Source organism: Triturus cristatus, chromosome 1_1 (genome assembly GCF_964204655.1).
Source record: "Triturus cristatus chromosome 1_1, aTriCri1.1, whole genome shotgun sequence".
Taxonomy (NCBI): domain Eukaryota; kingdom Metazoa; phylum Chordata; class Amphibia; order Caudata; family Salamandridae; genus Triturus; species Triturus cristatus.
Window position 1 is genome coordinate 111,014,614 of NC_140579.1, and position 72,089 is coordinate 111,086,702.

A 72,089-nucleotide genomic window follows, 5' to 3' on the forward strand; every position below is an offset into this window, starting at 1 on the left:
CTACATCTCTTCTCACCAGCGAGGCACTACATCTCTTCTCGTCAGCTACACACATCTCTTCTCACCAGCAAGGCACTGCATCTCTTCTCACCAAGCACCAGGTAGGCACTACATCTCTTCTCACCAGCTAGGCATTACATCTCTTCTCACCAGCGAGGCACTACATCTCTACTCTCCATGTAGGCACTACATCTCTTCTCACCAGCTATGCACTACATCTTTCCTCACCAGATAGGCACTACATCTCTTCTCACCATCTAGGCACTACATCTCTACTCACCAGTGAGGCACTACATCTCTCCTCAAAAACTCAGCACTACATGCCTTCTCACAAGCAAGGCACTACATTTCTTCTCACCATCCACCAGCTAGGCACTACATCTCTTCTCACCAGCCACAAGCTAGGCACTACATCTCTTCTCACCAGCTAGCCACTACATCTCTTCTCACCAGCCACCAGCTAGCCACTACATCTCTTCTCACCAGGCACCATCTAGGCACTACATCTCTTCTCGCCAGACACCAGCTAGGCACTACATCTTTTCTCACCAGCGAGGCAGTACATCTCTTCTCACCAGCTAGGCACTACACCTCTTCTCACCAGGCACCAGCTAGGCACTACATCTCTTGTCACCAGTGAGGCACTACATGTCTTCTCACCAGCGAGTCACTACATCTCTTCTAACAAGCCAGGCACTTCATCTCTTCCCACCAGACAGGCACTACATCTCTTCTCACCAGCTAGGCACTACCTCTCTTCTCACAAGGTAGGCACTACATCTCCTCTCACCAGCTAGGTACTACATCTCTTCTCACCATCTACGCACTACATCTCTTTTCACCAGCGAGGCACTACATATCTTCTAACAGGTGAGGCACTACATCTGTTCTTACCAGCATGGCACTACATCTCTTCCCACCAGCCACAAGCTAGGCACTACATCTCTTCTCACCAGCTAGGCACTACATCTCTTCTCACCAGCCACCAGCTAGGCACTACATCTCTTCTCACCAGCTAGACACTCCATCTCTTCTCACCAAGCACCAGCTAGGCACTACATCTCTTCTCACCAGCTAGGCACTCCATCTCTTCTCAACAGGCACCAGCTAGACACTACATCTATTCTCACCAGCTAAGCACTACATCTATTCTCACCAGCGAGGTACTGCATCTCTTCTAACCAGCTAGGCACTAAATGTCTTCTCACCAGCTAGGCACTACATGTCTTCTCAACAGCAAAGCACTACATATCTTCTCACCAGCGAGGCACTATATCTCTTCTCACCAGCTAGGCATTACATCTTTTCTCACCGGCACCAGGCTAGGCACTACATCTCTTCTCACCAGCTCGGCACTACATCTCTTCTTACCAGCGAGGCACTACTTCTCTTCTAACCAGCTAGGCACTATATCTCTTCTCATCTGCTAGGCACTACATCTCTTCTCACCAGCTAAGCATTACATCTCTTTTCACCAGCTAGGCAATACATCTCTTTTCACAAGCTAGTCACTACATCTCTCCTCAGAAACTAGGCACCACATCTCTTCTCACAAGCTAGGCACCACATCTCTTCTCACCAGCTAGGCACTACATCTCTTCTCACAAGCCACCAACTAGGCACTACATCCCTTCTCACCAGGCATCAGCTAGACACTATGTCTCTTCTCACCAGCTAGGCACTACATCTCTTTTCACCAGCCAGGCACTACATCTCTTCTCACCAGCTAGGCACTACATCTCTTCTCACCAGGCGCCAGCTAGACACTATGTCTCTTCTCACCAGCTAGGCACTACATCTCTTTTCACCAGCCAGGCACTACATCTCTTCTCACCAGCTAGCCACTACATCTCTTCTCACCAGGCACCATCTAGGCACTACATCTCTTCTCACCAGCTAGCCACTACATCTCTTCTCACCAGCGAGGCACTACATCTCTTCTTACCAGCGAGGCACTAGATCTCTTCTCACCAGCGAGGCACTACATCTCTTCTCGTCAGCTACACACATCTCTTCTCACCAGCAAGGCACTGCATCTCTTCTCACCAAGCACCAGGTAGGCACTACATCTCTTCTCACCAGCTAGGCATTACATCTCTTCTCACCAGCGAGGCACTACATCTCTACTCTCCATGTAGGCACTACATCTCTTCTCACCAGCTATGCACTACATCTTTCCTCACCAGATACGCACTACATCTCTTCTCACCATCTAGGCACTACATCTCTACTCACCAGTGAGGCACTACATCTCTCCTCAAAAACTCAGCACTATATGCCTTCTCACCAGCTAGGCACTAAATCTCCTATCACCAGCCACCAGCTCGCCACTACATCTCTTCTCACCAGCTAGGCACTCCATCTCTTCTCACCAGGCACCAGTTAGACACTACATCTATTCTCACCAGCTAAGCACTACATCTATTCTCACCAGCGAGGTACTGCATCTCTTCTAACCAGATAGGCACTAAATGTCTTCTCAGGAGCTAGGCACTACATGTTTTCTCAACAGCAAAGCACTACATATCTTCTCACCAGCGAAGCACTATATCTCTTGTCATCAGCTAGGCAGTACATCTCTTCTCACCAGGCACAAGCTAGGCACTACATCTCTCCTCAGAAACTAGGCACCACATCTCTTCTCACAAGCTAGGCACCACATCTCTTCTCACCAGCTAGGCACTACATCTCTTCTCACAAGCCACCAACTAGGCACTACATCCCTTCTCACCAGGCATCAGCTAGACACTATGTCTCTTCTCACCAGCTAGGCACTACATCTCTTTTCACCAGCCAGGCACTACATCTCTTCTCACCAGCTAGGCACTACATCTTTTCTCACCAGGCGCCAGCTAGACACTATGTCTCTTCTCACCAGCTAGGCACTACATCTCTTTTCACCAGCCAGGCACTACATCTCTTCTCACCAGCTAGCCACTACATCTCTTCTCACCAGGCACCATCTAGGCACTACATCTCTTCTCACCAGCTAGCCACTACATCTCTTCTCACCAGCGAGGCACTACATCTCTTCTTACCAGCGAGGCACTAGATCTCTTCTCACCAGCGAGGCACTACATCTCTTCTCGTCAGCTACACACATCTCTTCTCACCAGCAAGGCACTGCATCTCTTCTCACCAAGCACCAGGTAGGCACTACATCTCTTCTCACCAGCTAGGCATTACATCTCTTCTCACCAGCGAGGCACTACATCTCTACTCTCCATGTAGGCACTACATCTCTTCTCACCAGCTATGCACTACATCTTTCCTCACCAGATAGGCACTACATCTCTTCTCACCATCTAGGCACTACATCTCTACTCACCAGTGAGGCACTACATCTCTCCTCAAAAACTCAGCACTACATGCCTTCTCACAAGCAAGGCACTACATTTCTTCTCACCATCCACCAGCTAGGCACTACATCTCTTCTCACCAGCCACCAGCTATGCACTACATCTCTTCTCACCAGCGAGTCACTACATCTCTTCTCACCAGCTAGGCACTACACCTCTTCTCACCAGGCACCAGCTAGGCACTACATCTCTTGTCACCAGTGAGGCACTACATGTCTTCTCACCAGTGAGTCACTACATCTCTTCTAACAAGCCAGGCACTTCATCTCTTCCCACCAGACAGGCACTACATCTCTTCTCACCAGCTAGGCACTACCTCTCTTCTCACAAGGTAGGCACTACATCTCCTCTCACCAGCTAGGTACTACATCTCTTCTCACCATCTACGCACTACATCTCTTTTCACCAGCGAGGCACTACATATCTTCTAACAGGTGAGGCACTACATCTGTTCTTACCAGCATGGCACTACATCTCTTCCCACCAGCCACAAGCTAGGCACTACATCTCTTCTCACCAGCTAGGCACTACATCTCTTCTCACCAGCCACCAGCTAGGCACTACATCTCTTCTCACCAGCTAGACACTCCATCTCTTCTCACCAAGCACCAGCTAGGCACTACATCTCTTCTCACCAGCTAGGCACTCCATCTCTTCTCAACAGGCACCAGCTAGACACTACATCTATTCTCACCAGCTAAGCACTACATCTATTCTCACCAGCGAGGTACTGCATCTCTTCTAACCAGCTAGGCACTAAATGTCTTCTCACCAGCTAGGCACTACATGTCTTCTCAACAGCAAAGCACTACATATCTTCTCACCAGCGAGGCACTATATCTCTTCTCACCAGCTAGGCATTACATCTTTTCTCACCGGCACCAGGCTAGGCACTACATCTCTTCTCACCAGCTCGGCACTACATCTCTTCTTACCAGCGAGGCACTACTTCTCTTCTAACCAGCTAGGCGCTATATCTATTCTCATCTGCTAGGCACTACATCTCTTCTCACCAGCTAAGCATTACATCTCTTTTCACCAGCTAGGCAATACATCTCTTTTCACAAGCTAGTCACTACATCTCTCCTCAGAAACTAGGCACCACATCTCTTCTCACAAGCTAGGCACCACATCTCTTCTCACCAGCTAGGCACTACATCTCTTCTCACAAGCCACCAACTAGGCACTACATCCCTTCTCACCAGGCATCAGCTAGACACTATGTCTCTTCTCACCAGCTAGGCACTACATCTCTTTTCACCAGCCAGGCACTACATCTCTTCTCACCAGCTAGGCACTAAATCTCTTCTCACCAGGCGCCAGCTAGACACTATGTCTCTTCTCACCAGCTAGGCACTACATCTCTTTTCACCAGCCAGGCACTACATCTCTTCTCACCAGCTAGCCACTACATCTCTTCTCACCAGGCACCATCTAGGCACTACATCTCTTCTCACCAGCTAGCCACTACATCTCTTCTCACCAGCGAGGCACTACATCTCTTCTTACCAGCGAGGCACTAGATCTCTTCTCACCAGCGAGGCACTACATCTCTTCTCGTCAGCTACACACATCTCTTCTCACCAGCAAGGCACTGCATCTCTTCTCACCAAGCACCAGGTAGGCACTACATCTCTTCTCACCAGCTAGGCATTACATATCTTCTCACCAGCGAGGCACTACATCTCTACTCTCCATGTAGGCACTACATCTCTTCTCACCAGCTATGCACTACATCTTTCCTCACCAGATACGCACTACATCTCTTCTCACCATCTAGGCACTACATCTCTACTCACCAGTGAGGCACTACATCTCTCCTCAAAAACTCAGCACTATATGCCTTCTCACCAGCTAGGCACTAAATCTCCTATCACCAGCCACCAGCTAGCCACTACATCTCTTCTCACCAGCTAGGCACTCCATCTCTTCTCACCAGGCACCAGCTAGACACTACATCTATTCTCACCAGCTAAGCACTACATCTATTCTCACCAGCGAGGTACTGCATCTCTTCTAACCAGATAGGCACTAAATGTCTTCTCAGGAGCTAGGCACTACATGTTTTCTCAACAGCAAAGCACTACATATCTTCTCACCAGCGAAGCACTATATCTCTTGTCATCAGCTAGGCAGTACATCTCTTCTCACCAGGCACAAGCTAGGCACTACATCTCTCCTCAGAAACTAGGCACCACATCTCTTCTCACAAGCTAGGCACCACATCTCTTCTCACCAGCTAGGCACTACATCTCTTCTCACAAGCCACCAACTAGGCACTACATCCCTTCTCACCAGGCATCAGCTAGACACTATGTCTCTTCTCACCAGCTAGGCACTACATCTCTTTTCACCAGCCAGGCACTACATCTCTTCTCACCAGCTAGGCACTACATCTCTTCTCACCAGGCGCCAGCTAGACACTATGTCTCTTCTTACCAGCTAGGCACTACATCTCTTTTCACCAGCCAGGCACTACATCTCTTCTCACCAGCTAGCCACTACATCTCTTCTCACCAGGCACCATCTAGGCACTACATCTCTTCTCACCAGCTAGCCACTACATCTCTTCTCACCAGCGAGGCACTACATCTCTTCTTACCAGCGAGGCACTAGATCTCTTCTCACCAGCGAGGCACTACATCTCTTCTCGTCAGCTACACACATCTCTTCTCACCAGCAAGGCACTGCATCTCTTCTCACCAAGCACCAGGTAGGCACTACATCTCTTCTCACCAGCTAGGCATTACATCTCTTCTCACCAGCGAGGCACTACATCTCTACTCTCCATGTAGGCACTACATCTCTTCTCACCAGTTATGCACTACATCTTTCCTCACCAGATACGCACTACATCTCTTCTCACCATCTAGGCACTACATCTCTACTCACCAGTGAGGCACTACATCTCTCCTCAAAAACTCAGCACTACATGCCTTCTCACCAGCTAGGCACTAAATCTCCTATCACCAGCCACCAGCTAGCCACTACATCTCTTCTCACCAGCTAGGCACTCCATCTCTTCTCACCAGGCACCAGCTAGACACTACATCTATTCTCACCAGCTAAGCACTACATCTATTCTCACCAGCGAGGTACTGCATCTCTTCTAACCAGATAGGCACTAAATGTCTTCTCAGGAGCTAGGCACTACATGTCTTGTCAACAGCAAAGCACTACATATCTTCTCACCAGCGAAGCACTATATCTCTTGTCATCAGCTAGGCAGTACATCTCTTCTCACCAGGCACAAGCTAGGCACTACATCTCTTCTCACCAGCTCAGCACTACATCTCTTCTTAACAGTGAGGCACTACTTCTCTTCTCACCAGCTAGGCACTACATCTCTTCTCACCAGCTAGGCGCTACATCTCTTCTCATCTGCTAGGCACTACATCTTTTCTCACCAGCTAAGCATTACATCTCTTTTCACCAGCTAGGCAATACCTCTCTTTTCACAAGCTAGTCACTACATCTCTCCTCAGAAACTAGGCACTACATCTCTTCTCACAAGCTAGGCACCACATCTCTTCTCACCAGCTAGGCACTACATCTCTTCTCACAAGCCACCAGCTAGGCACTACATCCCTTATCACCAGGCACCAGCTAGACACTATGTCTCTTCTCACCAGCTAGGCACTACATCTCTTTTTACCAGCCAGCCACTACATCTCTTCTCACCAGCTAGGCACTACATCTCTTCTCACCAGGCACCAGCTAGACACTATGTCTCTTCTCACCAGCTAGGTACTACATCTCTTTTCACCAGCCAGGCACTACATCTCTTCTCACCAGCAAGGCACTACATCCCTTCTCACCAGCTAGGCACTGCATCTCTTCTCACCAGCGAGGCACTATATCTCTCCGCACAACCTAGGCACTACATCTCTTCTCACAAGCTAGGCACTACATCTATTCTCACCAGCGAGGCACTACATCTCTTCTCACCAGCTAGGCACTACATCTCTTCTCGCCAGACACCAGCTAGGCACTACATCTTTTCTCACCAGCGAGGCAGTACATCTCTTCTCACCAGCTTGGAACTATATCTCTTCTCACCAGGCACCAGCTAGGCACTACATCTCTTTTCACCAGCTAGGCACTAAATCTCTTCTCACCAGATAGCCACTACATCTCTTCTCACCAGGCACCAGCTAGCCACTACATCTCTTCTCACCAGCTAGGCACTAAATCTCTTCTCACCAGCGAGGCACTACATCTCTACTCACCACATAGGCACTACATCTCTTCTCACCAGCTACGCACTACATCTTTCCTCACCAGATAGTCACTACATCTCTCCTCACCAGCTAGGCACTACATCTCTTCTCACCATCTAGGCACTACATCTCTTCTCACCAGTGAGGCACTACATCTCTCCTCAGAAACTAGGCACTACGTCTCTTCTCACAAGCTAGGCACTACATCTCTTCTCATCAGCGAGGCACTACATCTCTCCTCAGAAACTAGGCACTACATATCTCCTCACAAGCTAGGCACTACATCTCTTCTCACAAGCTAGGCCCTACATCTCCTCTCACCAGCTAGGTACTACATCTCTTCTCACCATCTACGCACTTCATCTCTTTTTACCAGCGAGGCACTACATATCTTCTAACAAGTGAGGCACTACATCTGTTCTTACCAGCATGGCACTACATCTCTTCCCACCAGCCACAAGCTAGGCACTACATCTCTTCTCACCAGCCACCAGTTAGGCACTACATCTCTTCTCACCAGCTAGACACTCCATCTCTTCTCACCAAGCACCAGCTAGGCACTACATCTCTTCTCACCAGCTAGGCACTAAATCTCCTCTCACCAGCCACCAGCTAGCCACTACATCTCTTCTCACCAGCTAGGCACTCCATCTCTTCTCACCAGGCACCAGCTAGACACTACATCTATTCTCACCAGCTAAGCACTACATCTATTCTCACCAGCGAGGTACTGCATCTCTTCTAACCAGATAGGCACTAAATGTCTTCTCACCAGGTAGGCACTACATGTCTTCTCAACAGCAAAGCACTACATATCTTCTCACCAGCGAGGCACTATATCTCTTCTCACCAGCCACCAGCTAGGCACTACATCTCTTCTCACCAGCTAGACACTCCATCTCTTCTCACCAAGCACCAGCTAGGCACTACATCTCTTCTCACCAGCTAGGCACTAAATCTCCTCTCACCAGCCACCAGCTAGCCACTACATCTCTTCTCACCAGCTAGGCACTACATCTCTTCTCACAAGCCACCAACTAGGCACTACATCCCTTCTCACCAGGCATCAGCTAGACACTATGTCTCTTCTCACCAGCTAGGCACTACATCTCTTTTCACCAGCCAGGCACTACATCTCTTCTCACCAGCTAGGCACTACATCTCTTCTCACCAGGCGCCAGCTAGACACTATGTCTCTTCTTACCAGCTAGGCACTACATCTCTTTTCACCAGCCAGGCACTACATCTCTTCTCACCAGCTAGCCACTACATCTCTTCTCACCAGGCACCATCTAGGCACTACATCTCTTCTCACCAGCTAGCCACTACATCTCTTCTCACCAGCGAGGCACTACATCTCTTCTTACCAGCGAGGCACTAGATCTCTTCTCACCAGCGAGGCACTACATCTCTTCTCGTCAGCTACACACATCTCTTCTCACCAGCAAGGCACTGCATCTCTTCTCACCAAGCACCAGGTAGGCACTACATCTCTTCTCACCAGCTAGGCATTACATCTCTTCTCACCAGCGAGGCACTACATCTCTACTCTCCATGTAGGCACTACATCTCTTCTCACCAGTTATGCACTACATCTTTCCTCACCAGATACGCACTACATCTCTTCTCACCATCTAGGCACTACATCTCTACTCACCAGTGAGGCACTACATCTCTCCTCAAAAACTCAGCACTACATGCCTTCTCACCAGCTAGGCACTAAATCTCCTATCACCAGCCACCAGCTAGCCACTACATCTCTTCTCACCAGCTAGGCACTCCATCTCTTCTCACCAGGCACCAGCTAGACACTACATCTATTCTCACCAGCTAAGCACTACATCTATTCTCACCAGCGAGGTACTGCATCTCTTCTAACCAGATAGGCACTAAATGTCTTCTCAGGAGCTAGGCACTACATGTCTTGTCAACAGCAAAGCACTACATATCTTCTCACCAGCGAAGCACTATATCTCTTGTCATCAGCTAGGCAGTACATCTCTTCTCACCAGGCACAAGCTAGGCACTACATCTCTTCTCACCAGCTCAGCACTACATCTCTTCTTAACAGTGAGGCACTACTTCTCTTCTCACCAGCTAGGCACTACATCTCTTCTCACCAGCTAGGCGCTACATCTCTTCTCATCTGCTAGGCACTACATCTTTTCTCACCAGCTAAGCATTACATCTCTTTTCACCAGCTAGGCAATACCTCTCTTTTCACAAGCTAGTCACTACATCTCTCCTCAGAAACTAGGCACTACATCTCTTCTCACAAGCTAGGCACCACATCTCTTCTCACCAGCTAGGCACTACATCTCTTCTCACAAGCCACCAGCTAGGCACTACATCCCTTATCACCAGGCACCAGCTAGACACTATGTCTCTTCTCACCAGCTAGGCACTACATCTCTTTTTACCAGCCAGGCACTACATCTCTTCTCACCAGCTAGGCACTACATCTCTTCTCACCAGGCACCAGCTAGACACTATGTCTCTTCTCACCAGCTAGGTACTACATCTCTTTTCACCAGCCAGGCACTACATCTCTTCTCACCAGCAAGGCACTACATCCCTTCTCACCAGCTAGGCACTGCATCTCTTCTCACCAGCGAGGCACTATATCTCTCCGCACAACCTAGGCACTACATCTCTTCTCACAAGCTAGGCACTACATCTATTCTCACCAGCGAGGCACTACATCTCTTCTCACCAGCTAGGCACTACATCTCTTCTCGCCAGACACCAGCTAGGCACTACATCTTTTCTCACCAGCGAGGCAGTACATCTCTTCTCACCAGCTTGGAACTATATCTCTTCTCACCAGGCACCAGCTAGGCACTACATCTCTTTTCACCAGCTAGGCACTAAATCTCTTCTCACCAGATAGCCACTACATCTCTTCTCACCAGGCACCAGCTAGCCACTACATCTCTTCTCACCAGCTAGGCACTAAATCTCTTCTCACCAGCGAGGCACTACATCTCTACTCACCACATAGGCACTACATCTCTTCTCACCAGCTACGCACTACATCTTTCCTCACCAGATAGTCACTACATCTCTCCTCACCAGCTAGGCACTACATCTCTTCTCACCATCTAGGCACTACATCTCTTCTCACCAGTGAGGCACTACATCTCTCCTCAGAAACTAGGCACTACGTCTCTTCTCACAAGCTAGGCACTACATCTCTTCTCATCAGCGAGGCACTACATCTCTCCTCAGAAACTAGGCACTACATATCTCCTCACAAGCTAGGCACTACATCTCTTCTCACAAGCTAGGCCCTACATCTCCTCTCACCAGCTAGGTACTACATCTCTTCTCACCATCTACGCACTTCATCTCTTTTTACCAGCGAGGCACTACATATCTTCTAACAAGTGAGGCACTACATCTGTTCTTACCAGCATGGCACTACATCTCTTCCCACCAGCCACAAGCTAGGCACTACATCTCTTCTCACCAGCCACCAGTTAGGCACTACATCTCTTCTCACCAGCTAGACACTCCATCTCTTCTCACCAAGCACCAGCTAGGCACTACATCTCTTCTCACCAGCTAGGCACTAAATCTCCTCTCACCAGCCACCAGCTAGCCACTACATCTCTTCTCACCAGCTAGGCACTCCATCTCTTCTCACCAGGCACCAGCTAGACACTACATCTATTCTCACCAGCTAAGCACTACATCTATTCTCACCAGCGAGGTACTGCATCTCTTCTAACCAGATAGGCACTAAATGTCTTCTCACCAGGTAGGCACTACATGTCTTCTCAACAGCAAAGCACTACATATCTTCTCACCAGCGAGGCACTATATCTCTTCTCACCAGCCACCAGCTAGGCACTACATCTCTTCTCACCAGCTAGACACTCCATCTCTTCTCACCAAGCACCAGCTAGGCACTACATCTCTTCTCACCAGCTAGGCACTAAATCTCCTCTCACCAGCCACCAGCTAGCCACTACATCTCTTCTCACCAGCTAGGCACTCCATCTCTTCTCACCAGGCACCAGCTAGACACTACATCTATTCTCACCAGCTAAGCACTACATCTATTCTCACCAGCGAGGTACTGCATCTCTTCTAACCAGCTAGGCACTAAATGTCTTCTCACCAGCTAGGCACTACATGTCTTCTCAACAGCAAAGCACTACATATCTTCTCACCAGCGAGGCACTATATCTCTTCTCACCAGCTAGGCATTACATCTCTTCTCACCGGCACCAGGCTAGGCACTACATCTCTTCTCACCAGCTCGGCACTACATCTCTTCTTACCAGCGAGGCTCTACTTCTCTTCTAACCAGCTAGGCGCTATATCTCTTCTCATCTGCTAGGCACTACATCTCTTCTCACCAGCTAAGCATTACATCTCTTTTCACCAGCTAGGCAATACATCTCTTTTCACAAGCTAGTCACTACATCTCTCCTCAGAAACTAGGCACTACATCTCTTCTCACAAGCTAGGCACCACATCTCTTCTCACCAGCTAGGCTCTACATCTCTTCTCACAAGCCACCAACTAGGCACTACATCCCTTCTCACCAGGCATCAGCTAGACACTATGTCTCTTCTCACCAGCTAGGCACTACATCTCTTTTCACCAGCCAGGCACTACATCTCTTCTCAACAGCTAGGCACTACATCTCTTCTCACCAGGCGCCAGCTAGACACTATGTCTCTTCTCACCAGCTAGGCACTACATCTCTTTTCACCAGCCAGGCACTACATCTCTTCTCACCAGCTAGCCACTACATCTCTTCTCACCAGGCACCATCTAGGCACTACATCTCTTCTCACCAGCTAGCCACTACATCTCTTCTCACCAGCGAGTCACTACATCTCTTCTTACCAGCGAGGCACTAGATCTCTTCTCACCAGCGAGGCACTACATCTCTTCTCATCAGCTACACACATCTCTTCTCACCAGCAAGGCACTGCATCTCTTCTCACCAAGCACCAGGTAGGCACTACATCTCTTCTCACCAGCTAGGCATTACATCTCTTCTCACCAGCGAGGCACTACATCTCTACTCACCATGTAGGCACTACATCTCTTCTCACCAGCTATGCACTACATCTTTCCTCACCAGATAGGCACTACATCTCTTCTCACCATCTAGGCACTACATCTCTACTCACCAGTGAGGCACTACATCTCTCCTCAAAAACTCAGCACTACATGCCTTCTCACAAGCTAGGCACTACATCTCTTCTCACCATCCACCAGCTAGGCACTACATCTCTTCTCACCAGCCACCAGCTATGCACTACATCTCTTCTCACCAGCGAGGCACTACATCTCTTCTCACCAGCTAGGCACTACACCTCTTCTCACCAGGCACCAGCTAGGCACTACATCTCTTGTCACCAGTGAGGCACTACATGTCTTCTCACCAGCGAGTCACTACATCTCTTCTAACAAGCCAAGCACTTCATCTCTTCCCGCCAGACAGGCACTACATCTCCTCTCACCAGCTAGGTACTACATCTCTTCTCACCATCTACGCACTACATCTCTTTTCACCAACTAGGCACTACATCTCTTCTCACCAGCTAGGCACTAAATCTCCCCTCACCAGCCACCAGCTAGCCACTACATCTCTTCTCACCAGCTAGGCACTCCATCTCTTCTCACCAGGCACCAGCTAGACACTACATCTATTCTCACCAGCTAAGCACTACATCTATTCTCACCAGCGAGGTACTGCATCTCTTCCAACCAGCTAGGCACTAAATGTCTTCTCACCAGCTAGGCACTACATGTCTTCTCAACAGCAAAGCACTACATATCTTCTCACCAGCGAGGCACTATATCTCTTCCCACCAGCCACAAGCTAGGCACTACATCTCTTGTCACCAGTGAGGCACTACATGTCTTCTCACCAGCAAGGTACTGCATCTCTTCTAACCAGATAGGCACTAAATGTCTTCTCAGGAGTTAGGCACTACATGTCTTCTCAACAGCAAAGCACTACATATCTTCTCACCAGCGAAGCACTATATCTCTTGTCATCAGCTAGGCATTACATCTCTTCTCACCAGGCACAAGCTAGGCACTACATCTCTCCTCAGAAACTAGGCACCACATCTCTTCTCACAAGCTAGGCACCACATCTCTTCTCACCAGCTAGGCACTACATCTCTTCTCACAAGCCACCAACTAGGCACTACATCCCTTCTCACCAGGCATCAGCTAGACACTATGTCTCTTCTCACCAGCTAGGCACTACATCTCTTTTCACCAGCCAGGCACTACATCTCTTCTCACCAGCTAGGCACTACATCTCTTCTCACCAGGCGCCAGCTAGACACTATGTCTCTTCTTACCAGCTAGGCACTACATCTCTTTTCACCAGCCAGGCACTACATCTCTTCTCACCAGCTAGCCACTACATCTCTTCTCACCAGGCACCATCTAGGCACTACATCTCTTCTCACCAGCTAGCCACTACATCTCTTCTCACCAGCGAGGCACTACATCTCTTCTTACCAGCGAGGCACTAGATCTCTTCTCACCAGCGAGGCACTACATCTCTTCTCGTCAGCTACACACATCTCTTCTCACCAGCAAGGCACTGCATCTCTTCTCACCAAGCACCAGGTAGGCACTACATCTCTTCTCACCAGCTAGGCATTACATCTCTTCTCACCAGCGAGGCACTACATCTCTACTCTCCATGTAGGCACTACATCTCTTCTCACCAGTTATGCACTACATCTTTCCTCACCAGATACGCACTACATCTCTTCTCACCATCTAGGCACTACATCTCTACTCACCAGTGAGGCACTACATCTCTCCTCAAAAACTCAGCACTACATGCCTTCTCACCAGCTAGGCACTAAATCTCCTATCACCAGCCACCAGCTAGCCACTACATCTCTTCTCACCAGCTAGGCACTCCATCTCTTCTCACCAGGCACCAGCTAGACACTACATCTATTCTCACCAGCTAAGCACTACATCTATTCTCACCAGCGAGGTACTGCATCTCTTCTAACCAGATAGGCACTAAATGTCTTCTCAGGAGCTAGGCACTACATGTCTTGTCAACAGCAAAGCACTACATATCTTCTCACCAGCGAAGCACTATATCTCTTGTCATCAGCTAGGCAGTACATCTCTTCTCACCAGGCACAAGCTAGGCACTACATCTCTTCTCACCAGCTCAGCACTACATCTCTTCTTAACAGTGAGGCACTACTTCTCTTCTCACCAGCTAGGCACTACATCTCTTCTCACCAGCTAGGCGCTACATCTCTTCTCATCTGCTAGGCACTACATCTTTTCTCACCAGCTAAGCATTACATCTCTTTTCACCAGCTAGGCAATACCTCTCTTTTCACAAGCTAGTCACTACATCTCTCCTCAGAAACTAGGCACTACATCTCTTCTCACAAGCTAGGCACCACATCTCTTCTCACCAGCTAGGCACTACATCTCTTCTCACAAGCCACCAGCTAGGCACTACATCCCTTCTCACCAGGCACCAGCTAGACACTATGTCTCTTCTCACCAGCTAGGCACTACATCTCTTTTTACCAGCCAGGCACTACATCTCTTCTCACCAGCTAGGCACTACATCTCTTCTCACCAGGCACCAGCTAGACACTATGTCTCTTCTCACCAGCTAGGTACTACATCTCTTTTCACCAGCCAGGCACTACATCTCTTCTCACCAGCAAGGCACTACATCCCTTCTCACCAGCTAGGCACTGCATCTCTTCTCACCAGCGAGGCACTATATCTCTCCGCACAACCTAGGCACTACATCTCTTCTCACAAGCTAGGCACGACATCTATTCTCACCAGCGAGGCACTACATCTCTTCTCACCAGCTAGGCACTACATCTCTTCTCGCCAGACACCAGCTAGGCACTACATCTTTTCTCACCAGCGAGGCAGTACATCTCTTCTCACCAGCTTGGAACTATATCTCTTCTCACCAGGCACCAGCTAGGCACTACATCTCTTTTCACCAGCTAGGCACTAAATCTCTTCTCACCAGATAGCCACTACATCTCTTCTCACCAGGCACCAGCTAGCCACTACATCTCTTCTCACCAGCTAGGCACTAAATCTCTTCTCACCAGCGAGGCACTACATCTCTACTCACCACATAGGCACTACATCTCTTCTCACCAGCTACGCACTACATCTTTCCTCACCAGATAGTCACTACATCTCTCCTCACCAGCTAGGCACTACATCTCTTCTCACCATCTAGGCACTACATCTCTTCTCACCAGTGAGGCACTACATCTCTCCTCAGAAACTAGGCACTACGTCTCTTCTCACAAGCTAGGCACTACATCTCTTCTCATCAGCGAGGCACTACATCTCTCCTCAGAAACTAGGCACTACATATCTCCTCACAAGCTAGGCACTACATCTCTTCTCACAAGCTAGGCCCTACATCTCCTCTCACCAGCTAGGTACTACATCTCTTCTCACCATCTACGCACTTCATCTCTTTTTACCAGCGAGGCACTACATATCTTCTAACAAGTGAGGCACTACATCTGTTCTTACCAGCATGGCACTACATCTCTTCCCACCAGCCACAAGCTAGGCACTACATCTCTTCTCACCAGCCACCAGTTAGGCACTACATCTCTTCTCACCAGCTAGACACTCCATCTCTTCTCACCAAGCACCAGCTAGGCACTACATCTCTTCTCACCAGCTAGGCACTAAATCTCCTCTCACCAGCCACCAGCTAGCCACTACATCTCTTCTCACCAGCTAGGCACTCCATCTCTTCTCACCAGGCACCAGCTAGACACTACATCTATTCTCACCAGCTAAGCACTACATCTATTCTCACCAGCGAGGTACTGCATCTCTTCTAACCAGATAGGCACTAAATGTCTTCTCACCAGGTAGGCACTACATGTCTTCTCAACAGCAAAGCACTACGTATCTTCTCACCAGCGAGGCACTATATCTCTTCTCACCAGCCACCAGCTAGGCACTACATCTCTTCTCACCAGCTAGACACTCCATCTCTTCTCACCAAGCACCAGCTAGGCACTACATCTCTTCTCACCAGCTAGGCACTAAATCTCCTCTCACCAGCCACCAGCTAGCCACTACATCTCTTCTCACCAGCTAGGCACTCCATCTCTTCTCACCAGGCACCAGCTAGACACTACATCTATTCTCACCAGCTAAGCACTACATCTATTCTCACCAGCGAGGTACTGCATCTCTTCTAACCAGCTAGGCACTAAATGTCTTCTCACCAGCTAGGCACTACATGTCTTCTCAACAGCAAAGCACTACATATCTTCTCACCAGCGAGGCACTATATCTCTTCTCACCAGCTAGGCATTACATCTCTTCTCACCGGCACCAGGCTAGGCACTACATCTCTTCTCACCAGCTCGGCACTACATCTCTTCTTACCAGCGAGGCTCTACTTCTCTTCTAACCAGCTAGGCGCTATATCTCTTCTCATCTGCTAGGCACTACATCTCTTCTCACCAGCTAAGCATTACATCTCTTTTCACCAGCTAGGCAATACATCTCTTTTCACAAGCTAGTCACTACATCTCTCCTCAGAAACTAGGCACTACATCTCTTCTCACAAGCTAGGCACCACATCTCTTCTCACCAGCTAGGCTCTACATCTCTTCTCACAAGCCACCAACTAGGCACTACATCCCTTCTCACCAGGCATCAGCTAGACACTATGTCTCTTCTCACCAGCTAGGCACTACATCTCTTTTCACCAGCCAGGCACTACATCTCTTCTCAACAGCTAGGCACTACATCTCTTCTCACCAGGCGCCAGCTAGACACTATGTCTCTTCTCACCAGCTAGGCACTACATCTCTTTTCACCAGCCAGGCACTACATCTCTTCTCACCAGCTAGCCACTACATCTCTTCTCACCAGGCACCATCTAGGCACTACATCTCTTCTCACCAGCTAGCCACTACATCTCTTCTCACCAGCGAGTCACTACATCTCTTCTTACCAGCGAGGCACTAGATCTCTTCTCACCAGCGAGGCACTACATCTCTTCTCATCAGCTACACACATCTCTTCTCACCAGCAAGGCACTGCATCTCTTCTCACCAAGCACCAGGTAGGCACTACATCTCTTCTCACCAGCTAGGCATTACATCTCTTCTCACCAGCGAGGCACTACATCTCTACTCACCATGTAGGCACTACATCTCTTCTCACCAGCTATGCACTACATCTTTCCTCACCAGATAGGCACTACATCTCTTCTCACCATCTTGGCACTACATCTCTACTCACCAGTGAGGCACTACATCTCTCCTCAAAAACTCAGCACTACATGCCTTCTCACAAGCTAGGCACTACATCTCTTCTCACCATCCACCAGCTAGGCACTACATCTCTTCTCACCAGCCACCAGCTATGCACTACATCTCTTCTCACCAGCGAGGCACTACATCTCTTCTCACCAGCTAGGCACTACACCTCTTCTCACCAGGCACCAGCTAGGCACTACATCTCTTGTCACCAGTGAGGCACTACATGTCTTCTCACCAGCGAGTCACTACATCTCTTCTAACAAGCCAAGCACTTCATCTCTTCCCGCCAGACAGGCACTACATCTCCTCTCACCAGCTAGGTACTACATCTCTTCTCACCATCTACGCACTACATCTCTTTTCACCAACTAGGCACTACATCTCTTCTCACCAGCTAGGCACTAAATCTCCCCTCACCAGCCACCAGCTAGCCACTACATCTCTTCTCACCAGCTAGGCACTCCATCTCTTCTCACCAGGCACCAGCTAGACACTACATCTATTCTCACCAGCTAAGCACTACATCTATTCTCACCAGCGAGGTACTGCATCTCTTCCAACCAGCTAGGCACTAAATGTCTTCTCACCAGCTAGGCACTACATGTCTTCTCAACAGCAAAGCACTACATATCTTCTCACCAGCGAGGCACTATATCTCTTCCCACCAGCCACAAGCTAGGCACTACATCTCTTGTCACCAGTGAGGCACTACATGTCTTCTCACCAGCAAGGTACTGCATCTCTTCTAACCAGATAGGCACTAAATGTCTTCTCAGGAGTTAGGCACTACATGTCTTCTCAACAGCAAAGCACTACATATCTTCTCACCAGCGAAGCACTATATCTCTTGTCATCAGCTAGGCATTACATCTCTTCTCACCAGGCACAAGCTAGGCACTACATCTCTTCTCACCAGCTCGGCACTACATCTCTTCTTAACAGCGAGGCACTACTTCTCTTCTCACCAGCTAGGCACTACATCTCTTCTCACCAGCTAGGCACTCCATCTCTTCTCACCAAGCACCAGCTAGGCACTACATCTCTTCTCACCAGCTAGGCACTAAATCTCCCCTCACCAGCCACCAGCTAGCCACTACATCTCTTCTCACCAGCTAGGCACTCCATCTCTTCTCACCAGGCACCAGCTAGACACTACATCTATTCTCACCAGCTAAGCACTACATCTATTCTCACCAGCGAGGTACTGCATCTCTTTCAACCAGCTAGGCACTAAATGTCTTCTCACCAGCTAGGCACTACATGTCTTCTCAACAGCAAAGCACTACATATCTTCTCACCAGCGAGGCACTATATCTCTTCTCACCAGCTAGGCATTACATCTCTTCTCACCGGCACCAGGCTAGGCACTACATCTCTTCTCACCAGCTCGGCACTACATCTCTTCTTACCAGCGAGGCACTACTTGTCTTCTAACCAGCTAGGCGCTATATCTCTTCTCATCTGCTAGGCACTACATCTCTTCTCACCAGCAAAGTATTACATCTCTTTTCACCAGCTAGGCAATACATCTCTTTTTACAAGCTAGTCACTACATCTCTCCTCACAAGCTAGGCACCACATCTCTTCTCACCAGCTAGGCACTACATCTCTTCTCACAAGCCACCAACTAGGCACTACATCTCTTCTCACCAGGCATCAGCTAGACACTATGTCTCTTCTCACTAGCTAGGCACTACATCTCTTTTCACCAGCCAGGCACTACATCCCTTCTCACCAGCTAGGCACTACATCTCTTCTCACCAGGCGCCAGCTAGACACTATGTCTCTTCTCACCAGCTAGGCACTACATCTCTTTTCACCAGCCAGGCACTACATCTCTTCTCACCAGCTAGCCACTACATCTCTTCTCACCAGGCACCATCTAGGCACTACATCTCTTCTCACCAGCTAGCCACTACATCTCTTCCCACCAGCGAGGCACTACATCTCTTCTTACCAGCGAGGCACTAGATCTCTTCTCACCAGCGAGGCACTACATCTCTTCTCGTCAGCTACACACATCTCTTCTCACCAGCAAGGCACTGCATCTCTTCTCACCAAGCACCAGGTAGGCACTACATCTCTTCTCACCAGCTAGGCATTACATCTCTTCTCACCAGCGAGGCACTACATCTCTACTCTCCATGTAGGCACTACATCTCTTCTCACTAGCTATGCACTACATCTTTCCTCACCAGATAGGCACTACATCTCTTCTCACCATCTAGGCACTACATCTCTACTCACCAGTGAGGCACTACATCTCTCCTCAAAAACTCAGCACTACATGCCTTCTCACAAGCTAGGCACTACATTTCTTCTCACCATCCACCAGCTAGGCACTACATCTCTTCTCACCAGCCACCAGCTATGCACTACATCTCTTCTCACCAGCGAGGCACTACATCTCTTCTCACCAGCTAGGCACTACACCTCTTCTCACCAGGCACCAGCTAGGCACTACATCTCTTGTCACCAGTGAGGCTCTACATGTCTTCTCACCAGCGAGTCACTACATCTCTTCTAACAAGCCAGGCACTTCATCTCTTCCCACCAGACAGGCACTACATCTCTTCTCACCAGCTAGGCACTACCTCTCTTCTCACAAGGGAGGCACTACATCTCCTCTCACCAGCTAGGTACTACATCTCTTCTCACCATCTACGCACTACATCTCTTTTCACCAGCGAGGCACTACATATCTTCTAACAAGTGAGGCACTACATCTGTTCTTACCAGCATGGCACTACATCTCTTCCCACCAGCCACAAGCTAGGCACTACATCTCTTCTCACCAGCTAGGCACTACATCTCTTCTCACCAGCCACCAGCTAGGCACTACATCTCTTCTCACCAGCTAGACACTCCATCTCTTCTCACCAAGCACCAGCTAGGCACTACATCTCTTCTCACCAGCTAGGCACTAAATCTCTTCTCACCAGCCACCAGCTAGCCACTACATCTCTTCTCACCAGCTAGGCACTCCATCTCTTCTCACCAGGCACCAGCTAGACACTACATCTATTCTCACCAGCTAAGCACTACATCTATTCTCACCAGCGAGGTACTGCATCTCTTCTAACCAGCTAGGCACTAAATGTCTTCTCACCAGTTAGGCACTACATGTCTTCTCAACAGCAAAGCACTACATATCTTCTCACCAGCGAGGCACTATATCTCTTCTCACCAGCTAGGCATTACATCTCTTCTCACCGGCACCAGGCTAGGCACTACATCTCTTCTCACCAGCTCGGCACTACATCTCTTCTTACCAGCGAGGCACTACTTCTCTTCTAACCAGCTAGGCGCTATATCTCTTCTCATCTGCTAGGCACTACATCTCTTCTCACCAGCTAAGTATTACATCTCTTTTCACCAGCTAGGCAATACATCTCTTTTCACAAGCTAGTCACTATATCTCTCCTCAGAAACTAGGCACTACATCTCTTCTCACAAGCTAGGCACCACATCTCTTCTCACCAGCTAGGCACTACATTTCTTCTCACAAGCCACCAACTAGGCACTACATCACTTCTCACCAGGCATCAGCTAGACACTATGTCTCTTCTCACCAGCTAGGCACTACATCTCTTTTCACCAGCCAGGCACTACATCTCTTCTCACCAGCTAGGCACTACATCTCTTCTCACCAGGCGCCAGCTAGACACTATGTCTCTTCTCACCAGCTAGGCACTACATCTCTTTTCACCAGCCAGGCACTACATCTCTTCTCACCAGCTAGCCACTACATCTCTTCTCACCAGGCACCATCTAGGCACTACATCTCTTCTCACCAGCTAGCCACTACATCTCTTCTCACCAGCGAGGCACTACATCTCTTTTTACCAGCGAGGCACTAGATCTCTTCTCACCAGCGAGGCACTACATCTCTTCTTGTCAGCTACACACATCTCTTCTCACCAGCAAGGCACTGCATCTCTTCTCACCAGGCACCATCTAGGCACTACATCTCTTCTCACCAGCTAGCCACTACATCTCTTCTCACCAGCAAGGCACTACATCTCTTCTTACCAGCGAGGCACTAGATCTCTTCTCACCAGCTAGGCATTACATCTCTTCTCACCAGCGAGGCACTACATCTCTACTCACCATGTAATAATAATAATAATAATACAGAATTTTATAGAGCGCGAACAGTTACCTCACGAGGAGGTGTCCCGGCACTACATCTCTTCTCACCAGCTATGCACTACATCTTTCCTCACCAGATAGGCACTACATCTCTTCTCACCATCTAGGCACTACATCTCTACTCACCAGTGAGGCACTACATCTCTCCTCAAAAACTCAGCACTACATGCCTTCTCACAAGCTAGGCACTACATTTCTTCTCACCATCCACCAGCTAGGCACTACATCTCTTCTCACCAGCCACCAGCTATGCACTACATCTCTTCTCACCAGCGAGGCACTACATCTCTTCTCACCAGCTAGGCACTACACCTCTTCTCACCAGGCACCAGCTAGGCACTACATCTCTTGTCACCAGTGAGGCACTACATGTCTTCTCACCAGCGAGTCACTACATCTCTTCTAACAAGCCAGGCACTTCATCTCTTCCCGCCAGACAGGCACTACATCTCTTCTCACCAGCTAGGCACTACCTCTCTTCTCACAAGGTAGGCACTACATCTCCTCTCACCAGCTAGGTACTACATCTCTTCTCACCATCTACGCACTACATCTCTTTTCACCAGCGAGGCACTACATCTCTTCTAACAAGTGAGGCACTACATCTGTTCTTACCAGCATTGCACTACATCTCTTCCCACCAGCCACAAGCTAGGCACTACATCTCTTCTCACCAGCTAGGCACTACATATCTTCTCACCAGCCACCAGCTAGGCACTACATCTCTTCTCACCAGCTAGACATTCCATCTCTTCTCACCAAGCACCAGCTAGACACTACATCTCTTCTCACCAGCTAGGCACTAAATCTCCTATCACCAGCCACCAGCTAGCCACTACATCTCTTCTCACCAGCTAGGCACTCCATCTCTTCTCACCAGGCACCAGCTAGACACTACATCTATTCTCACCAGCTAAGCACTACATCTATTCTCACCAGCGAGGTACTGCATCTCTTCTAACCAGCTAGGCACTAAATGTCTTCTCACCAGCTAGGCACTACATGTCCTCTCAACAGCAAAGCACTACATATCTTCTCACCAGCGAGGCACTATATCTCTTCTCACCAGCTAGGCATTACATCTCTTCTCACCGGCACCAGGCTAGGCACTACATCTCTTCTCACCAGCTCGGCACTACATCTCTTCTTAAAACCGAGGCACTACTTCTCTTCTAACCAGCTAGGCGCTATATCTCTTCTCATCTGCTAGGCACTACATCTCTTCTCACCAGCTAAGCATTACATCTCTTTTCACCAGCTAGGCAATACATCTCTTTTCACAAGCTAGTCACTACATGTCTTCTCAACAGCAAAGCACTACATATCTTCTCACCAGCGAAGCACTATATCTCTTGTCATCAGCTAGGCATTACATCTCTTCTCACCAGGCACAAGCTAGGCACTACATCTCTTCTCACCAGCTCGGCACTACATCTCTTCTTAACAGCGAGGCACTACTTCTCTTCTCACCAGCTAGGCGCTACATCTCTTCTCATCTGCTAGGCACTACATCTCTTCTAACCAGCTAAGCATTACATCTCTTTTCACCAGCTAGGCAATACCTCTCTTTTCACAAGCTAGTCACTACATCTCTCCTCAGAAACTAGGCACTACATCTCTTCTCACAAGCTAGGCACCACATCTCTTCTCACCAGCTAGGCACTACATCTCTTCTCACAAGCCACCAGCTAGGCACTACATCCCTTCTCACCAGGCACCAGCTAGACACTATGTCTCTTCTCACCAGCTAGGCACTACATCTCTTTTCACCAGCCAGGCACTACATCTCTTCTCACCAGCTAGGCACTACATCTCTCTCACCGGGCACCAGCTAGACACTATGTCTCTTCTCACCAGCTAGGCACTACATCTCTTTTCACCAGCCAGGCACTACATCTCTTCTCACCAGCAAGGCACTACATCCCTTCTCACCAGCTAGGCACTGCATCTCTCCTCACCAGCGAGGCACTATATCTCTCCGCACAACCTAGGCACTACATCTCTTCTCACAAGCTAGGCTCTACATCTATTCTCACCAGCGAGGCACTACATCTCTTCTCACCAGCTAGGCACTACATCTCTTCTCGCCAGACACCAGCTAGGCACTACATCTTTTCTCACCAGCGAGGCACTACATCTCTTCTCACCAGCTAGGCACTACATCTCTTCTCACCAGGCACCAGCTAGGCACTACATCTCTTCTCACCAGCTAGGCACTAAATCTCTTCTCACCAGCTAGCCACTACATCTCTTCTCACCAGGCACCAGCTAGCCACTACATCTCTTCTCACCAGCTAGGCACTAAATCTCTTCTCACCAGCGAGGCATTACATCTCTACTCACCACATAGGCACTACATCTCTTCTCACCAGCTACGCACTACATCTTTCCTCACCAGATAGTCACTACATCTCTCCTCACCAGCTAGGCACTACATCTCTTCTCACCATCTAGGCACTACATCTCTTCTCACCAGTGAGGCACTATATCTCTCCTCAGAAACTAGGCACTACGTCTCTTCTCACAAGCTAAGCACTACATCTTTTCTCATCAGCGAGGCACTACATCTCTCCTCAGAAACTAGGCACTACATATCTCCTCACAAGCTAGGCACTACATCTCTTCTCACAAGCAAGGCCCTACATCTCCTCTCACCAGCTAGGTACTACATCTCTTCTCACAAGGTAGGCACTACATCTCTTCTCACAAGCTAGGCACTACATCTTTTCTCATCAGCGAGGCACTACATCTCTCCTCAGAAACTAGGCACTACATATCTCCTCACAAGCTAGGCACTACATCTCTTCTCACAAGCTAGGCCCTACATCTCTTCTCACCAGCTCGGCACTACATCTCTTCTTAACAGCGAGGCACTACTTCTCTTCTCACCAGCTAGGCGCTACATCTCTTTTCACAAGCTAGTCACTACATCTCTTCTCAGAAACTAGGCACTACATCTCTTCTCACAAGCTAGGCACCACATCTCTTCTCACCAGCTAGGCACTACATCTCTTCTCACAATCCACCAGCTAGGCACTACATCCCTTCTCACCAGGCACCAGCTAGACACTATGTCTCTTCTCACCAGCTAGGCACTACATCTCTTTTCACCAGCCAGGCACTACATCTCTTCTCACCAGCTAGGCACTACATCTCTCTCACCAGGCACCAGCTAGACACTATGTCTCTTCTCACCAGCTAGGCACTACATCTCTTTTCACCAGCCAGGCACTACATCTCTTCTCACCAGCAAGGCACTACATCCCTTCTCACCAGCTAGGCACTGCATCTCTTCTCACCAGCAAGGCACTATATCTCTCCGCACAACCTAGGCACTACATCTCTTCTCACAAAATAGGCACTACATCTATTCTCACCAGCGAGGCACTACATCTCTTCTCACCAGCTAGGCACTACATCTCTTCTCGCCAGACACCAGCTAGGCACTACATCTTTTCTCACCAGCGAGGCACTACATCTCTTCTCACCAGCTATGCACTACATCTCTTCTCACCAGGCACCAGCTAGGCACTACATCTCTTCTCACCAGCTAGGCACTAAATCTCTTCTCACCAGCTAGCCACTACATCTCTTCTCACCAGGCACCAGCTAGCCACTACATTTCTTCTCACCAGCTAGGCACTAAATCTCTTCTCACCAGCGAGGCACTACATCTCTACTCACCACATAGGCACTACATCTCTTCTCACCAGCTACGCACTACATCTTTCCTCACCAGATAGTCACTACATCTCTCCTCACCAGCTAGGCACTACATCTCTTCTCACCATCTAGGCACTACATCTCTTCTCACCAGTGAGGCACTACATCTCTCCTCAGAAACTAGGCACTACGTCTCTTCTCACAAGCTAGGCACTACATCTCTTCTCATCAGCGAGGCACTACATCTCTCCTCAGAAACTAGGCACTACATATCTCCTCACAAGCTAGGCACTACATCTCTTCTCACAAGCTAGGCCCTACATCTCCTCTCACCAGCTAGGTACTACATCTCTTCTCACCATCTACGCACGTCATCTCTTTTCACCAGCAAGGCACTAGATATCTTCTAACAAGTGAGGCACTACATCTGTTCTTACCAGCATGGCACTACATCTCTTCCCACCAGCCACAAGCTAGGCACTACATCTCTACTCTCCATGTAGGAACTACATCTCTTCTCACCAGCTATGCACTACATCTTTCCTCACCAGATAGGCACTACATCTCTTCTCACCATCTAGGCACTACATCTCTACTCACCAGTGAGGCACTACATCTCTCCTCAAAAACTCAGCACTACATGCCTTCTCACAAGCTAGGCACTACATTTCTTCTCACCATCCACCAGCTAGGCACTACATCTCTTCTCACCAGCCACCAGCTATGCACTACATCTCTTCTCACCAGCGAGGCACTACATCTCTTCTCACCAGCTAGGCACTACACCTCTTCTCACCAGGCACCAGCTAGGCACTACATCTCTTGTCACCAGTGAGGCACTACATGTCTTCTCACCAGCGAGTCACTACATCTCTTCTAACAAGCCAGGCACTTCATCTCTTCCCACCAGACAGGCACTACATCTCTTCTCACCAGCTAGGCACTACCTCTCTTCTCACAAGGTAGGCACTACATCTCCTCTCACCAGCTAGGTACTACATCTCTTCTCACCATCTACGCACTACATCTCTTTTCACCAGCGAGGCACTACATATCTTCTAACAAGTGAGGCACTACATCTGTTCTTACCAGCATGGCACTACATCTCTTCCCACCAGCCACAAGCTAGGTACTACATCTCTTCTCACCAGCTAGGCACTACATCTCTTCTCACCAGCCACCAGCTAGGCACTACATCTCTTCTCACCAGCTAGACACTCCATCTCTTCTCACCAAGCACCAGCTAGGCACTACATCTCTTCTCAACAGCTAGGCACTAAATCTCTTCTCACCAGCCACCAGCTAGCCACTACATCTCTTCTCACCAGCTAGGCACTCCATCTCTTCTCACCAGGCACCAGCTAGACACTACATCTATTCTCACCAGCTAAGCACTACATCTATTCTCACCAGCGAGGTACTGCATCTCTTCTAACCAGCTAGGCACTAAATGTCTTCTCACCAGCTAGGCACTACATGTCTTCTCAACAGCAAAGCACTACATATCTTCTCACCAGCGAGGCACTATATCTCTTCTCACCAGCTAGGCATTACATCTCTTCTCACCGGCACCAGGCTAGGCACTACATCTCTTCTCACCAGCTCGGCACTACATCTCTTCTTACCAGTGAGGCACTACTTCTCTTCTAACCAGCTAGGCGCTATATCTCTTCTCATCTGCTAGGCACTACATCTCTTCTCACCAGCTAAGTATTACATCTCTTTTCACCAGCTAGGCAATACATCTCTTTTCACAAGCTAGTCACTATATCTCTCCTCAGACACTAGGCACTACATCTCTTCTCACAAGCTAGGCACCACATCTCTTCTCACCAGCTAGGCACTACATCTCTTCTCACAAGCCACCAACTAGGCACTACATCCCTTCTCACCAGGCATCAGCTAGACACTATGTCTCTTCTCACCAGCTAGGCACTACATCTCTTTTCACCAGCCAGGCACTTCATCTCTTCTCACCAGCTAGGCACTACATCTCTTCTCACCAGGCGCCAGCTAGACACTATGTCTCTTCTCACCAGCTAGGCACTACATCTCTTTTCACCAGCCAGGCACTACATCTCTTCTCACCAGCTAGCCACTACATCTCTTCTCACCAGGCACCATCTAGGCACTACATCTCTTCTCACCAGCTAGCCACTACATCTCTTCTCACCAGCGAGGCACTACATCTCTTCTTACCAGCGAGGCACTAGATCTCTTCTCACCAGCGAGGCACTACATCTCTTCTCGTCAGCTACACACATCTCTTCTCACCAGCAAGGCACTGCATCTCTTCTCACCAAGCACCAGGTAGGCACTACATCTCTTCTCACCAGCTAGGCATTACATCTCTTCTCACCAGCGAGGCACTACATCTCTACTCACCATGTAATAATAATAATAATAATACAGAATTTTATAGAGCGCGAACAGTTACCTCACGAGGAGGTGTCCCGGCACTACATCTCTTCTCACCAGCTATGCACTACATCTTTCCTCACCAGATAGGCACTACATCTCTTCTCACCATCTAGGCACTACATCTCTACTCACCAGTGAGGCACTACATCTCTCCTCAAAAACTCAGCACTACATGCCTTCTCACAAGCTAGGCACTACATTTCTTCTCACTATCCACCAGCTAGGCACTACATCTCTTCTCACCAGCCACCAGCTATGCACTACATCTCTTCTCACCAGCGAGGCACTACATCTCTTCTCACCAGCTAGGCACTACACCTCTTCTCACCAGGCACCAGCTAGGCACTACATCTCTTGTCACCAGTGAGGCACTACATGTCTTCTCACCAGCGAGTCACTACATCTCTTCTAACAAGCCAGGCACTTCATCTCTTCCCGCCAGACAGGCACTACATCTCTTCTCACCAGCTAGGCACTACCTCTCTTCTCACAAGGTAGGCACTACATCTCCTCTCACCAGCTAGGTACTACATCTCTTCTCACCATCTACGCACTACATCTCTTTTCACCAGCGAGGCACTACATCTCTTCTAACAAGTGAGGCACTACATCTGTTCTTACCAGCATTGCACTACATCTCTTCCCACCAGCCACAAGCTAGGCACTACATCTCTTCTAACAAGTGAGGCACTACATCTGTTCTTACCAGCATGGCACTACATCTCTTCCCACCAGCCACAAGCTAGGCACTACATCTCTACTCTCCATGTAGGAACTACATCTCTTCTCACCAGCTATGCACTACATCTTTCCTCACCAGATAGGCACTACATCTCTTCTCACCATCTAGGCACTACATCTCTACTCACCAGTGAGGCACTACATCTCTCCTCAAAAACTCAGCACTACATGCCTTCTCACAAGCTAGGCACTACATTTCTTCTCACCATCCACCAGCTAGGCACTACATCTCTTCTCACCAGCCACCAGCTATGTACTACATCTCTTCTCACCAGCGAGGCACTACATCTCTTCTCACCAGCTAGGCACTACACCTCTTCTCACCAGGCACCAGCTAGGCACTACATCTCTTGTCACCAGTGAGGCACTACATGTCTTCTCACCAGCGAGTCACTACATCTCTTCTAACAAGCCAGGCACTTCATCTCTTCCCACCAGACAGGCACTACATCTCTTCTCACCAGCTAGGCACTACCTCTCTTCTCACAAGGTAGGCACTACATCTCCTCTCACCAGCTAGGTACTACATCTCTTCTCACCATCTACGCACTACATCTCTTTTCACCAGCGAGGCACTACATATCTTCTAACAAGTGAGGCACTACATCTGTTCTTACCAGCATGGCACTACATCTCTTCCCACCAGCCACAAGCTAGGTACTACATCTCTTCTCACCAGCTAGGCACTACATCTCTTCTCACCAGCCACCAGCTAGGCACTACATCTCTTCTCACCAGCTAGACACTCCATCTCTTCTCACCAAGCACCAGCTAGGCACTACATCTCTTCTCACCAGCTAGGCACTAAATCTCTTCTCACCAGCCACCAGCTAGCCACTACATCTCTTCTCACCAGCTAGGCACTCCATCTCTTCTCACCAGGCACCAGCTAGACACTACATCTATTCTCACCAGCTAAGCACTACATCTATTCTCACCAGCGAGGTACTGCATCTCTTCTAACCAGCTAGGCACTAAATGTCTTCTCACCAGCTAGGCACTACATGTCTTCTCAACAGCAAAGCACTACATATCTTCTCACCAGCGAGGCACTATATCTCTTCTCACCAGCTAGGCATTACATCTCTTCTCACCGGCACCAGGCTAGGCACTACATCTCTACTCACCAGCTCGGCACTACATCTCTTCTTACCAGCGAGGCACTACTTCTCTTCTAACCAGCTAGGCGCTATATCTCTTCTCATCTGCTAGGCACTACATCTCTTCTCACCAGCTAAGTATTACATCTCTTTTCACCAGCTAGGCAATACATCTCTTTTCACAAGCTAGTCACTATATCTCTCCTCAGACACTAGGCACTACATCTCTTCTCACAAGCTAGGCACCACATCTCTTCTCACCAGCTAGGCACTACATCTCTTCTCACAAGCCACCAACTAGGCACTACATCCCTTCTCACCAGGCATCAGCTAGACACTATGTCTCTTCTCACCAGCTAGGCACTACATCTCTTTTTACCAGCCAGGCACTACATCTCTTCTCACCAGCTAGGCACTACATCTCTTCTCACCAGGCGCCAGCTAGACACTATGTCTCTTCTCACCAGCTAGGCACTACATCTCTTTTCACCAGCCAGGCACTACATCTCTTCTCACCAGCTAGCCACTACATCTCTTCTCACCAGGCACCATCTAGGCACTACATCTCTTCTCACCAGCTAGCCACTACATCTCTTCTCACCAGCGAGGCACTACATCTCTTCTTACCAGCGAGGCACTAGATCTCTTCTCACCAGCGAGGCACTACATCTCTTCTCGTCAGCTACACACATCTCTTCTCACCAGCAAGGCACTGCATCTCTTCTCACCAAGCACCAGGTAGGCACTACATCTCTTCTCACCAGCTAGGCATTACATCTCTTCTCACCAGCGAGGCACTACATCTCTACTCACCATGTAATAATAATAATAATAATACAGAATTTTATAGAGCGCGAACAGTTACCTCACGAGGAGGTGTCCCGGCACTACATCTCTTCTCACCAGCTATGCACTACATCTTTCCTCACCAGATAGGCACTACATCTCTTCTCACCATCTAGGCACTACATCTCTACTCACCAGTGAGGCACTACATCTCTCCTCAAAAACTCAGCACTACATGCCTTCTCACAAGCTAGGCACTACATTTCCTCTCACCATCCACCAGCTAGGCACTACATCTCTTCTCACCAGCCACCAGCTATGCACTACATCTCTTCTCACCAGCGAGGCACTACATCTCTTCTCACCAGCTAGGCACTACACCTCTTCTCACCAGGCACCAGCTAGGCACTACATCTCTTGTCACCAGTGAGGCACTACATGTCTTCTCACCAGCGAGTCACTACATCTCTTCTAACAAGCCAGGCACTTCATCTCTTCCCGCCAGACAGGCACTACATCTCTTCTCACCAGCTAGGCACTACCTCTCTTCTCACAAGGTAGGCACTACATCTCCTCTCACCAGCTAGGTACTACATCTCTTCTCACCATCTACGCACTACATCTCTTTTCACCAGCGAGGCACTACATCTCTTCTAACAAGTGAGGCACTACATCTGTTCTTACCAGCATTGCACTACATCTCTTCCCACCAGCCACAAGCTAGGCACTACATCTCTTCTCACCTGCCACCAGCTAGGCACTACATCTCTTCTCACCAGCTAGACACTCCATCTCTTCTCACCAAGCACCAGCTAGGCACTACATCTCTTCTCACCAGCTAGGCACTAAATCTCCTATCACCAGCCACCAGCTAGCCACTACATCTCTTCTCACCAGCTAGGCACTCCATCTCTTCTCACCAGGCACCAGCTAGACACTACATCTATTCTCACCAGCTAAGCACTACATCTATTCTCACCAGCGAGGTACTGCATCTCTTCTAACCAGCTAGGCACTAAATGTCTTCTCACCAGCTAAGCACTACATGTCCTCTCAACAGCAAAGCACTACATATCTTCTCACCAGCTAGGCATTACATCTCTTCTCACCGGCACCAGGCTAGGCACTACATCTCTTCTCACCAGCTCGGCACTACATCTCTTCTTACCAGCGAGGCACTACTTCTCTTCTAACCAGCTAGGCGCTATATCTCTTCTCATCTGCTAGGCACTACATCTCTTCTCACCAGCTAAGCATTACATTTCTTTTCACCAGCTAGGCAATACATCTCTTTTCACAAGCTAGTCACTACATCTCTCCTCAGAAACTAGGCACTACATCTCTTCTCACAAGCTAGGCACTACATGTCTTCTCAACAGCAAAGCACTACATATCTTCTCACCAGCGAAGCACTATATCTCTTGTCATCAGCTAGGCATTACATCTCTTCTCACCAGGCACAAGCTAGGCACTACATCTCTTCTCACCAGCTCGGCACTACATCTCTTCTTAACAGCGAGGCACTACTTCTCTTCTCACCAGCTAGGCGCTACATCTCTTCTCATCTGCTAGGCACTACATCTCTTCTCACCAGCTAAGCATTACATCTCTTTTCACCAGCTAGGCAATACCTCTCTTTTCACAAGCTAGTCACTACATCTCTCCTCAGAAACTAGGCACTACATCTCTTCTCACAAGCTAGGCACCACATCTCTTCTCACCAGCTAGGCACTACATCTCTTCTCACAAGCCACCAGCTAGGCACTACATCCCTTCTCACCAGGCACCAGCTAGACACTATGTCTCTTCTCACCAGCTAGGCACTACATCTCTTTTCACCAGCCAGGCACTACATCTCTTCTCACCAGCTAGGCACTACATCTCTCTCACCAGGCACCAGCTAGACACTATGTCTCTTCTCACCAGCTAGGCACTACATCTCTTTTCACCAGCCAGGCACTACATCTCTTCTCACCAGCAAGGCACTACATCCCTTCTCACCAGCTAGGCACTGCATCTCTCCTCACCAGCGAGGCACTATATCTCTCCGCACAACCTAGGCACTACATCTCTTCTCACCAGTTAGGCACTACATCTCTTCTCACAAGCCACCAGCTAGGCACTACATCCCTTCTCACCAGGCACCAGCTAGACACTATGTCTCTTCTCACCAGCTAGGCACTACATCTCTTTTCACCAGCCAGGCACTACATCTCTTCTCACCAGCTAGGCACTACATCTCTCTCACCAGGCACCAGCTAGACACTATGTCTCTTCTCACCAGCTAGGCACTACATCTCTTTTCACCAGCCAGGCACTACATCTCTTCTCACCAGCAAGGCACTACATCCCTTCTCACAAGCTAGGCACTACATCTATTCTCACCAGCGAGGCACTACATCTCTTCTCACCAGCTAGGCACTACATCTCTTCTCGCCAGACACCAGCTAGGCACTACATCTTTTCTCACCAGTGAGGCACTACATCTCTTCTCACCAGCTAGGCACTACATCTCTTCTCACCAGGCACCAGCTAGGCACTACATCTCTTCTCACCAGCTAGGCACTAAATCTCTTCTCACCAGCTAGCCACTACATCTCTTCTCACCAGGCACCAGCTAGCCACTACATCTCTTCTCACCAGCTAGGCACTAAATCTCTTCTCACCAGCGAGGCACTGCATCTCTACTCACCACATAGGCACTACATCTCTTCTCACCAGCTACGCACTACATCTTTCATCACCAGATAGTCACTACATCTCTCCTCACCAGCTAGGCACTACATCTCTTCTCACCATCTAGGCACTACATCTCTTCTCACCAGTGAGGCACTATATCTCTCCTCAGAAACTAGGCACTACGTCTCTTCTCACAAGCTAGGCACTACATCTTTTCTCATCAGCGAGGCACTACATCTCTCCTCAGAAACTAGGCACTACATATCTCCTCACAAGCTAGGCACTACATCTCTTCTCACAAGCTAGGTCCTACATCTCCTCTCACCAGCTAGGTACTACATCTCTTCTCACAAGGTAGGCACTACATCTCTTCTCACCATCTAGGCACTACATCTCTTCTCACCAGTGAGGCACTATATCTCTCCTCAGAAACTAGGCACTACGTCTCTTCTCACAAGCTAGGCACTACATCTTTTCTCATCAGTGAGGCACTACATCTCTTCGCAGAAACTAGGCACTACATATGTCCTCACAAGCTAGGCACTACATCTCTTCTCACAAGCTAGGCCCTACATCTCTTCTCACCAGCTCGGCACTACATCTCTTCTTAACAGCGAGGCACTACTTCTCTTCTCACCAGCTAGGCGCTACATCTCTTCTCATCTGCTAGGCACTACATTTCTTCTCACCAGCTAAGCATTACATCTCTTCTCACAATCCACCAGCTAGGCACTACATCCCTTCTCACCAGGCACCAGCTAGACACTATGTCTCTTCTCACCAGCTAGGCACTACATCTCTTTTCACCAGCCAGGCACTACATCTCTTCTCACCAGCTAGGCACTACATCTTTCTCACCAGGCACCAGCTAGACACTATGTCTCTTCTCACCAGCTAGGCACTACATCTCTTTTCACCAGCCAGGCACTACATCTATTCTCACCAGCAAGGCACTGCATCTCTTCTCACCAGCGAGGCACTATATCTCTCCGCACAACCTAGGCACTACATCTCTTCTCACAAGCTAGGCACTACATCTATTCTCACCAGCGAGGCACTACATCTCTTCTCACCAGCTAGGCACTACATCTCTTCTCGCCAGACACCAGCTAGGCACTACATCTTTTCTCACCAGCGAGGCACTACATCTCTTCTCACCAGCTATGTACTACATCTCTTCTCACCAGGCACCAGCTAGGCCCTACATCTCTTCTCACCAGCTAGGCACTAAATCTCTTCTCACCAGCTAGCCACTACATCTCTTCTCACCAGGCACCAGCTAGCCACTACATTTCTTCTCACCAGCTAGGCACTAAATCTCTTCTCACCAGCGAGGCACTACATCTCTACTCACCACATAGGCACTACATCTCTTCTCACCAGCTATGCACTACATCTTTCCTCACCAGATAGTCACTACATCTCTCCTCACCAGCTAGGCACTACATCTCTTCTCACCATCTAGGCACTACATCTCTTCTCACCAGTGAGGCACTACATCTCTCCTCAGAAACTAGGCACTACGTCTCTTCTCACAAGCTAGGCACTACATCTCTTCTCATCAGCGAGGCACTACATCTCTCCTCAGAAACTAGGCACTACATATCTCCTCACAAGCTAGGCACTACATCTCTTCTCACAAGCTAGGCCCTACATCTCCTCTCACCAGCCAGGTACTACATCTCTTCTCACCATCTACGCACTTCATCTCTTTTCACCAGCGAGGCACTAGATATCTTCTAACAAGTGAGGCACTACATCTGTTCTTACCAGCATGGCACTACATCTCTTCCCACCAGCCACAAGCTAGGCACTACATCTCTTCTCACCAGCTAGGCACTACATCTCTTCTCACCAGCCACCAGCTAGGCACTACATCTCTTCTCACCAAGCACCAGCTAGACACTCCATCTCTTCTCACCAAGCACCAGCTAGGCACTAAATCTCCTCTCACCAGCCACCAGCTAGCCACTACATCTCTTCTCACCAGCTAGGCACTCCATCTCTTCTCACCAGGCAACAGCTAGACACTACATCTATTCTCACCAGCTAAGCACTACATCTATTCTCACCAGCGAGGTACTGCATCTCTTCTAACCAGCTAGGCACTAAATGTCTTCTCACCAGCTAGGCACTACATGTCTTCTCAACAGCAAAGCACTACATATCTTCTCACCAGCGAGGCACTATATCTCTTCTCACCAGCTAGGCATTACATCTCTTCTCACCGGCACCAGGCTAGGCACTACATCTCTTCTCACCAGCTCGGCACTACATCTCTTCTTACCAGCGAGGCACTACTTCTCTTCTAACCAGCTAGGCGCTATATCTCTTCTCATCTGCTAGGCACTACATCTCTTCTCACCAGCTAAGCATTACATCTCTTTTCACCAGCTAGGCAATACATCTCTTTTCACAAGCTAGTCACTACATCTCTCCTCAGAAACTAGGCACTACATCTCTTCTCACAAGCTAGGCACCACATCTCTTCTCACCAGCTAGGCACTACATCTCTTCTCACAAGCCACCAACTAGGCACTACATCCCTTCTCACCAGGCATCAGCTAGACACTATGTCTCTTCTCACCAGCTAGGCACTACATCTCTTTTCACCAGCCAGGCACTACATCTCTTCTCACCAGCTAGGCACTACATCTCTTCTCACCAGGCGCCAGCTAGAGACTATGTCTCTTCTCACCAGCTAGGCACTACATCTCTTTTCACCAGCCAGGCACTACATCTCTTCTCACCAGCTAGCCACTACATCTCTTCTCACCAGGCACCATCTAGGCACTACATCTCTTCTCACCAGCTAGCAACTACATCTCTTCTCACCTGCGAGGCACTACATCTCTTCTTACCAGCGAGGCACTAGATCTCTTCTCACTAGCGAGGCACTACATCTCTTCTCGTCAGCTACACACATCTCTTCTCACCAGCAAGGCACTGCATCTCTTCTCACCAAGCACCAGGTAGGCACTACATCTCTTCTCACCAGCTAGGCATTACATCTCTTCTCACCAGCGAGGCACTACATCTCTACTCACCATGTAGGCACTACATCTCTTCTCACCAGCTATGCACTACATCTTTCCTCACCAGATAGGCACTACATCTCTTCTCATCATCTAGGCACTACATCTCTACTCACCAGTGAGGCACTACATCTCTCCTCAAAAACTCAGCACTACATGCCTTCTCACAAGCTAGGCACTACATTTCTTCTCACCATCCACCAGCTAGGTACTACATCTCTTCTCACCAGCCACCAGCTATGCACTACATCTCTTCTCACCAGCGAGGCACTACATCTCTTCTCACCAGCTAGGCACTACACCTCTTCTCACCAGGCACCAGCTAGGCACTACATCTCTTGTCACCAGTGAGGCACTACATGTCTTCTCACCAGCGAGTCACTACATCTCTTCTAACAAGCCAGGCACTTCATCTCTTCCCGCCAGACAGGCACTACATCTCTTCTCACCAGCTAGGCACTACCTCTCTTCTCACAAGGTAGGCACTACATCTCCTCTCACCAGCTAGGTACTACATCTCTTCTCACCATCTACGCACTACATCTCTTTTCACCAGCGAGGCACTACATCTCTTCTAACAAGTGAGGCACTACATCTGTTCTTACCAGCATTGCACTACATCTCTTCCCACCAGCCACAAGCTAGGCACTACATCTCTTCTCACCAGCTAGGCACTACATCTCTTCTCACCAGCTAGACACTCCATCTCTTCTCACCAAGCACCAGCTAGGCACTACATCTCTTCTCACCAGCTAGGCACTAAGTCTCCTATCACCAGCCACCAGCTAGCCACTACATCTCTTCTCACCAGCTAGGCACTCCATCTCTTCTCACCAGGCACCAGCTAGACACTACATCTATTCTCACCAGCTAAGCACTACATATCTTCTCACCAGCGAAGCACTTTATCTCTTGTCATCAGCTAGGCATTACATCTCTTCTCACCAGGCACAAGCTAGGCACTACATCTCTTCTCACCAGCTTGGCACTGCATCTCTTCTTAACAGCAAGGCACTACTTCTCTTCTCACCAGCTAGGCGCTACATCTCTTCTCATCTGCTAGGCACTACATCTCTTCTCACCAGCTAAGCATTACATCTCTTTTCACCAGCTAGGCAATACCTCTCTTTTCACAAGCTAGTCACTACATCTCTCCTCAGAAACTAGGCACTACATCTCTTCTCACAAGCTAGGCACCACATCTCATCTCACCAGCTAGGCACTACATCTCTTCTCACAAGCCACCAGCTAGGCACTACATCCCTTCTCACCAGGCATCAGCTAGACACTATGTCTCTTCTCACCAGCTAGGCACTACATCTCTTTTCACCAGCCAGGCACTACATCTCTTCTCACCAGCTAAGCACTACATATCTTCTCACCAGCGAAGCACTTTATCTCTTGTCATCAGCTAGGCATTACATCTCTTCTCACCAGGCACAAGCTAGGCACTACATCTCTTCTCACCAGCTCGGCACTGCATCTCTTCTTAACAGCGAGGCACTACTTCTCTTCTCACCAGCTAGGCGCTACATCTCTTCTCATCTGCTAGGCACTACATCTCTTCTCACCAGCTAAGCATTACATCTCTTTCACCAGCTAGGCAATACATCTCTTTTCACAAGCTAGTCACTACATCTCTCCTCAGAAACTAGGCACCACATCTCTTCTCACCAGCTAGGCACTACATCTCTTCTCACAAGCCACCAACTAGGCACTACATCCCTTCTCACCAGGCATCAGCTAGACACTATGTCTCTTCTCACCAGCTAGGCACTACATCTCTTTTCACCAGCCAGGCACTACATCTCTTCTCACCAGCTAGGCACTACATCTCTTCTCACCAGGCGCCAGCTAGACACTATGTCTCTTCTCACCAGCTAGGCACTACATCTCTTTTCACCAGCCAGGCACTACATCTCTTCTCACCAGCTAGCCACTACATCTCTTCTCACCAGGCACCATCTAGGCACTACATCTCTTCTCACCAGCTAGCAACTACATCTCTTCTCACCAGCGAGGCACTACATCTCTTCTGACCAGCGAGGCACTAGATCTCTTCTCACTAGCGAGGCACTACATCTCTTCTCGTCAGCTACACACATCTCTTCTCACCAGCAAGGCACTGCATCTCTTCTCACCAAGCACCAGGTAGGCACTACATCTCTTCTCACCAGCTAGGCATTACATCTCTGAAGAATACAGGCCCCAGCTAGGCCTGCAGGACACAAGGGTTCGCTCTCCTGTAATGGAATCTATAAGGAAGTTGGCACGGAAACTGCAAAGTACAAGGACAGAGTTTATTAACCCTTAAGGGTGGTCCTACAATCCATACAATACCCTTCAGTATTGCATAGAGTAGCACAAAGAACTTTCGTACACGGTCCCCTTTTATACACAACAGAGGGGCTCATAAGTGGGAGGATACAACATGAGGCGAAGAATGTTACCTTTTATGGACATTTTCAATACAAGATCAATATGTGGGCGGAGCTGACATACTCCTTGAGCCCGCGAAAACATGGTCAAGCAAGGACTAACTGATAACAGATGTGGTCAAGTCTGGGCATGCGCCAGACGGACAAAGGAACTATTTATAGACTGTTACTAGGCAGATTACAAGAGCAACTAACACGAAGATAGGACTCTCCTCGTGTTGAGCACGTGGAGACATGACAATACAAAATGGAGTCCAGACTTCAGTCAACATAACGAAAGAGACATGTGTAAGGCGGGAGAATTCATGTCTTTAGTAAATGCTTAATCACATCGTAGTTTCAATTTACAACAGACGACCCTTTCAGCATTTACTGAAGACATCCGGTTTGTTAGGATAATCATCGTATATGTCAATTATCATCATCTCTTCTACTTCCTTAGCTAAACGTTTCTGATAAGTGACATTGGCAATAGCTTCCTTATCGGGGATACAGAACGATACACATAAGGAACAGAGCAAGGGACCACATTGGACACAGATGCAGCAAGAAAACAGAACTGCTATAATTATACAGAGACCAGTTAAAACCTTCCAACCCCAAGCAGTGATCAATGCCCAGAACCATCCAGAAAAGGACCAAGTGCCGTTTTCTGTATGGATTTCAGCTGCAATTTTATGCAACCTGTTGATTGCATTATAGACTGACGGTGTGTGGTCAGGAATAAACACACAGCAACTACTTCCGATAATTTTACAAGCTCCACCTCGATCAGCTAACATAACATCTAACACCATACGATTCTGCAATGCAACAATTCTGGTAATCTGTAATTCTTCCGTAAGATTCCCAAGAGCAGCAGCGGTTTGGTTTGTCACAGCCTCTACCACTCTTGTTAATCTTCGAACTTTCCTACTATTTAGGGCAGCTCCAACGAAGAAAAACAATCCTAAATTAAAATCAATATACTGCTGCAGACTGGTGTCAGTCTGGTCCACGTCATCAATTGATAGAGTACGTTTATACCTATTTACAGTCACATTATTTAACAACTTCAAATCCTTATGATAGGATGCAGGTGCCAAAAATACAGGAGGCAACAAAAATGCTACATAACATACTCCGGACCAACCGGCTGGCAAACGGTAATAACCTTTATTTCCGCATACGAAGTATGTATTATGGGATGCTAAGAAGGTACTGTTATTCAACCCATCGATGTTTAATATGGTAATACAATCGCTAACACCAACAGGAATATAACCCACACTTTGGACACACAGGTCCGCTTGAGCTTGTGCCACTTGAATCACAAATTTGTCTTTTCCCACAGTGTCTCTGGTGTTCGTGAAAACATATGGAATCGATTCATTGTCTGGTCGATACTCTTCCCATTCCCAAATTGTCCCATTCGCTTGCGGATATCCATCTTTATCCTGATGACATTCTTTATTGAGTCTGAAGAGTAATCGTCCCACTGTGGGTTTCCGAGTGGCAAAAAGCAAAGTGTACCATGCTCTACAAGAGCCATTATGAGAGAAAGGAAGAGGTATGAATGGCGTTCCTCCTTTCTTCTGATGAGCTGGCATCATACCACATATCCAACAGTTCGTAGCATTTGTGGCAACGTGGGTATGATGCAACATCTGGATGAAAGTGTTATTCAAATAGGATTGACGATGTTTCAATTCTTGATACGGAAGGGTATAGAAGTAGTGCTCCGCAGGCACTGGAGTGGTCAACACAAGCAACTCTCGAGCAGGAGTCACATCCTCCACAAACCATGTGGTTATCCCAACAATAGCTACTGTGAGCATAAAACCTGTTGCACAAAGGATCTTCTTTTTCTCCATGTCAGAATAGAGAATCAATATCTTCCTGAAACTAAAAGGTTTGTCAGAACTCTTCCCCTTGGGCAGCGGTCGATTTCTTCACCAACGGGCCAAGACGGGTGTCGCTACACTAATGCAGGGCTGATCCCCCCCCCTTGCCTCATTGGCTCTCCGTTTCACTAACCCAAGGGCCGTTCTGACAACATGTCCCGATACTGAAGGATTCACTTTCTTGGCCTCAGATGATATCGCTTTCCTCCAGAAGCCGCGTGGTCCGGAAAGAGCTCCTCAGCGTCGTTCGATTCCACAGCACGGCCTTTCTCTGGTGTCAGAATCTCTCGTTGATCGTGAGGAAATATGAATTTTTATGATCAATTATGTCCCCTATCTTAGACCCCAACGGCTCCATGTACATGCTACAAGTACATGTATGTTCCCTCCACTTCAAGCTATGAAGACGCAAATACATATGTGTCCAACGTCAACATGTCCTCTTTCAGATCCGCCATGAATGGGTCGAATATTCCGTTCCTAAGTATGCCTTGCCACCGTCTTTATATGGTATACTTTTCACGTTTTCCAGCTCTGGCAAGGTAGGCCCTGAATTCTGCCATCGAGCTTTTCCTGCTTCTGCCTCTGAATGCTCCAGCCTGGACCTGTATCTGTATCCATGACCTTTGTCTTACTTCCTGCGCGGCTAACGGTGCCTGGCCCGGCCTGTTGCCTGCCAAGACTGTATTCAGCCTTCAAGTTATCTGCTCCGCTCCTCAAGAAATGCATTCCTGTCTAGTAGGTTAGGTAAACATCCTTCCAGCTACAGAGCAAAGGGCCCGGTCTTACTGTCTCCGTGCAAGTAATTCATGGTTTCTGTTGCCATGGTAGGCCCATGCCCCTCGCATCTCATGTAGACACGTAGACGCTTATACACGCACTAGTAGTTAGTATAGGATAGCCTCTGCCTGAGAGACCTTTCCTTCCAGATAATACAGTTCCTTAAACACAAGATATTAGATATGATTTGGGATTAGGTTGTTCTGACATCCCAGACTTCTGTCTCCTCATGTAGGGCTAAATGTCAAGTCCTCTTTACCCTCCAGTTACACGTCAATCACACGTCATGCTACTGTGCGCGCATATTTGGCAAGTATTTCTGCTGACTTTGCAGGATTCTCCTATGGATCCACCCACTTGTGTCATCATCATAATGACGTTTCTAGTACATGCCTTCATGCACGCCTATTTTAACGCCTTTTCATTACGTATGTGTATTCTTATCTCTCTTCTCAGCTGTAACGCCTTCTGCATATGTCTTCACTGTAATGCATTTACTATATATATGACAACCTGTCAATAAAATATTGCTTCTATCCCTTCCCGAACCTTAGTGGTGACGGAATACGATTGCCTGGTTCGAACCAATTCCTTTGTAAGGAATAAACCCATTTTAAAAACCTCAAATGCCACGGATTCTGCCTCTTATTTTTACTGAGTTATTCTTATTGAATTTTACCGCATAAATTAAGTCTAGGTAAGTAAATTTACCACATAATTGGCGCCCGAACAGGGACACCTCTCACACCCCACGCGCCGGAGGTGCGTTGCAGACCCGGTCTCCTGCCACAGCCGGACGGACAACTACGCGTACCCGCAGGATTTCCTGTATCTCCCTCAGGCCAACGGGGGTGACTGAGGCTGCGATCAACACCCAGACGAGGCGGTGAGGAGTGCGGAGAATCCCGACCAGAGCCTAGCTGAGAGAGCAAGATCCGAGGTATACAGAGGCCCACCAAATTCCGAAGTTCCGAAGTATCTAAGTCACGAGTCGAGTCCAGTCCAGTTTGGTCTAGTCCAGTCCAGACTTCCGAGGCCTTCTGTTCCGTTCCGTGCTTCCCGGTGAGTACCGTTGCTGGGGACGCATCTAGACGTGCACATTGGTTTGTGCCGGTCAAGACGGGTTTGGGTACACAGACCTGGTCTGCACTGTTTCAGCAGTGTATCTGTGCTGTTTAGCAGTACATCTAGCATTATGCAGTTAACTAGTTTTATTCTAATTATTATTGTCCGTTCTAAAATGTTTTGATATGTTTTAAATGTCGTGGTATGAGTGATTGTTCGATCTTCATTACTGTGTTTATTGTATTAATTGTGTTCAAGTTCGAGTAAGAACAAAGTAGCAAGGTTCAAGATGCCGTTATTCTCGAAATTAAGACAGATAAAAACTAGAAAAGGGATACTCGAGGAAGCTGTTCCCATTCCACCTAGGGACACTCCAGGGTACTTTATGTATCATAAGCATGGCCTAGATGCCGTATTATATCTCGAATTGTGGGTAGACTACACCAAGGATTTAGCAGAGAATCAGAGATGGCCCACTACTGGGACATGGGATGCAGATTGCATCATGAGAGTAGAAGAAGCATTATGGAAAAAGAAAGCCAGACAGTCACAGAAAGATGCCATTGAATTATGGCGTAAAGATTCGCATAGACGCAGAGAGAAAGCGCTCAGAAAAGAAGAGAAAAGTAGGGAGGATTCAGAAAAAGCCCGAGAAAATGTATTAATTGAGGAAGGTATCCGAGTAAAAGCAGAACAAGTAGACAGACAACGAAACACTCTTATGAATGGTATGTATCCTCTTCTGGCCGAGGGCTTACCTAAGGCCACCCTGGAAGTACCGAAAGATCTGCCACCTCCATTGCTTCCAACTAAAGTGCACCCCAAGACTGCAAAGGACATTTTCCTTTCTTCCTATTTAGACGATGTAGCCCCCGAATATGTTAATGCTCCGCCGCCACGTACACCACCTGCAAATGGTGCTCGACCCCGAGAAAATCTGTCCCCGCTTCTGCAGCAACATACTCCTCCGTCCGTCCAAAACGTTCCGCCCGTTCCTCCACTTCTTCCTGCATCTATTCTTCCTACCTTACACCCAACGAATCCTTTTGGACCTAGCACCTCAGGAGGTGCGACAGGAAGTTTTCATACGCCACCATCAGTGCGTCGATTGACCTATAGGGATCTAGCACACCAACGTACACCTCAAACAGCGAACTATGACATACTTAAAGAACCTCTTACAGATTGTAGATATGATCCAGTACCAGGTAAAGACGACAGAATGATGCTGTCATCAGTACGTCTACGACGAGTTGCGAACTATTTAATGATATTACCAGGAATGATTGAACATCTAGACAAAATATATCGCTTTGTCCAAACAGGGCAAGGTCCTGAAAGTATTGGCGAGGCCATGGCCTACCAGAAAGTGGACACGCAGAAACTGTTGTTACGCTTCTTTATAAACTGCCTGATAAGACACAGAGATAGGCCAGGTGTAGACGTGGAAGAAATGAGAGCCCTTAACAAATGGGGCCAGAATATAGCAGACGGAAAACATGATAAACAGAATAGTATAGAAAGTATGTACAGAAGGATCAGGAAAAAAGTAGAACAAATATGTGAAAAAGAACAGCCTGAAAGAGAAACAGATGCAGATAAAACCGAGTCCTCAGGGGATGAGGAACAATTAGAAATAACAACAGGACAATTACAATTACCAGCTAGAGAAATGATAGCTTATGTAGGAAAAGGAAGATCCTTCAATACTCCAATACGTCCGATAGGTCCAGAAAGTAAGAGAATCTTTCAAGCAGCTATGTCAAACCCAAGGACCCCTGAACATTTGTTTCAGGCTACTGATAAAATACTTCAAGAACGAATGGGGTACCATGTACTCGATTCTATGGATGAACAAGAATTAGCCAGGTCAGCAGTACAATGGGCTGACAGCTCTGATAAATATAGTGATGACGCGCTAGTACATACGTTTTTGAATCTCTCACCAGACGAACAGCGCTTAGCTGGTATATACATGATACAACATCTCCTTATATTATATAAAGGCCAACACTCCGATCCTGGTCCCCTACCTGATATACTGATAGAACTACTCATGAATAAATGGAGAGGTCTAGGTACCGATCTAATTAAAGTAATTCTAGAATATCGACACAGATATAGTGCCTTTTTGTGTCCAGAACATGATCCAGCTCCCTCCATGGAAAGAAAAACGTATTACATAGACAGACAGAATCCCTTACGCGAAGTACACCCAGTTAGAAATGATGATAATACTTTTAGATGCGTGTTTGTGTACACGCCTATAACTAAAATAGAACTATTGGAAATGAAAAAATTAGTGCCCAGCCATGACAGAGATCCAGCAGGTTTTCACCGTGAAATAAAAGACATGTTACTCATGGGTGATTATACCTATCCGGACATTATGAAAATATTGAAAGTATTATTGCCTGCCGGTATTTACGAGAAACTCAAAGAAAAAGAGTGGGAGGTGGGAGAACAAAAGATTGATTGGACAGCATTAGAAAACGAAGAAAATGCCCGAACTGCAGGCGTAGGGCTTGGAGACAAAACTAAAGCATTACCAGGATTATTAGTACAAGTATTGCCACGTTTATTAACTACGAAAAAGGAAGACTGGGGAGCAATCTCAGCTTGCAAACAGAAACCCGATGAAGACACTAGTGATTTTTATTCCCGATTTGAAAAATGTTTTGGTATTAACAGCGGCCTGAAAGCAAGTAGCGATTCATATCCACATCTTTTTGTAACGAAACTAGTCGAAAATTCCTTGCCTCAGGTTAAGAACAGAGTATTGAAAGTAGAGAGCTCTTGGCAAGCTAATACCCCGTCACAAATGTTACAAATGTTACAGTATCACCAGAATAGAATTAGAGAAGAACAAGAACACGAACAAAGACGTATGAAAGACACGAAAATGAAAATGCTCGTCGCCCAGTCAGTTCCGGCTGACAGTCATAAAAAGGGTGCGACACAGTCCAATAATTCAGCGGCTCCCGTTAAAGGGACATGCAACTATTGTAAACAGCCAGGTCATTATATAAACGATTGTGCAGTTCTGAAACATAATATCTCTACGGGTAAAACCAAGGAGAGACCACGTCCGCCTAGACAGGATCAGATCCAACAACAAGTACCTCAGAATGTACAGCCTATGCAAGCTGCACAACAGATCGTAGCGGTACCACAGTCACAGCCTATTGCCGCAACACAAAACACGACACAACAGATGTACCAGTATGCACAAAATGACTATCCAGATTATCAGCGATACACATGAAATAGCCTAGAGAGGGAAGTTGGCTTACCCCTTATTGAGGTTCCCGTAGATCAAGAGGGTCCTTATGTACATAGTGTAGTATTAGGGAAAGACAGAAAGTTTTTAATTGATACAGGGGCAAGCAGAACAACTATAAGTCACGACGAGGTTCCAGGGGCACCCCTCTCAGGCTCACAAAATGTTTCCCTTGGATTTTCAGGACAACCTATTGTTAATGAAGTATCGCAACCTCTGCCTCTTACAGTTGGTCCATTGACACGGACTACAGATCTATTGCTTACAAAATCATGCCCAGAAAACTTGTTAGGTATAAAGACACTGAAAGCTCTAGGAGCTGTAATATGTTGTTCCCCGGAGGGGGTACGACTATTCTTGCGTGACTTTAAAGGTCACTATGTATTTAGAGACATGGATCACAGGTTACAGAATGTCCCTGCACATTTATGGGCACAAAGCCCTACTGATGTAGGTTGTATGCACATTACACCATATCGAGTCACACTCAAAGCAGGAGTGGTATTACCACGAATTCGACAATACAAGTTACCTCCAGATGCTGTAGTGGTTTTGCTGCAAATCATTGACGAGCTCATTGCACAAGGAGTGGTTGTGGAAACGGACTCCAATGTGTGTAATTCTCCTATAATTCCGGTTCTTAAACGAACTGATCCAAAAGCACCCCCAGTTTACCGATTAATTATTGATCTGCGCGAATTGAATAAATGCATTGTACCACAATATCCCGTGGTTCCAGATATCTCTTCATTATTGACAGCTATTGATTCAGAAGCAACGTTCTTTACTGTAATTGACCTCAAGAACGCCTTCTTTAGCGTCCCAATCGATCCGGAAAGCCAATATTTGTTCGGATTTAGTTTAAATGGACGAAGCTTCAAATTTGCACGCGCACCTCAAGGATTCACAGAAAGCCCCAGCATCTACAGCCAAGCACTGAAAAGACAACTTGACAGTATCCACATGCCTGTTAACACTGCACTGCTTCAGTATGTCGATGATCTGATGATCACCGCCCGAAGCGAACCCGAATGTGAAAAAGCATCACTGACGGTTTTACATTTTCTGGCCGACAAGGGGCACAAGGTGTCCCCTTCGAAGCTGCAATTCTGTGTTCAGCAAGTTGTGTACCTTGGGCACTTGCTGTCCAAGGGGGGAAGACAGCTCACACCTGATCGCATCCAGTTAATTGTAAACATGCCACCACCCAAGACACAAAAGGAGGTGCGGGCCTTCATAGGTCTCACTTCGTACTGTAGACAATGGATTCCTCAGTATGCATTTTTAGTAAAGCCACTCATTCAGTTGACAACCCAGGAGGCAGCGACTTCGACTGTCCTCCCTTGGACTCAGGCACATACACAAGCTTTTGAAGACTTAAAGAAAGCCTTATGTCAAGCACCTGTTTTAGCGACACCATGTTACAGTAAGCCTTTTACACTCTTCGTTACAGAACGCGAAGGTACTGCCTTGTCAGTACTCACTCAGGAACAAACAGGTTCACACAAGCCGTGTGCTTACTTTTCCAGCACATTAGATCCAGTAGCTCAGGCTCTGCCTACATGCCTGAAATCAGTCGCAGCGACAGCTTTAGCGATCAGACAAAGCGATTCCATAGTATTAGGACATCAATTGACAGTGCAAGTTCCACACTCCGTGGAAGTTCTTTTAAACCGAACTCAGACTCAGCACTTGACTATAGCACGACTGACAGGTTACGAATTAACATTGTTTCAGCCACACATAGAAATCAGACGCTGCAGTACATTAAATCCTGCCACACTTTTGCCATTAAGTGGAACAGACCCACTGGCACATGATTGCATTGAAGTCATTACTATTACGACAAAACCCAGACAAGACTTGACAGATGTTCCATTATCGGATCCAGACCTGACACTTTATGTGGATGGTTCATGTATGAGAACAAGTACAGGAGAGTTAGTGGCCGCTTACGCAGTCACGACAGACACCAAAGTCATTGAAACAAATTGTATTGACACATTATCAGCTCAAGCAGCAGAGCTCATCGCTCTGACACAAGCCTGTATTCAAGCCAGAAATAAGAGAGTCAACATATATACAGATTCACGTTATGCATTCGGAGTTGTACACGACTTCGGAGTCCTTTGGCGAGAGAGAGGTTATTTGACTTCTCACGGTGCCAACATTCAACACGGTCCCCTCATTCAAGCTCTGTTAGATGCAATACATCTGCCTACTTCGATATCTATCATGAAGTGCAAGGCCCATACAAAAGTCACCGATATCATTTCCCAGGGTAACGACCTAGCAGACCGAACAGCTAAGCAAACAGCACAGAATAGAACTCATGCAACTGACTTGACAAAGACAATAGTTCCGACACCGACACACTGCATGACAGTTAGGGATCCCGCCCTTGATGTAATTGACATACAGAAACATGCTACGCCAGAGGAAATCAAGAAATGGACTGAACTAGGAGGGATCCAAACAGATCAGGGATGGATGACGAAGGGAAAATCTACATGGTTTTTCCCCGACTCAATGGTTCAAGTTATCATTAACACAATACATAGTCCAGCACATCTAGGAGAAAAAGCTATGTTAGACAGTATTCAAAACATTTGGTTTAATAAACACTTACGAGCTGCAGCCAAACAGAAAGTCCGTACTTGTATGATTTGTTGTCAGTTCAACCCAGGTAAAGGCGTACCTGTAGAGCAGGGTGGATTTCAACCTCCTGATCACCCTTTTGAAGTCCTCCAGATGGATTATATCCAGATGGAACGATGTCGAGGATTCAAATATGTCCTCGTAGTTGTATGCGCTCTTTCCCGTTGGACAGAAGCATATCCAGTCTCAGATTACACTGCCCTGACCACTGCCAAGCAGCTGGTTCGTGAATTCTTCCCACGGTATGGTTTGCCCCGTATCGTGTACTCAGATAATGGCCAACCGTTCTCATCCGAGCTGATGAAACACATTTCACTCCTGTTAGGCTATCAATGGAAATTCCACTGTGTCCGGCATCCCGAGGCAGCAGGTCTCGTGGAACGTCATAATCAGACTCTGAAAATTCGACTTTCTAAAATCTGTAGAGAGAAAGGCGTCGACTGGATAGTAGCCTTACCAGTTGCACTCTTTTACATGAGAATGGTAGCACATTCTCGCACAGGGCTATCCCCGTACGAGGTGGTCTTCGGTAGGCCACCAAATATGTGGGGGACGCCTATACCTCGTAAAATCACTGATGTTGATTGTAATATGCTGACAGATTACCTTGCTTCCTTGATGTCTGCACTACAATCTTGCCGTTCACAGGTAGCTGCAGCCTTTCCCGACAACACCGAGGTGAAGCCCCATGAAGTGGTTCCCGGAGATTTTGTTTTCATAAGAAATTTCGACAGGAGGAGCCCGTTGGAGCCTCGCTGGCAAACGCCGAAATTAGTACTCCTGACCACGAGGACAGCAGTGAAGGTCGAGGGTCGCAAGGGTTGGCTACACTCGAGCCATATCAAGAAATTTCATGGACTACCGTCTGATTTGAACTCTCAGCCCTGCCCCCCTCCACAGACTGATTCAAAACTCCCCCTGGTCGAGAACACTGCTTCCCAAAACTATAAACTGAAACTAAGGTCTAGCAAGTCAGACAATTTGATTGTTTAAGTCCTCTCCTAGGTGAATCGGTTGAATTAGTCTCTGACATGTATCCTCTAGACCGAAATCGAGAGAGAGATAGACAGAAACAGCTCAAGAAACGTGCATATTGTAAATTACTTCATAGTCACTGTATAGTGACATTGTTGATTATGTTTTTTCTAAATCTTCTGATTATTGCTGCAAGTATACTGTTGCACATATACTATCCTATTTTCAAGCGTGCTCATTCTGCTTACAATGTTACTGCCGAACATTCTTTTAGCGAATTACCTTCACATGAGTTGCCCTATAGACTTGCGCTGCGCAACAACACATTCATTAGTATGTTACATCACTCCCATCAGGCCAGCAATGCTACAAATTGTTGGATATGTGGCCGACTCCCTCCCTATCAGAAATACAAGGGAGTTCTGCCCCTCTTTCCGTATCCATTCACACATAATGGTTCCTGTGGCGCATGGTTTAGTTTGATTAATTCTTTAGATTCAAATACTGTAGTTTACCAGAGCAACTGGGTATGGGGAAACCTGAACTTAGTTTTGCTTAAAGCCTGTTACCCTAACAAGAAGGGACTTCCCAAAAGGACAGGAACTGACCTAGAAAATGAAGTATATGGATTAGGTAATTTTACACTCAACCTCATGATTCTGAATGTTGAATCCGAAGCTGCACTAGTCTTGCCTGCTATGTCAGTATTACCAGTCAAAGGTGAATTATGTGTAAGAAAGAATGGATCAGTACACCTGGGTCATAGTAAATGTACTACTGTGATCGAATTCAGTGATAAAGGCAAGTCTACATTTAGAGCTTCCCGTCATTCCTACTTCATTTGTGGTCATACCGCATATATACGCTTACCTCTAGATTGGGATGGTACCTGTTACATTGCATTCCTTCTGCCACCTGTTTTCCTAGCCCCTCCTGATTATCATAGAAATACCCATCTAGTACACAATAGACCCCAGAGAGATCTCCCGATTGTTGACTACACTGAAACAGCATGGGAACAATATACAGACTTCAATAAAGGTCTCTTTCCCTACATAGGTGTTGTCTCTAATAGTAAACTGATACGTAGATTAACCAGAACCCTTGAAGCAGTAGTGAATGAAACTACCTCTGCCCTAGGCAACTTAACAGAGGAGCAGTCTGCGATGCGGATTGTTGTTCTCCAAAATCGTCTTGTCCTTGACGTCATCCTGGCCGATAGGGGCGGAGCCTGTAGAGTCATCGGATCAAGTTGTTGTGTTTTCATTCCAGAAAACGCGCCATCCGTATATAAAGCCATAACTCGTCTTCATAAGATTGCAAGCCAGATACACCAGAATCCAGGCACCTGGACATGGTCCGGTTGGTTCTGGAGCGTGTTGTCAGCCTGGGGATGGAAAGTCCTATCCTTCCTAGGTATTGGCCTTCTCATAATATTCAGTTGCTGCCTGTGTCTACAATGTGGACCAGCAATTTGCGGCCTGTGTGCCACATCATGTATTCCACGTTCAAGTTCTCGTTCAAAATCCCGGAAGAAGAAAGAAGAGCAAATGATGTTACATGAACAGATTGATGGATTCCTGATGATCGATATCTCATGAAGGGTCCGTAGGGGACAAGGAGGGAATGAGGAAATATGAATTTTTATGATCAATTATGTCCCCTATCTTAGACCCCAACGGCTCCATGTACATGCTACAAGTACATGTATGTTCCCTCCACTTCAAGCTATGAAGACGCAAATACATATGTGTCCAACGTCAACATGTCCTCTTTCAGATCCGCCATGAATGGGTCGAATATTCCGTTCCTAAGTATGCCTTGCCACCGTCTTTATATGGTATACTTTTCACGTTTTCCAGCTCTGGCAAGGTAGGCCCTGAATTCTGCCATCGAGCTTTTCCTGCTTCTGCCTCTGAATGCTCCAGCCTGGACCTGTATCTGTATCCATGACCTTTGTCTTACTTCCTGCGCGGCTAACGGTGCCTGGCCCGGCCTGTTGCCTGCCAAGACTGTATTCAGCCTTCAAGTTATCTGCTCCGCTCCTCGAGAAATGCATTCCTGTCTAGTAGGTTAGGTAAACATCCTTCCAGCTACAGAGCAAAGGGCCCGGCCTTACTGTCTCCGTGCAAGTAATTCATGGTTTCTGTTGCCATGGTAGGCCCATGCCCCTCGCATCTCATGTAGACACGTAGACGCTTATACACGCACTAGTAGTTAGTATAGGATAGCCTCTGCCTGAGAGACCTTTCCTTCCAGATAATACAGTTCCTTAAACACAAGATATTATATATGATTTGGGATTAGGTTGTTCTGACATCCCAGACTTCTGTCTCCTCATGTAGGGCTAAATGTCAAGTCCTCTTTACCCTCCAGTTACACGTCAATCACACGTCATGCTACTGTGCGCGCATATTTGGCAAGTATTTCTGCTGACTTTGCAGGATTCTCCTATGGATCCACCCACTTGTGTCATCATCATAATGACGTTTCTAGTACATGCCTTCATGCACGCCTATTTTAACGCCTTTTCATTACGTATGTGTATTCTTATCTCTCTTCTCAGCTGTAACGCCTTCTGCATATGTCTTCACTGTAATGCATTTACTATATATAGGACAGCATGTCAATAAAATATTGCTTCTATCCCTTCCCGAACCTTAGTGGTGACGGAATACGATTGCCTGGTTCAAACCAATTCCTTTGTAAGGAATAAACCCATTTTAAAAACCTCAAATGCCACGGATTCTGCCTCTTATTTTTACTGAGTTATTCTTATTGAATTTTACCGCATAAATTAAGTCTAGGTAATTAAATTTACCACAATCGGTCAATACAGCAGGCTCCACCAATCCGGGCGGTACTTTGCGGCAGTGCAGGGAATGGATCCAATTCTTTCTGTTGGAAACTCGCACAGCCGTCCTCGTTGCCAGTAAGACTTGCTCAGGACCAACCCATCTCGGCTCCAGGCTGTTCGTCCTGTCAAAGATTTTCACCATGACATAGTCTCCAGGCCGGAGACTATGTCCTTCGCCGGTGGACCGATCAGGGAGCGCCTCCCGGACCTGTTGATGAATAGAAACCAAGTTATCCGTTAACTGTGCCAGATAATCACTCATCATTACACAAGGTACATCATACACAGTCTTAGGTTTTGGTGGACCCCAAATATTCATTGGACGTCCAAAGACAATCTCGTACGGTGTAAGACCGATTCGAGAGTGCGGTACCGACCTAATTGACAACAACGCCAGCGGTAAAGCATCTGGCCAAGTCAAAGACGTCGAAGCTTGAATTTTAGCGATCTTGAGCTTCAGTGTACCATTATACTTCTCGACTAGTCCTGCAGATTGAGGGTGGAATACTGCGTGGAACTTCTGGGTGATGCCTAGACCCTTCAAAACATACTTTATAACATCCGCTATAAAGTGGGGTCCGTTATCACTCCACAGAAGTCTACAAACGCCATATCGAGGGAAGAACTCCTTCAACAGCATCTTGGCGGTAGTCATTGCAGTATTGTCCTTCGTAGGGTATGCCTCAACCCATTTGCTAAAGGCACACACCACTACTAGAACATACTTCAAATTGTTACAACGCTCAAGCTGGATGTAATCCATCTGCAAAACCTCAAAGGGTGCAGTAGGTGTTACAAATCCTCCTGCTGGGGTTCGAGTACCCTTTCCTGGGTTGTACCTCAGGCAGATCATACAGGTCTGCACCACCCTCTTTGCCGTGCTAGCAATCTCTGGATGCTCCCAGACTTGGGTAAGCAATTTTACAATTGCAGAAGCTCCAACATGTGCTAGCCCATGTGCCATCTGGACCATAGGTTGTACAAAAGCCGTGGGTAATTTCCATCTATCCATCTGCTTATTTCTCCAGCAGCCCTCATCATCCAATTCTCCCTCACTGGACCATTGCTCCCGTTCTTTGTCAGAAGCGGTCCTCTGTATTTCTCGCACTTCTTCCTTCGCATCATGCCATCTTTCTACTTGCGACTTCACTACATACATGGCAGTAGCACCGGGCTGCATCGCAGTTTCCCGTGCCACCCGGTCTGCTAACGCATTCCCTTCTCCAACTTTATCGACTACTTTCCTATGGGCGCTACATTTAACGATGGCAATTTTCTTCGGATATGTCAATGCAGTTAATAGATTATGAACTAACTCCCCATGCATTATTTGTACTCCATGTGACGTTAAGAACCCTCTTTCCTTCCAGAGCAGGCCGAAATCGTGCGTTACTCCGAAGGCATAGCGGCTATCTGTATAAACATTCACACACAATCCTGTACTGAGCTCACATGCTCGTGTTAATGCTATCAGTTCCGCTGCTTGAGCTGATTTCTGTGGTATGCGTGCTGTCTCCACTATTGTTTGCAATGTGGTAATCGCATACGCTGCTGAAGTCGTACCATCTGGTAGCTTCAGGCATGATCCGTCCACCCACAGTTCTCCATCTACATCTGAGAAGGGCGTATCCTGGAGATCAATACGACCCTTTGTTTGTTCCTCGGTCACAAGGATACAATCATGTGCTTTCCGTGCCTCAGACCGAGTCTCGGGGTATGGCAACAATGTGGCAGGATTTAACGTCACGCACCTCTTTAACGTAATGTGAGGAGCCAAAAGCGTCAGCTCATATCCCGTTAAACGGGCACTGGTCAAATGCTGCGTCTTTGTCTGATTAAGCAAGGCGTCAACAGCGTGGGGGACTAATACCAACAGCTTATGAGATAACACAATTCCCTCGCTTTGGCGTATTGACACAGCTGTTGCCGCAACCGAGCAAAAACAACCAGGCAATGCTCGGGCAACAGGATCAAGTACAGCCGAAAAATATGCACAAGGGCGCTGCTTGTCGCCGTGCATCTGCACTAAAACTGATAATGCACATCCATCTTTCTCATGCACATACAGCGAAAAAGGTTTGGTATAATCAGGAGTCCCTAACACTGGTGCTGAACTGTCGCAGTTTCTGAAAGGCAGTGTCACACTCATTCGTCCAAGGAAGCGAGATAGGTGTGTCTTTTGTCAAAAGGGCTAACAATGGCTTAGCTATGTGTGAAAACCCTAGTATCCATTGCCTACAAAACGACACGAGACCCAAAAATGCACGCGCGTCCTTCTGCGTGGACGGCGTCGGCGTGTCCAGAATCACTTGGACACGATCTGGTGTGAGTGCACGCCCCTCCTTAGACAAAAGGTGACCCAGATAAGTCACCTTTGGTCTACAGAATTGCAACTTTTTCCGAGAGACTTTGTGATTGTGGGATGCCAAAAAGGAAAGCAAGGACAACGTACTCCTTTCGCACAACTCCGAAGTGTCGGCCGCCAACAAGATGTCATCGACATATTGAATGAGGGCGACACCCTCAGGCAGAACAAAGGAGTCCAATTGTCTTTTCAAAGCTTGACTGTAAATGCTAGGGCTTTCTGTGTAGCCCTGAGGTATTCTACAAAATCGGTAAGACCTATTATTTAGAGTGAAACCAAAAAGGTATCGACTATCGGGATGAATGGGAATTGAAAAGAAGGCATTTTTCAAATCAATAACTGAAAACGTGGTCGCCGTAGGCGGGACCAAAGTAAGCAACGTCGTGATATCAGAGACCACTGGGTACTGGGGTATCACGATCTTGTTCACTTCTCTCAAATCAATGATAAACCGATAGACTTTGGCATCCGTATCCTTTTTCAAAATGGGTAGAATCGGGCTATTACAAACGTTATAGGGAACTTCTTCCACTACTCCCACCTTAATCAAATCCTGCACAATCTGTATAAGAGCCTCTTCCCCCTCCTGCGAAATACGATACTGTGGAAGGCGTGGTAACACCGCCCCCTCCTGGACACTAATGTGAACAGGCGGAATCACCATCTGTCCCACATCAGTATCCGAGGTGGCCCACAGAGCACAAGGGAGGGTAGCTAACACAGCATCTTCTGTAACCACACACATCCGTTCAGACAGGGGGTAATTGTCATTCAATATCACCCGCACTCCAGCAGGGGAACAGCGGATCGTAGCTCTGAAGTGCTTCAGCATATCAAGGCCCATAATATTGTCCGGCGTGTTCGGGGCAAGCAAAAACGGACAGGGCGCAGAAAAGGAATCAACCTGAAATGTGAGGGGCCGCGAAAGAGGGCTTCGGGAGAGTGTACCATCAAACCCTACCGATGTAACCATTAAGCCAGATGGGGGAGCCCTCGGAACCAATTGTTTAGACAGCGCACTACGAGTCGCTCCTGTATCCACTAGGAACTGATCAGTAGAACCCAAAACCTCAGCTGATACGTAAGGACCCTTCTGATCAACCGGCACCTCAACTGATTCTAACCCCCATCCAACGCATTCCTATGCATGCTGAGAATCATGGTACCCAGAACGGTCAATCCCCGACACTTGATACTGGTTTTGTCGATCGAAAACATTAGACCTATCTCGCTGCTGCCCGGCAGGGTCAAAACGAGCGTGATCATTAGAATTCCCTCTAAAATTCGAGAAACCCCCTCTACCTCTCGGGCCACCCTGATTGTGTCCCTGACGCGAAGCATGCAACGCTGGGCAATCTCTGGCCCAGTGTCCCGATTGCTTACAATACGCACGTTGATTCCTATTCAGATCAGATCGGCCCGAGGGAGGACCATAAAATCCTCCCCTACCTCTATTTACACCCCGTCGGGGCGGACCATATACTTGTGCTAACATCACCTTTGTTTTTAAATCCTTCGATTTCTTCTCCTCCTGCCCCTTCGCTTCTTGCTCCTGGCGCTCATAGTACTGAGCTATAGTCAGGAGGGCTGTCGGGGTCGCAGTGGACCAAGAACTTTCACTCGCTTTTAGGCGGGCTGCGATCGCCAGTAATAAATTCGCCACATATTTATCAGCAAAAAGGTGTCGACCCGTGTCATCCGTAAGAGACTGACCACTAAAATCATGAAACGTCTCCTCAAAGCGCGTAAAGAAATCTGCAACTGATTCATCGACTTTCTGCTTGCACGAGGCTAGCATATTCCAGTCAATCTTTTTAGGGGGAATGATTGTCTTCAACTTAGTCAGAATAGCAGCAGGGAGATCTTAGATAATCTGAGGTGGTTTCTGCGCGGGCTTTCTCTCCCTATCCTCATCCTCAAGCTCAGACCATCGAGCCTTAAAAGCGGCAGCATCATCCACCTTCCGCACAGATCGCCACATATCTGGTGGTAGAATAAGCCCAAAGAACAAATCTATATCTGCTAGGGTCATAATACAAGAATTCAAGGCCCCCTCGACTTCTTCGTAAAAGGCCGCTGGATTCTTGGGGGGATCAGGCAACGCATTCTTTAATGCCATGACGTCAGCCCTGTGCCAGGGAGTATAAACCCAATTATACACAAAATATCCCTTAGCATCGGCGGAGGTAATATCCGAGCTAGTCCCCGTTCCTTTAGGAGGAACATACAAAGGCGCCGCCTCTCGCATTGGTTTAGCATGCACTAGATCGCTCTTATCTGATTGAGAGGTGGATGAATGGCCGTCTCCGGTACGCGAATCCGACCGCTTCTCCTCCTCGAGTTGTTGGCGTGCTTTCTCTTTAAGGTCTTTCGCCGCATCCCGCAACGCAAACAGTCGCCGAACCGCCTCCGGCGCCTTAGAGGGAGAGAAAACACCATTACGCAATGCTTTAGCATCCAATACCACATCGTCAGGTTCAAAGACACTGGAATATTTCCGAAAGGCACCAATCACTTCATCAGAAAAGTTTCCCAAGAAATACAACCTTTCTCTATCCTGCCACGACTCCCAAGAATCCAACAACTCAGCAAGGGATAACTTGCCCTTACATGCACGATAGGAAACCTGCCGAAGCTCACCCATTCGCTCAGCCGATAACATGGACCGCGTGTCTACCTTACTCGAACCCGATCCAGAATCTTGTGGCCTCGGGGCAGACGCGCCGACATAAGGAGGCGGAGAACGATCTAATACATAAAAATCATCGTCATGATTATTAAGGACAGGATAGAGTGGCTGACGAACAGCATATTGACCCGAGACTTGTAACCTGCGTTCTTTCTCTTGCCTCTCCGTCTGTTCTCTTTCCTCCCGACGCTTTGCTTCCTGCGCTCTCACATGATCATTCTTTCGTTGCTCTTTATCAAACAGCGCTTTCTCACGTTTCTCTCGCTCACGCACTTCCTTCACCCATAATCGCACACATTCAAACATGTCTTGACGAGCACGCCGTTTACACATACACTGTTCCACATACTCAATCTTACGCATATCAAACGACCCATACAACGGCCACCGTAACTCAGGATCCTTTCTGGTATATTTCCTCCATACTGTGCTGTACATTATGGAGGAAAGACCATGCTTCACATACATATCCCTATTAGGAGTCCCCTCTGGGGGAGCTGGAGCAGATTCCTCGAGGTTTAACCAATTTCCAAAGCAGCAGCACCACTTACGGAGTGCGCTAAAAGCAGGCATGCTCAAAAATAATGCAGAATATGCAGTATTATCAAAAAAAATGGCACTTAAACGTTGTGCCGTTCAAAGTTACACAGTTCCGGAGAAATATCTCCACATTACCTGCCTATATGTGTTGCAACGCATATATTCTCACAATAATCAATACAAGATATGACCGGTCATCACAAATCAAACTCAAATAGCCAACCCAGGCTTCAAAAACTCGGAGCAAGTACCGTACAACGGTTCTTACCAATCAAGAGTCCAGATTCCAACTGCCAAGCTCCAAAATTCGCCCAAACGGCTGTCACGGCAGGACCGACAGAAGAGGTCTCAGTCGAGGACCGGCGCCACCCAGATGGTCAGGTCGGAAGGGAAGGAAGAAAAACCTCGGGATGCCAGGACTAAAATGCCTCTGGCAGTGATCACATCCCCGGCCAAATTCCTCACCTTCGTCGCGACCAATCATTCGAGCATCCGAGTCGCCGATGAGCCCCACGTGACGGGCGCCAATTGAAGAATACAGGCCCCAGCTAGGCCCGCAGGACACAAGGGTTCGCTCTCCTGTAATGGAATCTATAAGGAAGTTGGCACGGAAACTGCAAAGTACAAAGACAGAGTTTATTAACCCTTAAGGGTGGTCCTACAATCCATACAATACCCTTCAGTATTGCATAGAGTAGCACAAAGAACTTTCGTACACGGTCCCCTTTTATACACAACAGAGGGGCTCATAAGTGGGAGGATACAACATGAGGCGAAGAATGTTACCTTTTATGGACATTTTCAATACAAGATCAATATGTGGGCGGAGCTGACATACTCCTTGAGCCCGCGAAAACATGGTCAAGCAAGGACTAACTGATAACAGATGTGGTCAAGTCTGGGCATGCGCCAGACGGACAAAGGAACTATTTATAGACTGTTACTAGGCAGATTACAAGAGCAACTAACACGAAGATAGGACTCTCCTCGTGTTGAGCACGTGGAGACATGACAATACAAAATGGAGTCCAGACTTCAGTCAACATAACGAAAGAGACATGTGTAAGGCGGGAGAATTCATGTCTTTAGTAAATGCTTAATCACATCGTAGTTTCAATTTACAACATCTCTTCTCACCAGCGAGGCACTACATCTCTACTCACCATGTAGGCACTACATCTCTTCTCACCAGCTATGCACTACATCTTTCCTCACCAGATAGGCACTACATCTCTTCTCATCATCTAGGCACTACATCTCTACTCACCAGTGAGGCACTACATCTCTCCTCAAAAACTCAGCACTACATGCCTTCTCACAAGCTAGGCACTACATTTCTTCTCACCATCCACCAGCTAGGTACTACATCTCTTCTCACCAGCCACCAGCTATGCACTACATCTCTTCTCACCAGCGAGGCACTACATCTCTTCTCACCAGCTAGGCACTACACCTCTTCTCACCAGGCACCAGCTAGGCACTACATCTCTTGTCACCAGTGAGGCACTACATGTCTTCTCACCAGCGAGTCACTGCATCTCTTCTAACAAGCCAGGCACTTCATCTCTTCCCGCCAGACAGGCACTACATCTCTTCTCACCAGCTAGGCACTACCTCTCTTCTCACAAGGTAGGCACTACATCTCCTTTCACCAGCTAGGTACTACATCTCTTCTCACCATCTACGCACTACATCTCTTTTCACCAGCGAGGCACTACATCTCTTCTAACAAGTGAGGCACTACATCTGTTCTTACCAGCATTGCACTACATCTCTTCCCACCAGCCACAAGCTAGGCACTACATCTCTTCTCACCAGCTAGGCACTACATCTCTTCTCACCAGCTAGACACTCCATCTCTTCTCACCAAGCACCAGCTAGGCACTACATCTCTTCTCACCAGCTAGGCACTAAATCTCCTATCACCAACCACCAGCTAGCCACTACATCTCTTCTCACCAGCTAGGCACTCCATCTCTTCTCACCAGGCACCAGCTAGACACTACATCTATTCTCACCAGCTAAGCACTACATATCTTCTCACCAGCGAAGCACTTTATCTCTTGTCATCAGCTAGGCATTACATCTCTTCTCACCAGGCACAAGCTAGGCACTACATCTCTTCTCACCAGCTCGGCACTGCATCTCTTCTTAACAGCGAGGCACTACTTCTCTTCTCACCAGCTAGGCGCTACATCTCTTCTCATCTGCTAGGCACTACATCTCTTCTCACCAGCTAAGCATTACATCTCTTTTCACCAGCTAGGCAATACCTCTCTTTTCACAAGCTAGTCACTACATCTCTCCTCAGAAACTAGGCACTACATCTCTTCTCACAAGCTAGGCACCACATCTCATCTCACCAGCTAGGCACTACATCTCTTCTCACAAGCCACCAGCTAGGCACTACATCCCTTCTCACCAGGCACCAGCTAGACACTATGTCTCTTCTCACCAGCTAGGCACTACATCTCTTTTCACCAGCCAGGCACTACATCTCTTCTCACCAGCTAGGCACTACACCTCTTCTCACCAGGCACCAGCTAGACACTATGTCTCTTCTCACCAGCTAGGCACTACATCTCTTTTCACCAGCCAGGCACTACATCTCTTCTCACCAGCAAGGCACTACATCCCTTCTCACCAGCTAGGCACTGCATCTCTTCTCACCAGCAAGGCACTATATCTCTCCGCACAACCTAGGCACTACATCTCTTCTCACAAGCTAGGCACTACATCTATTCTCACCAGCGAGGCACTACATCTCTTCTCACCAGCTAGGCACTACATCTCTTCTCGCCAGACACCAGCTAGGCACTACATCTTTTCTCACCAGCGAGGCACTACATCTCTTCTCACCAGCTAGGCACTACATGTCTTCTCACCAGGCAGCAGCTAGGCACTACATCTCTTCTCACCAGCTAGGCACTAAATCTCTTCTCACCAGCTAGCCACTACATCTCTTCTCACCAGGCACCAGCTAGCCACTACATCTCTTCTCACCAGCTAGGCACTAAATCTCTTCTCACCAGCGAGGCACTACATCTCTACTCACCACATAGGCACTACATCTCTTCTCACCAGCTACGCACTACATCTTTCCTCATCAGATAGTCACTACATCTCTCCTCACCAGCTAGGCACTACATCTCTTCTCACCATCTAGGCACTACATCTCTTCTCACCAGTGAGGCACTACATCTCTCCTCAGAAACTAGGCACTACGTCTCTTCTCACAAGCTAGGCACTACATCTCTTCTCATCAGCGAGGCACTACATCTCTCCTCAGAAACTAGGCACTACATATCTCCTCACAAGCTAGGCACTACATCTCTTCTCACCAGCTAGACACTACACCTCTTCTCACCAGCCACCTGCTAGGCACTACATCTCTTCTCACCAGCTAGGCACTACATATCTTCTTACCAGGCACCAGCTAGGCACTATATCTCTTCTTGCCAGCTAGGCACTACATCTCTTCTCACCAGTGAGGCACAACATCTCTTTTTACCAGGCACCAGCTAGGCACTACATCTCTTCTCACCAGCTAGACACTACATCTATTCTCACCAGAGAGACACTACGGGCCATATGTAGGTAAATTACATTTACCGATTCTTAAATACCGAATTTTATCGATTCGGTATTTATGAATCGGTAAATGTAATGTAGGTAAACAATCGGTAATTATTACCGATTCGGTAAATATCGGTATTTAAGAATCGGTATTTACCGAATCGGTAATAATGCATCCCTTCCCATTCATTCCTACGGGCCTGGAGGCCCATAGGAATGAATAGGAAGCCAGTTACCATTGCCGATTCGGTAAATACCGAATCGGTAATAGGGGAGGCATTATCATGGGTGGCAGGGTGTCACATAGACACCCTGTTGCACCCCTGATTCGTGCATGTGTGCACATGTGGCGCACATACATGCCCTAAGGGCATGTATGTCTGCCACATGGCACTTTTCAAATGGCACAAAAATGCTTTTTGAAAGGTATTCGTCATTTACCATCAACTTGTAGTTGGTGGTAAATAACGAATCCAGACACCAATGATGCACTCACTTGAGTGCCCCCTACATAGCATTTCTGGATTTGGTATTTACCAAATCGGTATTTTACCGATTTCTTAAATTCCGATTCGGTAAATACCGAATCCAGAAATCAGCCACCTACATCGCAAATGCCTAAATACCGGTCGGTAACGGGATATTTACCGAATTTCGGCCGTTACCGACCGGTATTTAGGTACCTACATATGGCCCTAAATCTCTTCTCACCACCTAGGCACTACATGTATTCTCACCAGCTGGGCCCTACATTTCTTCTCACTAGTAGGCACTGCATCTCTTCTCACCAACTATGCCAGCGCTGAGGTCTGGTTCATGGTCATCGCTTGCTCCTGACACATCTTTCTACCCTGTGGATTTCCTGCACAGATCTGGTGTCCTCAAACTCCAAGCCTGTGAGTGACAGAGGCCTCCAGATCAGTGAGCTGGGCTCTCCTGGCCGCAGAGTGATGCTTTTCAAAGATACTGCTGGTAGGAGGAAAAGGAGCAGGTGCTTACTGGAGGAACAAGTTACCAGCTCAGCTCCATCTGTACACAGAGACTCCAGCTGAGAGGGCAACACACCTTCCTCGTGATTGACAACATTGCATGCCAGTCTAGAACAAAAGGCAGGAGAACAGACCAGCAAACAGTGCGTGGCTAGTGTTTTATTCTTGTTCAAGGAAACAGTGCGTGTCTTGTGGGAACAATGCATGTCAAGCAAATTCTCTTTAAGAAAACTGTAATCCGCGAAGAGCTTGAGTACCAGCCCCTCCCAGATGCATTCCAGCTAGCACAATACAACACAAAGACTCATAATTTAAACTTTCGAGAAGCAGGTAGGTCAGATCAGGCGCTCATCCTAGTTTCACCCTCAGACCTTTCAATGTATTTCTTGGAAGTCCAGGCACCTGGCCATAGCCAAACACAAGCAAACCCACAAAATATGGACTCTGCACAGAATCTGTTGAGGAATCGGTAGTTCACATAGGGTTAGGCATCCCAGTCCCACCCTTAGAGGGTCAGAGGTCTCTGCCTGGGGTTTTCTGAGAGGTCCACAGAGCCCCTTTATAGTGCCAAATACAACCAGGTCCCCTTGAAATGAAGCTGCCAACAACTGCTTGTGGTGGGATCTCAGTTTTAGTGGCAGAGATAGTCTGAACTTTGATCTTTGACTTTGGGAGATAGCGCCGGTGCAATGAGGCTGCGTGCACCAAACTGTGCATCAATATAAGGGGTCTTGGCTTCGGAGCAGTCTTTGGTGTGACTTCTGTGCTCGCCCCACTTCAGGAATTGAGCATCCACAATGTGGCCTCCTGCCTCTGGATTCGTCATTGTTTAGTGTGGCCTCTTACCTCCTGGACTTGTTACTTCTCCATGTGACCTCCTGCCTCTGGATCTGTCACTCTTCCATGTGACCTCCTGCCTCTGGACCCGTCACTCCTCCATGAGACCTCCTCCCTCTGGAGCCGTTATTCCTCCATGTGACCTCCTCACGATGCACCAGCCACTCTACCATGTGACCGCCTGCCTCTGAACCAGACAAACATCCATGTGCCCTCCTGCCTGTGGACCAGTCTCTCTTCCATATGACCTCCTCTCTCTGGCCCTGTCACTTTACCATGTGACCTCCTGCCTGTGGACCAGTCTCTCTTCCATGTGCCATCCTGCCTCTGGACCAGTCTCTCTTCCATGTGACCTCCTCCCTCTGGCCCTGTCACTTTGCCATGTGACCTTCTGCCTGTGGACCAGTCTCTCTTCCATGTGCCCTCCTGCCTCTGGACCAGTCTCTCTTCCATGTGACCTCTTCCCTCTGGCCCTGTCACTTTACCATGTGACCTCCTGCCTGTGGACCAGTCTCTCTTCCATGTGCCTCCTGCCTCTGGACCAGTTTCTCTTCCATGTGACCTCCTTCCTCTTGGCCTGTCACTCTTTTATGTGACTCCCTGTCTCTGAACTAGGTACTCCTCCATGTGACCTCCTGCCTCTGGAACAGGTACTCCTCCACGTGACCTCTTGCCTCTGGGCCAGTCACTCTTCCATGTGACCTCCTGCCTCTGGACCAGGTACTCCTTCATGTGACCTCCTCCCACTGGACCAGTCACTCTTCCATGTGCCTTCCTGCCTCTGGACCAGTCTCGCTTCCATGTGACCTCCTCCCTCTGGCCCTGTCACCTTACCATGTGACCTCCTGTCTCTGGACCAGGTACTCTTCCATGTGACCTCCTGCCTCTTGACCTGTCACTCTTTCATGTGTCCCCTTGTCTCTGGACAATCCGTCCTATAGGTGTCCTGTTGCCTCTGGACCACACACTTTACCAAGTGACCTCGTGCTCTGTGCCTGTCACCTGTGACCTTCTACCTCTGGATCCCTTGCATCTGGACCTGTCACTCTATCATGTAACATCCCGCCACTGAACCAGACACTCATCCATGTGACCTTCTTCCTCTTAACCTGTCACACTTGCATGGGACCTCTGACCTCTGGGACCAGTCACTCGTCCATGTGACCACCTGCCTCGGGAACTGGCACTCTTCCATGCCACCTCCTTCCTCTGGAGCAGTCACTTTTCAATATGACCTCCTCCCTCTGGACCAGTCAGTCTATCATGTGACCTCCGGCCTCTGAACCAGACACTCTTCCATGTGACCTTCTTCCTCTTAATCTGTCACACTTCCATGTGACCTCCGACCTCTGGGACCAGTCACTCATCCATGTGACCACCTGTCTCGGGAACTGGAACTCTTCCATGCCACCGCCTGCCTCTGGACCATTTGACCTTCTGAACCTGTGGCTCTTCCATGTGACCTCCGGCCTCTGGGCCTGTGATTCTTCCATGTGACCTCCTCCCTCTGGACCAGTCATTCTTCCATGTGACCTCCGGCCTCTGGACCAGTCACTCCTCCGTGTGACCTCCAGCCTCTGGACCTGTGATTCATCCATGTAACTTGCCCTGGAGGCCCGAGTGGTGCCCCTGGCAGCAGCCCGGGGATCCTTCAAGTGCAGTAGGTTCCAGAGATGGATTACAAGTGGCACACCAGTCGATTTTACATCAATATTTCTACTTCAGCTGGTGTTCCACCACAGGTTTTACACTATTCTGGATTAAATGCGTTGCACTAGTGAACATTTGCCTGTCCTTTTCTGGAATACGCACCTTTTCACTGATGCATTTTTTCACTATCATTTACTTGCACTAATCAGTGTAAAGGCAACATATTTGCCACCTCACCAGTGGGATGGATTGGTTCTACTGTTATTGACAGGTAACCGTGTGATCAAGCCCTAGAATTAAGATGATCAGTGGTTTACAACATTTGATGCAGAGATGTGTGTTTAATGTGGAGATCGTGTGTTCAGAGCCCAGTGGGTGCATTCAGCCACTCATCCTTCTCAGGTGGTAAAAACTCTACAATCCAGTTTGGTAAAAATAACATTTATTATCACAGGAGCTTGAAGTAGGGGTGCAGAGGGGGCCAGCACCCCCAGAAATAATCATGTCGGGGTTCAGAAGAGCTATGAGCATTTAAGATGCCTCTAACTTGTGGGTTCATCTTTTTCGGGCACAGGTTTGTGCTGTTATTTCTCCGACTTCAAAGTGAGAGGATTTTGTAATAGTGACCTCGGTGACAGCCCTGCTGGGGGCAGGGAGTGAAAGGAAAGGCTGGGGCAGCTCAGGTTTTTTCTAACACAAAACAGTTTAATATCCAGAAATGAGCTACACACACATTTCAAATGATATCAGCATCTTGGAAAGCACACATGACGCACTCTTTTTAGGTCTCGTGAGCCAAAGGCTCGAAGAGACATTTTATAACTGGGCATTTTCAAAGTGCTGCCGTGGCCTAAAGCTACAGTGCACGTGAACGTGCACGCGCGCAGCCGCCAATCACTGCTGCGCGCGCACCACTCGCGTGCTTGCCACACAGCGCTCCCGTCCAAGCGATCGCGATCACTTGCTTTGATCGCGATCGCTATTACTTTCGTTTTCGGCCGCGCGGCCGAATGCTTGTTTCCCTCTGTTGTGGTGGGATCCATCTCAGCACTAATGACTGGGACTTGGCGATTGGCCTTACAGAGATCCAAGAATAATGACTCTAAGGGAGGTGATGAGGAGGAGCAAGGGCATCAGTTGTTAGGTTATTGCATAGCTGATGCTGAGAGTGTTTGTGGTGGATGGCTGGGTGGAGGGAGAGAAATGCCCAGCATATTGCACTCAGGAAAGATCTCCTCACAGGGGTTCAAACATGGAACAATCTTTGTCAATGAAAGCCTTTGGGGGAAATTCATTACATTTGTGATGTATTTGTCGTAGACAGCTAGGGAACAAAGGCAACTACTTCTACAGATTGTCTTTTAATAATTTAGGAATCCCAAGTGTATTGTCCCTTTAAGCATCGAGCTCTGTATTTGTTACGATGATTTTTCTCTGTCGCTTCACATTTTAGTTACAATCTTCCTACGTCTGTTCTGTACTGTTGAAGCTTTTTTTGATAGATCAAGCAACGAACGCCAAGCAAAATCAGCCAAAAACGTTCAAAGCAGCTTCACGCTGGAGGAGGCCACGCCTAAAACCGGGCAAAGGGGGATTGCTTACATGTCCGGCAGCTCACCCAGCTCTGAGTGCAGCTCTGTACCCTGTCGCCCAGTGGGGAAATATCCACTACAACACCCCTGTCAACAATGACCGCAGCAACGGTACTTGACTCAAAGTAGACCAATTCGAGGGCTATTTTATTTTAAATATTCCTGGTTTAACTCCTTTCCCTGAAAATATTGCTGCTCGCTTCAGTGACAACACCCAAGTTTCAAAAATCTGCGCAGGCGCGGCTCTTCACATGTACCGTAAGGGCCAGCTCAAATGCCAATCCCTCTCAGGAACCTACTTATAAGTTAGTGTAGCAGGCAGGGCTTTAAGTGTGATGGAAAACTGTAGGGGCGTGGTCGATGTAATAAGGGCGTGGCTTAAAACACGTAAACTGAAAATCTGTGCTTAGCATCGTGTGCCGTCTGATTGGTATTTGGCTGCTTCTGTCATTGCATCCATGTATATATTGTACGTAAGTAACTTAACACTTAGCCAGGACCATTGGCTTTGTCAATGGTTGTTAGTTGCGTAAGATAAATAAGCAACAAATATGGCTTCTGTATAGCATATTGAGAATGCTTCGGTTCTGACATGGTGAGACTGTGAAAGAACTTAACGAGCCTCTTTGAAGTGACATCAAAGGCAATGAAGGGTGGCACTGCTGCAGAGTTAAGATTTATTTTTTTCACCGAGAGTGAGGGCAAAAATGGAGAGCCCGATATGGACCCGTCTCAGCACCATATTTTTAGAACTGCAGGTGCTCCGCACCGGCAGGACCCGGCCCACTTAAATCCCAGGTGCAGCTGAACGGAGGTCTCGGTGAGTGGGGGCCCTGTGCGCCTCAATTATGGACGTCTTTCTACAAAATATAGTCGAAGGGCAGTTGAGCTTATTTCCCTTACCTACTTTATGATACATTGCCCCCTTGTTACGGTGCTGAATTCCACGGAATCTGCCCTAATGTGCTCTTAATACCTCCCAGTCTCCTCCCGCCAACTCAGAACCTTCCAGTCTTACATAAGAGCGAAGACGCTAAACAGAATCTCAAGCATCCACTCTGCTTCCACTTTCTATTTAATCAGGTAAACCGTAAACGTGTCCTGGTCTGGGCAATTAAGACTTGCCTGGCACAACAGTTACTCCATCTCGTCCAGTCAAAGTCAACTAGAAATGCGCGCCGTCTAAATATGCCACCAAACCCTATTTAGCGTGCTCATTAACAGCTCTCTGTCCACGCTCCAGCACCAGATGCACATTAAAAGGAAGGCTCGTGTTGCCGCAAACTGAACGTTTCCTTAACTTTAGACTGCGAATTGTACATTTAAAAACAAATACATTTTATTGCATGCATTTAACAGTGGCCCTCTTTGTCTCACGTGACGAGGTAAATCAACAGTTGTGCAAAACCAAGGAAGGCACCAGTGCCAAGCAAGGTTATAGTGGGAGCACTCAGCTAATAGGTTGCATTCTGTACCTATTTGAGGAAAACGTATCCATTATTCTTGTCTTCGAATTTCCCTTGTGCTGCATGAGCTAAAAATATCCTGCTGGCACTAGAGACGCGCTGTAGGCAGGATCATTAAGAATCTACTGTGTGAAGAATGGCTGCACCTTGCATTGTGCAGTCGTCCCTGTATCTATTATGTGACACCAAGAGACAGAGAGAGAGAGAGAGAGAGAGAGAGAGAGATAGATAGAGATTTACAACATCTGACGTCTGCTTTTGGATAAGAGCTGCAATCATTAAAGAAAAGTAAGCGAGGCCTTTTTATCTTTACACGTGTTGCAAAGTCATGTTGAGACAACTGGAAACAAGCATTGGCATAGCCAATAGGTCTCGCTTTTGGGACCTTATAAGTGTTTAGCCATGCAACAGTTGATGTTGTTGCACCAAGGATTTTGTGCTGCATAACTAAATACTTATAAGGTTCCGAAAGCGAGACCTATTGGCTATGCCAATGCTTGTCTGTTTTGGACTGGGAATTAGATCCAGTAGGACTGAGCGTATTATCCTAGGAATGGACCATCCTGTAGCCTTGTGTATTTTTTCCAGCCTGCCCTCCCAGAAGAGACTCAAGTTCTGGCATGCCCATATCATAGGAACGAAGAAAGATACTGATTCACCACATCTAGGGCAAGCATCCGACCGTTCCGGATACATTGTACTTAATCTGTACAGGGTTAAATATACTTGGCGTATGAGGTTATATTGAATTAATTTAAATCGTGCATTGGAACTTACTTCCCGTACTCCCTCATGCACTCTCGCCTAGTCCTGCTCTGATATGGGCTCCTCCGATTCCTCCTCCCACCTTGTCTGTATCTGAAGGGCTGTGGCTGGCATGTCGTCTCGAAAAGAGATATATATATCTATATATATAATTAAGCGACTTCCTCCCGCCATAGATAATAGCATCGTGAGCACTGCTGTACTAGGGGGCTCCTCTGGGAAGTAGGTCCCCCCCCCCCCCCCCCCCCCCCCCGGGGCACTGCTGCTATCTTTACATACTGCAGGAATTGTCCCACTTCCAATTCACAAGTAGTTGTAGCCTGCTCCCGTGTCAGAAACCTGCCGTTACTATACAACCCCCCCCCCATAGTGTGTTATCCTCTGTCTTTCCAACTTTGGACAGACATGGGGTCTGCGATTTTTTTAAAGGGTCTTATATCCCACAAGGGCATAGGGTGTCTCCCGGATTACTCTCCTAACTGTATCCTCCCACACTTTTGTCACATGTCTAATTATGTGTGAGTATTCTTTTGGAATTGCAGCACCCATCATAAGTCACTCGATAGGGGGTTTCTCCCGTAGGTGCCCACCAGTACTCTTTTCTCCCCCAGTTACTATCCTTTCCAGCCAGTGGACCACGTGTTGCAATTGAGCTGCTATGTAGTAAAGGTTCATACAGGGGATCTCCAGTCCTCCATCCACCCATTTCCGTGGGAGAGTTCCTAGTTTCACCAGTTTACGTTTGTTGCCCCACAGCAATTCCACTATCAAACTGCCTAACAACGTAAAATATGACTTTGGGATTTCATAGAAGGAATGTTGTAGGGTGTAAAGGCATCAGGGTAGTATTATAATTTTTATGATAACCACTCTTCCCATCAAGGAAAGAGGCAGGGACTTCCACAATCCCACAGATAACTTCTATTATTCTCCCTATAGTATGCTCCAGGAATAATGAGGGGGAGTGCCACCACTGAACTCCCAAATACCTTATACCTTCTGGGTGGGCCCCGAATGGCACCTGCATCAGTCTGCCAATTGGGATTATTTTCGACCACAAGGTTTATATGAAGACCGGAGAACACTCCAAATTTTTCCAACTCATTCACAGGCACTGCATTGGTTGGACATCTTCGGTAAATATAGGGAGATGACCTGTATCTCCCAAACGGATTCCCCAACCCTCGATACTTTTTATTCTCGTTATCGCCAAGGGCTCCACCTCCACCGCAAACAGCAGCGGCGACAGGGGGCATTCCTGCCTCGTTCTCCCGGTCAAGCTGATTTTGCTGAGGCGCACTCGGAACGTCTGGTTCGTATATAACAATTGAACCCACTGGAGAAAAACCAGACGCATCCCCATTTTTCGGAGGACCGCCCAGATGCATTCCCACTTCACCGAGTTGAATGTCTACTCCATGTCTAGCGTTGCCAGAGCTCAGTCTTCAGTCAGTAATATTGGGGCATGCCAAATATGTGCCAGTCTTCTCAAGTTATTAATAGTGTTCCTCCTGGGTATAAATCCCGCTTGGTCCGGATGTACCAAGCGTGGCATATGAGGTAATAACCTAGCTGCTAGAATCCCGCTCAATAATTTATTATCTAAGTTTTATCTCTGATAAAATTCGGCCAGGAGACCATCACTGCCTGGGCACTTGGCGGTTTTGAGGCGTCTGATAACAGATAATTATTCTTTAGTTCTAGGGGATGCCAGTGCTTCTGCCTCCGCAGGGTCCAGCTGAGGTATTTCAATATGGTCTAGATGGGACTGTAATATTTCTGTGGGTGTGTTAGACTGGTTTGATAGGCATTAGCTAGATGCTGGCCCAATATGTTTATAAATGCCCCTTGGGTACAGATCAAATCCCCATTCCGGTCTTGTAATTGCAATATTGGGAGGGCTGTGGATTTTGACTTAATCAATCTCGCAAATAGGGCCCCAGACTTATCACCTTCCATATGGAGGTGTTGTCGGTATGCAATGTATTTATGTTTTTACAGCCTACCCCAGGAAGTCATGAGTGCTTCGCGTGTCGCCCACCATGCCTCCCCACGACAGTCATCTTTATCAACTTGTGTCTCCGCTGGGCTTACTTGTATACAATGTCCACACTATTACGTGTTATTGTGTCTCTCACCTTTCCTCCTTCATGCCAACCTCTGTCTGGACTCCATCGTGTCATTCACTCAACTGGTTCCTCTAGACAAAAAGGGTCAAGTCCTGTATCCTGGGTCGCGGTTTCCGATTCCTGAACGGTTTCGGTGTCCGAAGCCTGCAATGTTCCATCTGGGCATACCCAGATCCTGCCCCGACTTTCTCTTCTAGATTGTGACTTCTGCCTTGGTCCCCTTCGTCGCTCTCTGTTTTTATCTCCTATTGTCGATGCTCTGGATGACCCTGTCGAGGGGACAAGGCAGGTAACTGGTATCCCACTGTAGTCCAACTAGTCACTTGCTTCAGCGGCTGACTGAAAGAATAGGGTTCAGTAGTCTGTTTCCACTGTCAATTTTGCAGGGAACAGGCTATTTTTCATATGTAGATTACGAAGACGTCTAACATTTAGGAACGTCTGCTACTGAACTTGTTGGGTGTAGTCAGGATATATCGATATGGGTGCCTTTCGTGCTTATGAGCTGCAGGATTGCATTCCTGTCCGATAATTGAATATCTGGGCGATGATGGCTCTTGGCGGCGCTCTTGGTCTTGGGGGTAAGGGGTGGGGAAGGAGGAGGAGGTCGGCAAAGGGACCTTCTGTTCGTTTGGGGAAACACACAAATCTAAGATTGTTCCTCCTAGAACTCCCTTCGGAGTCTTGCGCTTTTTCATCCAGACTCACTACTCTTTTCTAGAGCGCAATGATGGTGTACCTGAGGGTACGCAATTCCTTTTGTTGTGCATCTATGTTTTCCTCAGTGGTAGTTACTCTTTCCGCTACCTTCTGCAGACCACAGCGTAGTAGGTCGACGTCAATGGCCACTGCGACTATTCTGTGCATTATGTCTTCACATGTAGACTGAATTGCCTGTGGGACGTCTAGCAATGAGAGGGGTTACTTTTCATTTTGACGATCTCCATTGTCGTCGCCTACCATGCTCTCTGCCAGAGTCTCTGAACCCAGTGGGAGAGGTAAGGTGTAATTAATTATTTTGTCAGCTTGCAACTTGGCTGCCTTATCCTTGACCATGGTTACAGCGTGTAGGGTTCCTATGTGGTGTTGTCTGTT